General features: G+C 47.4%; 1 protein-coding gene and 2 long non-coding RNA genes across 18 annotated transcripts; 1 reads left to right on the top strand and 2 right to left on the bottom strand.

Moving 5' to 3' along the window:
* Nucleotides 1-15,673: 15,673 nt before the first annotated feature.
* On the bottom strand, nt 15,674-24,314 carry LOC137480437 (uncharacterized). 10 transcript variants are annotated; one of them, XR_011002906.1, is made up of 4 exons: nt 24,208-24,314; nt 23,932-23,980; nt 22,128-22,184; nt 15,674-18,865 (listed from the first exon to the last, which is right to left on the bottom strand). It is a non-coding gene; the product is annotated as an uncharacterized lncRNA (long non-coding RNA). The 10 variants fall into 10 exon arrangements; XR_011002910.1 differs by having other exon boundaries at nt 15,674-18,266; XR_011002908.1 differs by lacking the exon at nt 22,128-22,184 and adding an exon at nt 20,575-20,657.
* Nucleotides 24,315-34,336: 10,022 nt separating this feature from the next.
* PTPDC1 (protein tyrosine phosphatase domain containing 1) lies at nt 34,337-55,497 on the bottom strand. 7 transcript variants are annotated; one of them, XM_068201444.1, is made up of 12 exons: nt 54,382-54,558; nt 53,262-53,332; nt 51,492-51,565; nt 44,076-44,168; nt 41,293-41,464; nt 40,507-40,587; nt 40,166-40,284; nt 39,302-39,439; nt 37,434-38,635; nt 36,540-36,725; nt 35,715-35,825; nt 34,337-34,907 (listed from the first exon to the last, which is right to left on the bottom strand). In XM_068201444.1, exons 4-12 carry the CDS (start codon nt 44,158-44,160, stop codon nt 34,791-34,793), a joined length of 2,211 nt encoding a protein of 736 aa, XP_068057545.1. In that variant the 5' UTR covers nt 44,161-44,168; nt 51,492-51,565; nt 53,262-53,332; nt 54,382-54,558; the 3' UTR covers nt 34,337-34,790. The 7 variants fall into 7 exon arrangements, with proteins under 7 accessions (XP_068057545.1, XP_068057543.1, XP_068057542.1 ...); XM_068201442.1 differs by lacking the exons at nt 51,492-51,565; nt 54,382-54,558 and adding an exon at nt 55,474-55,495; XM_068201441.1 differs by lacking the exons at nt 51,492-51,565; nt 54,382-54,558 and adding an exon at nt 55,469-55,490.
* Nucleotides 55,498-57,819: 2,322 nt separating this feature from the next.
* LOC137480434 (uncharacterized) lies at nt 57,820-60,062 on the top strand. Its single transcript, XR_011002901.1, has 2 exons — nt 57,820-57,865; nt 58,474-60,062. It is a non-coding gene; the product is annotated as an uncharacterized lncRNA (long non-coding RNA).
* The last annotated feature ends 3,680 nt before the right edge of the window (nt 60,063-63,742 follow it).

Genomic DNA, 63,742 nt, shown 5'->3' with positions numbered 1-63,742 from the left:
GCATTCACATTCTCTGGACAGAGAGACATAATTCTGTCTCTCAGGAGAAGCACAGAGAGAAGAAGAGAATGCAATCTTTTTCTCTGCCCCTCTGTTTTCCCCGTGTGGAATGTGGTGTGGAGATTGTTCACCTGCAGTGATTGCTGGGTTGGATTCTGGTGAAGGTTGTTTGGGGCCAGTGACCAGTGGGATCCAGCTGTGGCTTGGGCTCTCAGCAGAGTCACGAGTTTTGTTAGATAGGTAAGTAAGAAGTGAGTATGTAGAATAGGATAGTATCTCTTCAAATAGTGTAATAATATGATATAGTATAGTTTTAATAAAGCTATCCTTCAGCCTTCTGATCTGGAGCCAGACATCATCATTTCTTCCCTGGATCCGGGGTTCACTGCATTTTTTACTGTACCCCCACAGTTACTGCATCCAGGAAGCAGAAGGAGTTTGGGCAAGCACAGGTGCCTGGCACCTAATTACCTGCAGCTTCATCTAATTAGGAACTGACAGGCTCAGAGGGTTATGGGGGCGTGATGGAGAGGGGGATGGGTGATCAGAAGCCAGTGGAAGATTTGGGATGAGGAAAGAGGTGCTCTGATTGCAGCATTTGGGGCTTTACTGGCTGTTCAGTGGCATGGGAGATGCAGCTGGTTTGTGGTGCAGGGCTGTCCAGCACCAGGCAGGCTCTCCTCTGCCACGGCCTCCAACATATCTTGTGGCTTTGGGAGCTGGACATGGCCTCAGAAGCTCCTGAAAACATGGTCCAGGATTTCCCTAGGTTTGAGTTTGCTCAGACTTTTTAATCCAAGTACAAATAAAGGAATACCTTACATCCAAACCAAAGTAATGGCTTGTTAAACTGCTCCAAGCCTGAGTTGCTGAGCTCCATCCAGCCAGGTTTCTCAGGTAGGATCACATGGTTCTGTCTGACAGCTGAGGATGTCTGTATGAAGCCATGACCATCAATTCTGAAAACGAGTGTTAAAAGCCACAGGAGAACCTAGAGGTTGTTCCTGTGCTGTTGTGCCAATCCCTCTGTCTGCCCCTGTGCTGCCTCTGGAGCAGCTGTGGCTGCACCCAGTGGTTTCCCCGGCTCCTGTGGCACATCCAGATTCACCCTGGGCTGGTGCTGGGGCTGGATCCCAAATTGGGATTGGGATCAGCCCTGCTGCCCTGCAGGCTGTGCCCCCCTTTCTTGGTACCAGCTGGTGTGCCTGGAGTTTGGACCCTGCCTTGCTGCACACACCAGGGAAGGAACTAATCATTAATACATGTGAAGAAAATTCTCTCTCCAACAGTAATACTCAACATCAGTAGAAGAACTGGAAAAATAAACTTCTTTGCTCCGCACTGTCTGTTCCCTCAAGGAACGTGCAAGTGTCACCAGATGCCCACTGCACACCACTCAGTGACTTCCAGATCTACAGGGGCTCATTTCTTTCTTTTTGTTTACCCTTTATTCCCTGACAGGCATAAACACAGCTATTTGCTCTCAGGGATGCTGCTCATCCAGACTTTTTTTAACTATTCATTTCCTGCACAGCTGCTTTGGGAGACTTTCCTGATTCCACCCCATAATGTGTTACTTGTTGCAAACACACTGGGGAATATGTGGTATTTGCAAAAAAATAATACTCCTTCATTATCACAACATGCACTTAGACAAACACTACTTTTGGTTTTCTTTTTTTTTTTTTTAAGACATTACATTTCCTTTACACATTTATTAATGGACACAAAAGTGAAAAGACGAACTGTCAAAGCAGACTATTCATTGCCAAAGAAAGGTCTTAAACACCGTGGATCTGATCCAGAAAACATGACACAGTCTTCCAGGCGGTGTAAGAACCAGAGAGCTGTGGATGCTGTTAAAAGAAGGTTCCAAAGCCATCAGGGTCTTCCCAAGGCTACAGGGAGGTGGAGCAGCAAGAGCACGTGTGGAGGGAAGGGAGCTGGGCTGCAAGACTGGATGTGCATGGGCATCCTTGCTGCCTGTGGCCAGCTGGGCTCGGCCCTGAAGTCCTGCAGGAGCCTTTTGGTGACAAAACCTGCTGGGAACCAGGGGCTGGCCATGAGAAAAGCTGAGCTCTGGCAGCTGCTCCAGCATGGGGGCCATGGGAGGGGAGGAGGAGGAGGAGGAGGGGGAGGCAGAGCTGTGCTGGACACTGGGCACTGCAGAGCTGGGCACTGCAGGAATACTGGGCACTGCAGGAGCACTGGGCACTGCAGAGCTGGGCACTGGGCACTGCAGGAATACTGGGCACTGCAGGAATACTGGGCACTGCAGAGCTGGGCACTGCAGAGCTGGGCACTGGGCACTGCAGGAGCACTGGGCACTGCAGAGCTGGGCACTGGGCACTGCAGGAATACTGGGCACTGCAGTGCTGGGCACTGCAGAACTGGGCACTGCAGGAATACTGGGCACTGCAGGAGCACTGGGCACTGCAGTGCTGGGCACTGCAGAGCTGGAGGAGCACTGGGCACTGCAGAGCTGGGCTCTGGGCACTGCAGGAGCACTGGGCACTGCAGAGCTGGGCACTGGGCACTGCAGGAGCACTGGGCACTGCAGTGCTGGGCACTGCAGAGCTGGGCACTGGGCATTGGAGGAGCACTGGGCACTGCAGTGCTGGGCACTGCAGAGCTGGGCACTGGGCATTGGAGGAGCACTGGGCACTGCAGAGCTGGGCACTGCAGAGCTGGGCACTGGACACTGGAGGAATACTGGGCACTGCAGGAGCACTGGACACTGCAGGAGCACTGGGCACTGCAGAGCTGGGCACTGCAGAGCTGGGCTCTGGGCACTGCAGGAGCACTGGGCACTGCAGAGCTGGGCACTGCAGTGCTGGGCACTGGGCACTGCAGGAATACTGGGCACTGCAGAGCTGGGCACTGCAGAGCTGGGCTCTGGGCACTGCAGGAGCACTGGGCACTGCAGAGCTGGGCACTGCAGAGCTGGGCTCTGGGCACTCTGAGAGCAGCACCCTGCGCGGTTCCTGGCTGGCCAGGCTGGCTGGGTGATGTGCCCAGCACGTGTGGCTGGGTGGGGACCAGCCTGGACAACAAGGGTGGTGTCCATTCCCCGGCTATGGCAGGGAGGAGTCCTACAGCCCTGTGTGGAAGGAGTAACAAATAGCATGAGGAAATCATGTGGAGAGGAGGGGAAGCAAACTCATGTCCATGGCAGGAAGGAGAGAAAGGGTGGAGAAAGTGGAATGATGGGGAGGAGGGCACAGAAAGACACGGGTCCACTTTGTGTGGTGATGAAGTCTGACCTTGGGCTAAAGCATATTTACAAATCTGACAATCAGAAGAAGACATTTTGAGACTGTGACTAGATTAATATCTCTATATAACTGTTATTAAAATGAGAGAACTCAAACCCTGTCTGTTTCCAAAACAAAACTTCCCTTTTACATCTATTCAAAGATTTGAGATTCACTTTTACAAGGCTGATGTCAAATGTCAATAGAAATGCACGAGGCCATGGTGATTTCATGGCGTGAGAGAGAGTCACGAGCAAAGCACGTAAACTTTATGAAATATTGTCATTTTTTTCCCTTCCGTTTTGGCCAATGCCTAAACTGGAACCATAAAATTCATCTTAAAATAGCACTGCTGGTTAAAAAAAAAAAAAAAGGAAAAGTACTGAACTGGATTTTGTTTTCCAGCCAAGTTTGTCCAAACAGTTTGCTAACAGGAGAGCTTTGGGGCATTTCTGTGAAGCTATGAAAGTGGATTGTATTGTAGATATCAGGGATCTTATCAATAATCTCCTGTCTCCTTGCAAAGCCAGGGACATTTTCCTATCTACCTGTGCAGAGATAATGTTCAGATGAAGGGCAAAATAATCTAGCATTCAACATTTAGTTTTACAAGATGTAAATAGCATTAACAGATTTGTCAAAAATGCCTTCATGGGAAACACTTGACTGGGCTGACTCCTGGTTTTGGGGAGGTTGCCTGTGCAGACATTTCCAGCACAGTGCCACGGGCCTGGTGTCTTCAGCCATGCAGCCACACATTTCCAGTGGCTGTGGGGTGAACACTTCAGAGGTTTGGAACAGCAGTGAGCTCTGGGATGGAGCAGGGTGTGGTAGGACAGGAGGGAAATCAAGGGCCTTTCAATACATCTGTTACATCTTAAAAAAAGTAGATGCTGAAGTATGTTAGTGAAGGGGAAACTGCAGAATTCAAGGTTAAATGAGCACAGCTAAACATAATTAGAATTAAACGGGATGAAGGAAGGATGAAAGACAGTGAGATGTCAGGGAGATGCTGTTGGAAAGGAGAACAGAGCAGTGTCCTCCTGGAGACCTGAGGAAAACCAGTCAGCTCATATTTCCTGTGAGAACAGGGGAGCCAGGAGAGAGCCACAAGTGAGAAATTGCATCCGATGGAGTTGCAGATACATTTCTTCAGATTCAGCTGGATCTTACAGCTGCATAGTTGGAAAGGTAATGGTACGGAGGTAGAGAGAATGAATTTTCTGCTGTGTTAAAAGCTCCAGGGGGATAAAAAGCAGTGAAATTCAGTTAGTGGGCCAGAGTCTGGGAGAACAGGATAGACTGGACTGAAATGAAGCTTGAAAGCAAATGAGCAATTTTCAAATTGAGAAAAGGACAGGGAGGAGAGGTCTGCAAACAGAGGAGGAGAGGAAAACTAATTGAATTATCTGGATGAGCAGTGAGCAGAACACACTGCACATCACAATTTGCACAGCAGAGGTGAGGAAGAGCAGTGCTAAGAGCAGAATATTGCAGATTAACCTTTTCAGGGTGCCTGAGTCAAACAGGAGCTGAGCTCAGCTGAAGGAGTGAGGAGATGCCAGTGTGAGGAACTGGCTGGGCCGTCACTCCAGAACCTGAGCACCAAGAGTGTGTGTGGGAATCTGGGGGGAGCAGGAAGAGCCTTGGGTCAAGCACGGAGGGGGATGGGGAGAAGCTGGGCAGGAGCAGGGGCTCAGAACCAGCAGGAACAGGAGGGATCCCCAACCATTTGGCCCACGTCTGCTCCTGACCCAGACAGCTCAGAGAAAGGAAGGTGCTGGAAGAGGAGGAGAGCACAGGTGAGAGACCTGGAGGATCCGCGGGTGCCTGGATGAACAGGCGGAGTCCACGGACGGCCTGGAGGAGCGAGAAAAGGAGGAGTGGTGCCACTGGAGGCTGCGGAGGAGAGGGGCAGAGGGGTGGGACCCCGGCAGGACAGGGACACGACCCAGAGCCGGCAGAGGAAGGGATGAGGAGCACGGTGGGGAGAGGATAGGCTTGGCACGGAAAATGGGAGGGCCCGAAGAAGATAAGAGTGCCGGAGCTGGAGGGACAGAGGGTGAGGTCAGAGCCGCGGCAGACGGGCGCGGGTACCAAACCACAAAACACGAGCAGCTCCTGCCTATGGCTTCCAGGTACAGCCCTCGGCTGCCTGCGAGCAGCAGTGATTGAGTACAGAATTAGGCTGCTGCTATTTTGGCCCTGTGACTTCAGATGCTGTAATCTGAGGCTGCCGTGACTTAACCTTGCAGCAAGGATAACTCTTGAGGCATAGGGATGCTTTTGGGGGAGACACGTCAGAAAGCTTTTCCCCAAACTGCGTTTGGAATCCTGCCACTCCTCTCATCAATCACCAGGCGAGCACAAAACCGGCGGTGTGCTTCCTGCTGGAGTGTTGTGAATTTTCAAAGGCAAAGTGCACTATTGTTTGATAGCCAATTATTCACTGGCATTGATAAACAGGCTCTGCCCGCGATTACTGCTGCAATTACTCACTCTCCTAATTTAGACACAAGGAAAAATTAATTCAAGCTTCCAGTTGATCATTTATATCTTTGGCTTTTGTAATACACATCACAGCATGCTGAAAACAACTCCACCATAAAGGAAACTGATCTGTCCAAATTGATAAGGTGTTTAACTCCCGTTCTGTCACTGAGGGAGGCATGACTGAGTCCAAGCTGAAGGGCTGTGGCTGAAGGCGGGTTTTTTATGTTTTGGAGACATAAAAAAATGAAAATAATTTTGTTAAACCTTAAATTAAAAACAGAAGGGAGGCATGTTACTACAATCAGACGAGAACTCCATGTACAGCTAAGCAAGCAAATAGAGCAGTAGGATTTTTAAGTGGTTTGACCCCATCCTGCCCCCAGGCCACCTTTCAAGGGCTGACGGACCCAACTCCAGGCAGCAGACATCCAAGACGTTCAGGGGAGCTGGTGGGGAGAAACCAGAGTGTTGGCAGCACAGCTCAGGGTGAAGTGGAACTGGCAGAGGCACATAAAGCTGTTAACAGGCTCAGTAATGGTGAATTGCAACCATCTACTTACTCCTTCTAGTAACTCAGGAGCTTCAAAATGGAAAGGTATCCACGTCCCACTGGAGCAGGGAAATGATTTTATTGATTTTCTTGTTGTTATTGAAGTTCCTGTACAGGTCACAAAGGGCACAAGGAGGCTGTGGTCACTGTGAGCACCCGGGAAGGAGCAGCACCTGGGAAGTGCCTTCTCCAGCTCCTTCCTGGCCGTGCTGTGGTTTCACTTTCCTGGCTGCTGGCAGGGGTTCAGCCGTCTGGGAGAGGAGCAGGAGGAGCCTTTCTTTGGAAGGCTGCTGGCAGCACATCCCTGCCCAGCTGCGTGCGAGGTGGAGCCTCTGCCCGAGTGAGAACGTGTGGGGCAGGCGATGCCTGCTGCTCCCAGGGCAGCAGCCTCTGCCTCTGCAGCGAGCACGCCTCGCTGCCCTTCCCTGTGCCAGCTCCTGCCTTGCTTTCCCCAGGTGCTGTCAGTGCAGAGAATTTTCCTGCCCGGGTGCAGGGCACAGCCTGAGTGGCCCCAGGTGGGTTTTTTCACTCGGCTCTCCTCCAGGAACGCCCGTGCCAGGCAGCATTCCCAGAGGAATGCCAGCACTTTCTCCAGCCTTGTGGGCAGATGGGGAGAAGCACAGACAAGGCTGTGGCACCTCTGCTGCTCAAAGCGTGCTTGAGGCAGATAACTGGGTGTAAAAGTGAAAGGCAGCAAAATATTGTCACCTCCCAACACCTGTCCTGACTGACAGCGTGGGAGCTTGGAGCGTTCAGCCCAGGCAGCCCCGGCTGGGCACAAGATTGTCTCGGTCACAAGAATCAGAAGATTGTTTCACTTGGGGACCAGAGCTGGGCCTTCACTCACTGTGCTCCAGGGCAGAGATGTGTGATGGGCAGCACTCGTTCTGCTCCGTGGGCAGCCTGGCAGGTGCACTGCCCACCGTGGGCTCTGCAGGGGCTGGAGGTGCTGCTGCCCCTGCCCAGCTCTGCTGGGGGCCCAGGCCCCGTCCCCTCGCTGCCAGCGTGGCTCTGCCCATCTTTGGGACACCTGAAGCTCCTGGGAGCAGTGTAAGAGCCAGGCAAGCAGAGCTCTCCTGCCTCTTCAGGAGGCACTCCTGCTCCTGTGCCTGAGCCATGCAGGGTGGGCTGGGCAGGAGAGGACACTGCTCTGGGAATGTGCTGTGGCACATTTTCCCCCTGCAGGGGCTGGAGCGGGCACAGTGCTGCCCACAGGAGATGCTGGCTGTGAGCTCTGTGCCTGCACATGGCACAGCGTGGGAAATACACACCAGAGGTGCAGGCAAAGACTGCAGCACCTTGAGATTCCCGGCCCTGGTGTTGGCTCCAGTCACAAAGCACTGACCATGATGCTGTAACTGGGCTGATGAGAAAGAAAAAAGAAAACTATCAGAGCTCATCTTATCTGAGACAATCGTGCATGCTCAGGAACTGTGTAATTCAGTTGCCCTGCTTAGCCAAAAGTTAAAGAGTTTCTAAAGTTTATTTCCTGTCTTTATAGCCACTGTCTGGCCCTTTATTTATTTTCACTGAAAACTGCTAGTGTGCTAAAAATAATTTTTGGAGCAATTCTTGTGGCAGATTGTATAACAATCACAGGCTGAAGTCAGAGCAGTTGGGAAGTGAAGGATGCCTCCTTGGGCAATCTCTTCTCATGAACTTTCATCATTTTTATTTTTAAGCTTTGTGCTATAGCGTTCCCTCACCACCGAGAAGAGCTGACGGCTCGCATTGTTGTTACCTTGAAAGGGCAGTTATCATGGCTAATCCACCCTCCAAGGTTTTTCCTCAGGATAATTATTGTTTTGGTGATTCATCTTGCAGACCCTGCCCTTCCTTATTCGCACAAAGTATCCTACTCCCTGCAATATTTCTGGGTCAGGCTCGTGCCACACATGTGATTTCCTCTTGGGCATGCCAACAAGACAAGATGGATTTAAAGGTCAGCCAGCGGCGGGCCGGCCACCCCCGGCACTGCCCCAGTGTCACCTGTGGGGACATCACCACACGGGGAGGGTTTGGGGTTGGATGGGCACAGGGTGGTCAGGTAAAGGTCACTCGTGTGGGGTGGGGGGACAGTGCCTCTGTTGTTGTGCTGGAAAATTTCACTGCTCCTGTCTTCAGTGGAAAACATTATCACCAGCACATCCTGGCATTTATTATCATCGAGTGTTGGCTTAATGCTTATGGTGCATTTCTAAGGTACTTAGAGAGGGTTGTGGTTTTTCAAGGAAGCATAACTCATGGAGGACAGGGGAGGGAGAATCTTGAACGGTTTTGGCACCCAAATTTTACTGAACGTGAAAAACATAACCTGGGCAGGCTTTAGCATGATCTCTTCATGGCCCAGAGGCCGCGGGGAAGGGAATATGCCCGGCGGGCAGGATTAACTCCTGGGAGAGCTGGGCCCTGCTCTTCCTGCCAGCCTGCTTGTCCGGGTCTGTCCGCACATCCTGCACTCCCCACCTCTGCTTGGAGCAGGCACTTGGCTTGGCTTCCACCTCAGCATACAGAAACAGGATGAAACCCAGAGATGACACCAAAAGGTGGGTCAGAAGCTTGGTTTGGGTTTGTTTGGGAGATTTTTCCCCTGCTTTTGCTTGGTGTTTGCACTAGAGGAGTGAGCTCACAGCTCACAGCTTGTTTGGTGGTGTGACACAGCCGGAAAGAGGGAGCACTGACACAAGGAGCCAGGAAAACCCCATGTTCGATGGGATCAGATTGACCACCTTCACCTGGTGAACTGGCAGTGTTTGAAGGTCCCCGGGGTGGTACAGGCACAGCTCCTGCTGTGACCCTGTCACACACAGGTGGAGCATGACGCCCATCCCAAACACTGGAGGTCACTTTCGGTATTGAGCACACCCAGAGCTGACACACACCGAGGGAAACCTGCACAAGTACCAGCCAGAGCAGGCTGGGATCAGAGTCTGAGCAGCTCTCCTGCAGCCACTGCCTGCCAGCAAACAGTGGGAGGCAAGGACAGCCCCAGCCTGCCCTGCTGCCCAGAGGGCTCTCCATGGGCCAGGAGCAGCTCCTGGGGATGTTCCTGACTGATGTAACTGTTCTTAGCACCAAACTGATTTTATATATGATGGTAATCTCACAATCTCTTCCTGCATGGGACATAGTTATGACCTGTTTCACAAGAAAAACCACAAAATGGAATATTCTAGTGGCTTTTACTTCGAAGAAGTTACCATAAACCGTGACCACACTGATTTGTTTTGAAAACTCTCCCAGCAGCCTACACTTACATTTACAGTTTCTTTGGATGTGTAACATCAACAGCTCAGAGAACTGGGGCTGTAGTGGCACAACAGATTCAATCCGCTGCTGCTCCCTTGAGTGTTAAATGCTTTGAATTGGCTTCACCATGTTTAAAATACAATTTTTTAAAATTTTCTTTTCCTGGCACAAGAGTTCTGAAGCAACACTTCTGAGAGCAGCTACCTGGGCAGGGAAAGCTCCTTCCACTTACTGCCTAAAGTATAAAAATCACTTTTATTTGAGTAAACAGTGCTAAAACACCAATGTTGTACAGGTACACCTTATAAAGATTTGCTTGGGATTTTATTATTGTGCAAGAAAAATACCCAAACTACCCAAGCAATAACACATCCACTAAACGTGGCCAGTAAATAATCTAAAAATATGAGGGAGGGTTATAGTCACCATGGTTTAGGCAGCAGAAAATACAGAGTTTGGTTTGGTTACTTGCCTCGTTTGTAGGTAACCATTTTCAAAATCCTAGGCTGGAATTGATTGAGTTTTGATGAAGCTCCCTAAGATGTGTGTTAGAATAAGCCACCTGTGTATTTTCTGTTAGGTATCAAGCCAACACTTCCAAAGCTTTGTATGGAGCTGTCACATGAATTTAATGTGCAAATCCATGTTAAAAGCTTTGCTCACCATAAGCAGAAATGTGGAAACTCAACAAATCACCTCTGGAAAAATGGCATTTGTGAGTTATATTCTCAGAAGACTAAAAATAGACCTCCATCTGTTTGTTTTCCTTTATGAAGTGGCCAACTGTAACACTCCCTTACCAGCCCTAAAAAAGAATTTACATAAAAGATGGTGACGCAAACCCTTATCTCATGACTGTGTCTCATTAGGTCATCAATGGTGGGCAAGAAATTACTTCACTTTTAAAGTGTCTTTGTCATCTTCCCTGACCGTGAACCAACTCGAGAAAATATTTTGGGGCATTATCTGCACAGCAACCTGTTACCTTAATAGTGCAAATGTGTCAGTGGAAGCTGCAGTAAAATTGGAGCTGTTGATCACCTGTAAGGCAGCAGTGACACAGAAACCCTCCCACGGGCAGTCATTAACAGAGCTCAGAGCTGCCGTGGCCAAAGGGCAGCCGGGCTGTTCTCCCAGGAGAGCGCCACAGCTTCAAACCCTGCTAAGCAGAGCTTGTGGGCACCCAGACTTTTCAGCTCTATTTCATGTTGTATTGTTCTATTTTATTGTAGGAAAAACACTTGTCATGGCTTATCTGTCTGACAATGAACGTGTTTGGTGCTGGAAAATGAGCATCCAAACCCATGCCAGGGCCTCCCCACCCTCACAGGGAACAATTCCCTCCCAATATCCCATCTGTCCCTGCCCTCTGGCAGTGGGAAGCCATTCCCTGTGTCCTGTCCCTCCATCCATTGTCCCCAGTCCCTCTCCAGCTTTCCTGGAGGTGCTTTAGGCCCTGGAAGGGCTCTGTGTTCTCCCTGGAGCCTTCTCTTCTTCAGGTGAGCACCCCCAGCTCTCCCAGCCTGGCTCCAGGGCAGAGGTGCACAGGAGATGTTTTGTTGTCATCCAGTCACAGAATTTGTTCTAAATCTAAAAGCAACATTGGACTATTTTCTGTTGCCAATTTTGAGGGAGAGAGCTGTGTTTGGATTGGAGAGGGATGGCACAGTGATCAGCTCAGGGCTGCTCTCCACTGAGTGAAACACCCTCTTCAGCATTGAATTCACTGATCAGCACTTCTGACCTTGATTTCTGGAGATGAATTCCTGAGCACTTGCACTCCCCACCAGTCACCCTAAAAGCAATAAACAGAGCTCCAGAGCAGCTCAGATTTGGCTGCTGTCAGAGCCGCAGCTCAGTGCAGTCTGCAAATCCCTGGGATATCCCTCTGTGAGCCAACAGTGGCATGAATGGGCAGAGAAGGCAGAAGGCTTTGTGTACAGCTGTGCTGCATCTGCATCCAGACACGGGCTCCGAGTTTCACAGGAGCACAGTGCTGCTCCTAAAACCAAAGGAAAGGGGACAGAGGGGAGCTGGGCAGGCTGGGATTGTTGGGGTGTCCTGTGCAGGGCCAGAAGCTGAACTCAATGATCCTTGTGGGTCCCTTCCAACTCAGGATATTCTGTGATTTTTAGCTCCCACATTTTAAGAGCAGTTCAAAGGAAAGCTCCTGTGTTGGCCCTGCTTGAAATACAACACTGTGGTCACTGAATGGGATTTGAAGGACAAGCAGTTTAGTGGGTATTTTTTCTTTAAGAAGGTAATTTTGGAATTTCTTGGCCCCATTTCAGAATTTCTGCAACACAATGGCGTTCACTGAGTCATGGCAATCCAGTGGGAACACAGGTTTTGCCAGGGTTTAAATGTGAAACAGAAAACAGGTATTTTATTAGGAGTAGAAACTTCTATCGCACACCTCAGAAATATACTTTAAATGCTTTGGAGAATTTCATATGGTCTAATTCACTTCACAAAGAATAAACAAACAGCCTGGTTTATGGCAGGGGTGGAACAAGATGAGCTTTAAGGTCCTTTCCAACCCAAACATTTCTGGGGTTCTGTGATATGGTAATAATTAACTCCTGTATCCCTCAGTGTGCTAATAGCATCTTTCTCTTCATGGCTGGGCTAAGCAGACATGGCCAAGCTCCTCCAAGCTAACATTCTGAAATCCACCAGTGCCCCAGCAAGGGGCAGCAGCCTCTGCCCTGAGTGGTCCAGGCTGGCACACGGCCCCTTGGGAAAGTGCCCAATGCATTTCCCACATCCACACCTTCCTGCTGCCCACTCAGTCAACAATGATTTTTTCCTAGAGTAGATTAAAAAAAAAAAAAAGTAATAATCTATTAAAAGCTAATAATTATTCTAATAATTTTATTTTAAAGTATTTTAATTTATAGTATGTTAATATAATTAAGAATACTTAATAATTAGTGTCTTAGCTAAGTCTTCTCTTAATATGTTAATTAATGTAGTGAGTTAATTGTACACTTTATTTCAATCAAGTGTTTGGACAGCACCCTCAGGCATAGGGTGGGATTCTTGGGGTCTCCTGTGCAAACCCAGGAGTAGGACTCAATAAATTAACACAGGGGTCCTTTCCAGCTTGGGATATTCAAAATTCCATGAATTATTCTGAGTTCAAAATGAAATCCTGCCCTGAGATTAAGGGAAGGATTTCCCTTGACTCAGCTGAAGCCAGGTTTAAACACGCCTGTTCCTGTCAAAGGACAGCTCACCAGGGCTGCTCCTTGGCACTGCACCCACTTCAGCTCTCTGCCCAGGAGTTTCACATATTTCATTGCACCTCTGTGAGACAGTCAGCTGGAACTTTTACCAGCCTTTAACAAGAATCCTATTTCCTGCCTTTGCACCCCTCAGATACTCATGTACTCTGCTTATTTCACACTCCGTAGTTACTCTCAGGCCTATTGTTCCACCTATTTCACTTACCCGTAGGTTTTCCCACTGGTCTGATGAGGTCTGCTCTAAACTGAGGAAGAGCTGCAGTGCTGTCTGTGCATCCCTTTCCTTGCAGCACGGAGGCAACTGGGGCAGTGCTGGGCAGCTGATGAAGAACCCATCAGGAATTACATCAGGCTCTGAGAACAGCTTCAGCCTTGCTCTCTGTAAAACAGACATCGAGGCAAGGCTCTTGCTGCTCTTTCAGCATAAGCCCTTCAGTGTTTTGTACCAGGACAATAGCTTCAGCAGGCACAGTGTGAGTTGGGACACATTTACTGTTGTAGGAGCTGGGAAATTCAAATTATACCTCTCCTTTTCTTCCTTATCCCTCCTCATTTCAGGGAGCTACTGCAGAAGCCACTTGCAGCTGAGATGCAGGGTTAATGCGTGGCAGCATTTTGGGACACTGGGATTCACTGACCACTCGTTGCTCCTTTCCCTTCATTTACACAGAGTTGTTGGGAGTGTACTAAAGGCTGTGTAATACATAAGGTAAGGTACACAGGGAGCAGCAAACTCCCTCACAGAACTGGGACTTCCATGACTTGATCCCTTCCCTGCTTTTATGTTGTGCTGGGTTTCACTAACCAGCTCAACATCATCTGTATATAGAGTTTTAATGTCAAAGGAGTATTTTTTCAGAAACATTCTCCTATTTCAGAAAGCACCTTTTCAGTCGCCAAAAATACAGTCCTTAGTAGCATTATGTGACTTGTAATAGTTTTATTTTGAAGATTGCTTTCATACAACAGGCTGGAAGAGAACAGTGTCTGATTTTCCAAAGCCTCTTCACTGGAGTGGTTTCAAGTGTCTGAAACAAACCAGCCTGAAAATCCAATTCCATTACAACCAATAGAACAAATAAGAACAAACCTGATTTCTCGTGTTGCAACAACACGCACACTGACATGTGATGCCTCCAGTAGCTCCTGCCAGGACTCATCTTTACAGAACTATGACATTAAATTCACAGCTTCAGCTTGGGGGCTGAAGACTACCCCATTCTCTGATGGCTCCAGAATTGAGGGATATCTGTTCTTTTGGGAGGCTCAGGTGGAAGCAATAATCTTAGCTGAACTTGTCTCTTGATCAGTGTATCTGAGACTTGTGTTCCTCTCTTTCAATGCTTTTTGTTTTCCCCTTGCATATATTTCAGGTATTTTATAATTCGTCTTGTAAAGCAAAAACCTGTCGGCACGTATGAGAATCCAGCTTGCTGCTTACCAGGGGACAGAGCAAGAAGGGCTTTTTGGCATAAAGACGTCACAGAATCTTTCAGGTTGGAAAAGGCCTTTTGATAGAATCCAACCATTAACCCAGCACTGCCAGTATCCACTGTCCCATCCATCCCTGCCCTCTGGCAGTGGGAGCCGTTCCCTGTGTCCTGTCCCTCCAGCCCTTGTCCCCAGTCTCTCTCCAGCTCTCCTGGAGCCACTTTAGGCCCTGGAAGGGGCTCTGAGCTCTCCCTGGATCCTTCTCTCCTCCAGGTGAGCATTCCCATGTCTTCCAGCCTGGCTCCAGCCCTGGGAACTGGTCCAGGGACTCCTCTGGACTCTCTCCAGCAGTTCTACATCCCTCCTGTATTGGAGATCCCCGAGCTGGACACAGCAGAGGGAAACTCTTGCCTGCCACACCCCAAGTTCTCAACAAAAGGAGAGAATTTTTAATGCGCCAAGTTCCCCTACCATGACCCCGGCACGAGGACCCAGAGCCCCTCTGCAAGCAAGCACAGGGATTTCATTAGCAGTGATTTCTCTCCCAGAAAAAGCCTAACAGGTCTCAGGTTTCACACTGCAGGGGGAATTCAGAGCACACCTTTCTGCGTGGAAACGCACAGCACACAAATTGCTCTCCTGGGATGTGGATCTGGTCTGGGGCTGCGTATTCTATTTTTGGAGCAATACTGGAATGTTTCCAAGACCACCATGACACAATCACTGCACTATGGGTGGTAAACAAGTCCCCACTGCTGCTGCAACCCTTCCTGCACTGCTTGCTGTGCATTCTTTCACCACTGCCTGTATTACAAGGGTTCTTGGCATGCTGTCACCTCAGCCTTGCACCCCTCAGAATACTCCCATGGAAAAGGCAAACCAACGCTGAGCCCCAGTGCGCAGCTCCCATCCACTGGGTGGAATCCACAGACAGATCAAGGTGAGAAATTATCTGGTGAGACAAGACTGCTGAACCAGCAGCTGCAGTAGATAGCAGATGATTTAAACCTTTTGTAAGCATACCACTCGTATCCATAAAATGTTAGGTGTATTAAAGCTTTTAAGGCATTTGGTACTGCCAAAATCAAACTCACTGGCGTTTCTCTGCCTGAGCCTTACCTGTAGATAACTTACCAGCTGCAATTATGTTAAGACTAGTCAAGATTTTTATGCAGCAATTTAAACTCGTGGTCAGAAACCAGGTCTGGAATAAGCAGAGCTCCTGCACATTCAGGAGTAAATAGATGTTCCCCCACCCAAGCAGTGAAGTCTTGTGCCAAAGATCTTAAAACAAAAGTTAATACTAGAATAATTAACATTATAATCAGAGTGTTGGAATTTATAGGAAAGACCAAACACGGCCCTGAGTTTATTTCAATGTGGGCACTGTTTTTTCCTTTAAAATTCATATCTTCATTTAGGAGAGAGTAAAGGCAATTCACTATCAGTTGCACAAAATGCTGTATTTTATTAACTAAATCAAAAAAGTACAATTAAATTCACAAAAAATGTTCGATAGAAGCAATACTTAACATGTTTATAAGCTAGTTCTGTGTCTGATTTGCAATTTAAATAGTGGCTGGTGTGAGCACAACACATTAATACTGCAAGGTGCTCAGAATTGACATCACAGTATCCCACAGAACAGTGCCCAGCCAGAGCCCTACCAGAACTACTGCTGTGGTGCACTGCAATTACATCAAAAAACATGGACTGATTTTTAACAATTCCATGAGAAACCACACCACCATTTTTAACTGGAAACTTCCCTCCTGCAGCACTGTAAATAATGCACCGAGAGCTTGTTTCACTCAGAGTGCCCACGCCTGGTGAGAAAGCACCAGCTTTCAGGAGGGCTGGAATCTGATACTTTTGGGGAAGGAAAACTGGAGTTTTTCCACTTGATATGCACCCAGCCAAAGGAAGGTGTATTTCAACTCCCTGTGAGCACACAGTACCAGTACCCTGATGTTCACAAGCTTACACCACCTCCACCCTAACCTCCGGGGCCTCCAGCTTCCTCTGGAAGGAGTGCCTTCCCAGGACAGCCTCTTACCACAGCCCAGTGTCCCCAAAGTGGCACGTGCAGCCCCAATGTCACCATGCTGCCTTCCAGCCAGCATTCCTACACTTCCACTGGGGACCAAATCTGCCAAGACAGTTTTCGTTAAGCCTCAGCACACTTAGAAATACCTTGTCCTTTCTCTCCATGTCCCAAAGCTGCAGAGGTTTGCAGGCTGGAGCCCAAAAGGTCCTGGTGTTATAATAAAGCCCTAAGAAAGGCAGCAGGTTGTATAGTTACCTCCTTGTGAGCAAAATCCCTGCCCTAAAACTATGCAACCTACTACCTCTTCCTAGGAGCCCCACGCTTCCTCTGTGCAGTTCTTCACTCTCTGCAGGACTTTAGCTCCCCAGCTGCTCTCTCTTCAGCCCTGGCTGGGCACACACTCCGAGGCGACACTGTCAGCACCGACAAACAGTGGCTCACTGCCTGTAACACTCACCAATGGCTCCATTTTCACTCTGCCTAAGCTGAACTTCCCGTCCCAAAAAGCATTTATTTCCGTGGGGTTTTTTGTTACTGCAGCAAGCTGCTTGCTGGGCATGCTAGCACAGAACCAGTTACAGACTGGGTACACCAAGCACAGCAGGACAAAAGAGAATGCAATAAACTTTAGAAGTATTTTGACAGAAACAATACCACCTCAGAGAAAAGTTCTGGCTCTTGGATGCTCAGACTCCATAGCTTCACACCCCCCAGAAAGTTGAGAGGTCAGTTTTGGCCAAAATTGGCCAACACTTAAATTTTGCATTGGATCTGGAGAAGCTGCAGAAAAACATGTAGTCTTATTAATAAAGGATAATTTAAGGTTTTCCCTCCAACTTCTACCAAGCAGTTGGGAGGCACGGAATTTTAATGCATTATGGAAACTGGGGTGCCAGAAGAGTTGAAATCACAATGCACAAGCTTGAGCTCCCTGTATTTTACCTTCTCCTAACTGGCCTGGAATAACTTCCCTCTGTGGAGTGTTCTACCCTCGACCTAATGCATGGGCATTTTCCATTCCCAGCCAGCACTGTGCCACTCACCTTGGGAGAAAAGTTATGTTAAGTCAAGGATATCCTGTGGGGGTTGCACCATTCACACTGTCAGTCCTGTACATTCTGGCACTTCTGCTTTCCAAGCCTCAATTCATCTTGGTTTCACTCAATGAGTGTTTTTAGCCCAGGACTGGCTGCAAGGGAGCGCAGTTTGTTTTACTCCTCAGGGAAGGCAATAGATTGTATAGTTATCTCCTGAACAGGGTAAAATAACTACCCTACAACTATACAATCTACTACCTCACTCTGACAGAGAAGCAAGAGCTCAGCAGCCAACCTCAGTTTCATTCTGAAGGATGTTTGAGCCAACATCCCAACAACTGGAACACCAGGAATTTGTATTTGATTACCCCACCATACACATACAGGAATAATCTATTCTTAATTTTTTACTCATTCGGTCAGAAAAATTAATGCAGAATGAAACCTAGCTTTTCCAAGAACTAGAAAAATCTAAACACAATTCCCACAGCTATTACACAATTATTTTTTCCTGTCATAAGCACTACAAGTACAGAAGTTCAGCAAAATCTGACATTGAGCTTAAAAGCGAGAAGCTTTCATTGTTGATTATCTGCTGCTTTAGGAAAGACAGTAGATTGTATAGTTATCTCCCAGTGGTGGGTATGACCCTAAAACTATACAACCTACTACCTCATCCCACAGTGCAGGCATCTTCAGAGCTGGGGCAGGATTGCTGCTTCAGTCAAGACAAGTCAGGCTAGCTGCAGACAGCATTTTTAACACTCACCATAGAAAAAGCCTTCCCCTTGCTCCCCCTAGTCACAGAAGGAAGTTATTTTAAAAATAAGGTTTCCTAATTTCAAACTTTTACCAGTTTCCTGGGTCTTAAGTAAGCAAGCTGTAGCAGTCATAGCAACTACAGTCGTTAAACTTCTGCTGAATTACCAGTTGTGTTCCACGGGTGTCACTTCTCACCTGAAATCAGAAGAAAAGTCTATCAGCAACACTGTAGGCAGACATACATTTCTTCCTGTTTAGAACTTAAAATAATGCAATCTAGGACCACAGCTATGTGACTGACTTACATGGGTCAGGATGAGGCCCTAACATTTGTAAACCTGATTAAAAAATTTGCCCTAATATTTGTAAACCTGATTAAAAAGATATTATTACTTAGAGTGACCTTTTCACCTATTCTGTATTGCACCAATAGCTAAAAAAAAAATAAAAAATCATGCACTGTCCAAAGTACTGCTTGGAGCTTTTTCTGCTAGTCTCAAATTATATTACGCCTTGTGCACAGGAATTCTTTTCTTAGAAACAAAACTCAGTAAGATTATGGGCTCTATCCTGACATTTAGTTGTTAAACTGCCTTACCAAAAGGCCACTGAAAACACATGTTTTCCCATCAGAAAGAAGTCTGAGTTTCTCTAACTGCCCCTGATGTAACTTTAAAGCCAATTGCCACATTAACACAGCTCAACATCATCTTTGAATACTGAAATAAAAACACTTGCCAGACAGATGCGTGACTCAGAATTCCCTTTGTAGCAAGGACAGCTCGAGAACAGGGCTGGAAAGGAAAATGATTGTTTGTCCAGGTAGTTTATACAATAGCTGAAAATGTTTAGAGAAAAGCAGTTTTTAAAACATTAAATACATTTTACTAGTACTTGATCCCAGTTGCAGCCTGCTGTTTTCAGCCCACTCTCCAAACAAAGCCTGCACAGAACAAGAGCACCCTCATGCCCGCTGGTGTCCTTGCCAAGCACATAGCGCGTGATCCTGTGCACTCACACAAAGGGATGACGTTATTCCTTGGACAGACACAAAATCAAATTACTTTCCAGCCCCCTCAGTGCCTTACTACAGAATCCTTTATACAAATAGTGATGACAAATTTGGGTGAATCAACCTTAAAATCTCACTTGTAACTGGTATAAATCCCATTATGTGCTTCTGCTAACTTACATTTACCTGAAAATAAACTTCAGCTTGGACACAAGTACTTGGTCCTGATGCCCAAAGCAGGAATAAAGCAGAACAGCAGCTCTGGGCCAGAGTCAAACCTTTACAGAGCACTAGCTCCCATCACATCCTTTTATATCAGTTCTGGCAGAGCTGACATTCAGCAGAGAAGATGACATTGCTTTCCGCTCTGTGCTCCTGCATCCCAGCCTTCAGCAGCTGAGCAGAATCCCTGTAAATTCCCATTCTTCGGCAGGAGAGGCAGCCTGGCCTGAAGCTGAGCTGCATAGCAGCTTCAGGTGGACAGTGACCCCAGGAAGCTAATAAAGTCCCACGTTCAGTGTCTGAGGCTGACAGCTCCGTGATGTACTGAAAATGTTTGAAGCACACTGAAAACCTGGACGGGTGTTACACACCTGTTTAAATTTTACAAATTGTAAGGCAATGCTTCTCCATTTCTTTCTAAAATTAAGCCTGAAAGACATAAGGATTACAATAAACCTAGAAACAGATCTGTTTCATTTCTCCACCTTTAGACAAAGCTTAGCTGCAAACCTAACCAACCTGACATGTATCAACCAACTTTTATTTTTAGTGTTCTGCTTTACATTAATCCTGCATTTTGGGGCATTTTTAACTTGTGGATTATTTCTAACAGTCTTTCCAAGCTGCATCACCTAGGTTGCTATGTTTCTGGACAGGTGAGATCTGCCAGGTCCCCTTGGAGACCTGCTGTGGGCTGCTTCTCTCACAGCATGCATCAGGGGGTTCTGGCACTCACAGCAGCAGGGAAGCCTGACAAATTATCCTGCTGGCACAGCCTCTACTGAGCTGGTGTGTTCTCATCCCCAGTGAATCCAGAACTGCAGAAGCTCCCTGCTGCTGATGTCACCACGCTGCTGATGTCACAGCCAGTGCAGCACAGGAGTTCAGGGTCATGCACCTGCACGTTCACTCTTTCAGCACAACACTTTGTGAGAGACAAGCTTTAACACAATCCCCGAGTCATCTGCTTTCCCTGTTAAAAAAGCCAGGTTCCCATGGTCTGCTTTTCCTTCCAGCACGTGTTTAAAATCCCCAGAGCAGTGCAAGGGGACAAGCTGACTCCAATTGTGGAGCTGGACAATCTCAGCAGCCCCAGGAGCCAAGGCTGCAGCTCTGGCTGCACAGGTCCCACCACACGATGGAGCTCCCGGGTTTACACAACAACTCCAACACCAATTCCTCAGCTCTACCCCTGCATTCCAGCAGCACTCCCTGCACTGAAGCCACACTTCCTGAATCCCAGGAGCTTGCTGAGTGACCGTGTACCACCTTCTCCAGCTGTGCCGAGCATCCCAAGTGACTGATGCAGGCTCCTGCCTCAGATGTGATCGTTCCATGGGGTTTCTGTGTGACTGGAGTGCACAACAGGAAGAAAGGGAACAGCAAAATTAATATAATACAATACATAATAATTAATAAATATAATTGATGTAATTAATATAAACTGAATGATTCCTGATACCACTTCCCCTCACTTCACTCACCCACCCCTGCACTGCCTGTCGTCACATGCAACAGGCACATCTCAGCCCCTCTTCCCAAAACAAACTCAGGAAAATCAGATGGTGATTGACACAAAAGTTGCACCATGACAAATGTTTCCTCTTGCATATTCAGTTTTGGATTGTACCTTCCTTTGTCTTAATAATGTGCTAATCTGAAGGTAACATCTCCTAGCTCAAGCCCAGGCAGCTCTTCTTCACCTACTCAGACCCAAAACTGAAACATTTAATACTTCCTTTTGCACCTGCCAGCCCACTGAGCAGCAATACACTGGAGCAAGAGTAAATCATACCAGAAAGCTGCTCTGAACTGGGAAATTGTACTGAGGAGAAAAGGAGAAGTAGTTCCAGCACATACAAATGCAGAGATGTGCTCTTGGGCAGCACCACAGTCCACACACCCAGACAGGAATACGTGTCCACAATGGTATTTTTTAGAATTTTTTACACAACATTAAGATTAATAGCAATGACTGCTACCAATAATGCCTTTATCTACTGCCTCAATTGGAAATACAGGGGTTTTTTTCAAAAATCTCTACCCCACTTGCATTTAATTAACACAGAACACTCTGGCTTTAAGTAATTATCACAAGACATTACTGTTGTGCTACATTTTCAATTAGTGTGCTTGGTTTCAATTTATTTTTCTAACCATGTAGTTATAGATGGAATATAAATATCCAGAAACCATGGTCTGAGAGAAACAGGAAGTCACCACTGCCCACTCAAGCACAGAGTGAAGCCCATCTCCTGTGGAAAAGTAAAGTCTGTGAGCACAATTAATGATTTCTGCTATGAACACAGAACACAAATCCTGGCATCTCTCCCTACACACACGTGATTTTACAGCAATAATACTAAAGTCTCTGCATCCAAGTGCTGCATGTGCCACAGCACTGCTGGAAACTCAGGAAGGCCTGAGAATGACGACACCAAAATGGTCACATTTTTGACTCCTCTTTGAGTACTCCTCTCTCAGAACACAGGGAGATCTTTATAAATAAATAAATGTACACTTCAGCCTCAAACATTACAAGGGCCTCAGTGCCCTTCTCAAAGGAAGGCATCAGTTTGGTTATCTGGCCCTGCTTCAAACATAATGTGTGTGTGTGTGTATATATATATATACATATATATATGAAATACACAACTGTGTATTTATTCACTAGAACATGCTAGGAGCAAGTAGGTTTTTTTCTGCAAAAAGTTCACATATGATAACAATGACACAAATTCAGCAGGAAAGTTAGTGCACAAAAATATTTCAAGATTGCTATGTTATGTTATTAACTGGCAATATAAACAGACATCTATTACCCTGTCTAAGTCCTGGGAGCCTTTCACTATTTACAAATGAACCGATGCTTTCCACCACTAAAAACAGAGGAAAATACAGAAGACATTTATCAAAAGGAGACTGAAGTAAGGATACAGCTCATTGCAGTAGGAAAACAAAGCAAGTGAACTCATGTTTTATCTAAACTTTCTTTTGACTAAGGAAGTACTAAATCTCCAGTATTAGTATGCAAGATCATTTCCTAGCATGACCTATGTGATTTGAGGTTGCACATAAGATACACAGAGTACAACCTGGGAACAAATCAGTGAAAAAAATCACAGCCAGCAATTTTCTATTAAAAATATCACAATACAGTTATTTACTAGGACCCTCTTCATGAAGTTAACTATCATAGGGGAAAAAAAACATTCAAAACCATCATTGCATGTTGACTGCAGCAAGTTTCAACTACCACTGCAAAAAACTTCTTGGGAGTTCAGACTATTTAACGAGTGCTGTCGTGAACCGAACTGGTCAAATTTGACAACAGAAGCCACAGCAGCAAATAACTGTTTGGTGAGGCTCCTGGCAGCTGGGGATGCTTGAAGATGCCTTTTTTCTTAAATATTATTTAAGTTACTGCTTTTGAAGGGACAGATTGATTTTCTCAAAAATTCTGTGATGGATTCAATTTGCCCCACTGCTGCTATTGAGCATTGTTTCTGTGTACAATTTGAATGGGAGCAATTTTTCCCTGCCAATTAAGCACTTCAGTCACAAAACTGCCTGTGCAGAGTAGTACAGACAGCGAGCAGCACCAACAAGGTGGGACAGGCACATCACTAAACAAGGATTATCCCAACCTTGACCATCAGGTTGAGTTTTCACTCCTGAAATAAATCACAGAATTGTTATGGTCGGAAGGGACCTCTGGAAATCATGCAGTCCAACCCCCTGCCAAGGCAGGGTCACTCAGAGCAGGTGACACAGGAATACATCCAAGTAGGTTTGGAATGTCTCCAGAGAGGAGTCTGGAGAGGTCTCCACGCCCTCCCTGGGCAGCCTCTTTCAGTGTTCTGCCACTGTCATGGAAAGTTGTAACGTAAAATCATAAAAACACTACTTGATGGGGTAACACTTTCATCTAAAACTGACCGAGCCATGCCAGAATAAAGTCACCAGCAGCGGCTGTGGCGTGCCAGGGCCGGACCCCGCTCTGTGCCACCGCCAGCCCTGCAAGGGAACCACATGTGCTGATTCCTGAGCTGGCCCAGGGGCCGAGCTACCCATGCCAAAGGCAAAAGCCACTCCTGCAACGCTCAGCGGCCAGCCAGAGCTCTGGACAGAAACCGCAGGTCCGTGTTACACCAGGGCACCTCTGCTGCACCGGGCTGCTGCTGCTCAGGTGAGCAGCCAGCCCCGCGCCCGCCGTGAGCGGCCCCGGCTGCGATGTGCCCGTGTCACCCCACACGCTGCCGGGCAGGCCCGCAGCGGCCCCAGAGCCAGCGCTCCCGACCCACTTCCAGGACACGCCGCTCGTGAGGAACCGGCGGGAGCTGCCGGGGGCGACGGGCCTGGGAAGGTGCAGCCCCACGCCAGGTAATGGTGCTCGCTATACACGACAGCCCCGAGCAGCCTCCGTGCCCCTGACAGGGCTGGGCCGCCCAGGCACTTCCACCTACTTCCTAGGGGGTTTTCTCCACCTTTCGCCCCACGGTCCGAGCTCTGTCCCCGCTGCCGCCCTCCCGGTGCCCGGGCAGGGCTGAGGACGCCCCCCCCCCAAGCCCCGGTACCAGGGCGGCTCCCCCGGCTAAGGTCCCCCCGGCCCCGGCAGTGACGTACCTGGCGCCGGCGGCTCCCGGGGGCGGCACTTCCGGACCTTCCAGTGAGCCTGGAGGAGAGCGGGGGAGAACGAGGGGAAAAGGCATCGATAAGGGGAATAAGGACAATGAACCGGGCCCGCAGCAAAGGCGGCGGAGAGGCCGGGCCGAGGCCCCGCACCCGCCCGTACGGGCCCTTCGGCTCAGTCCCGCCGCCTCCACCCTCCCCCCGGCGCTCTCCGACCCCGCGGCCGCTCCCGCGCCCCCCGGCCGCCGCCCGGCCCCGCCGTCCCGGTACTTGCGGGACCCGGATGGAGTCGCGGCCGCTGCGGCCGCCGCTCCCGCGGCACCACGGGAAGGGCGCCGCGCCCCGCCCGCCGCAGCCGCCGCCCGCCCGTCCATCACCCAGCGCCTCCCGCACCCATTGGCTGTGGTGCCGCGAGGTCCCGCCCCCGAGCGGGAATGTAGTTCTTCATTGGCCAGCTCTTAACAGGACTCCGCCCCCCGCCGCCATTTATTTCGGGCGCGTTCCATAGCGGTCCCGTAATGGCGCCCCCGGCGGCCGCAGGCCGCGCCCGCCTTTCCCCGCCTCCACTTCGGCCCGGCCCTGCCGGGCATAGGACCCCGCGGTCCGGCCCGGCCCAGCCCTGCCCTGCCCGGCATAGGACCCCGCGGCCCGGCCCGGCCCTGCCCTGCCGGGCATAGGACCCCGCGGCCCGGCCCGGCCCTGCCCTGCCGGGCATAGGACCCCGCGGCCCGGCCCGGCCCAGCCCTGCCCTGCCGGGCATAGGACCCCGCGGCCCGGCCCAGCCCTGCCCTGCCCTGCCCGGCATAGGACCCCGCGGCCCGGCCCGGCCCGGCCCGGCCCAGCCCTGCCCGGCATAGGACCCCGCGGTCCGGCCCAGCCCTGCCCTGCCCTGCCCGGCATAGGACCCCGCGGCCCGGCCCGGCCCTGCCCGTGTCTGCCCGCGGCCCGGCCCGCGCCCCTCGGGCGTTGGGTGCGGCATTAGCACCATTACAGGGCTCAGGGGTTTCGGCCTCCCCGTGGGCCGTCGCACAGACTCGTGGAATCATCAAGGGTGAAAGAGCCCTTTAATGTCACCCAGCACTGAGTCTTTGACCCCTAAAGCACCCAGCGCCACACCCAGACACCTTTGTCACGCCTCCAGGGATGGTGACTCCACCACTGCACTGAGCAGCCCCTCCAAAGCCCGGCCACCTGAACCATGAACACATTTTCTACTATCTAATCTGAACCTCCTGTCTCAGGTGAAGGCCATCTCCTGTGATCTTCTCACTGCAGACACAACACCACCTCACTAGGGTCCAAATATCCTTTTCTAGTTGTACTCCTGATTGATTTTTGTAACGTTTGGGGATGCACAGGGTCTGCAGGGAGCATCAGAGCTTTTCAGAGGAGAAGTGGTCCTTCAGCTCCTTAGTCTGTCTGCAGTATCACACTCATCAGGACTCATACAAGCTCAGGAAGAGAAATGCTATGTTTAATATTGAACTTCAAACACAGCATTCATTTTCCATGTCTCTTAATTTTCACAAGATTTTTGGGATAGGTCTTGATTCTAATAAATAAAAGTATTGGCTATAATACTCAATATAATGTTTGTAATTATATAACTATATATAATGATATTCATTTAAGAATTTTTTTTAAATAATGAAACTTGTCAGTTCTTAACAACATTTTTAAAGTTTATAGAGTTGGAATTATGAAGTTTTTGTGTGTCTGGTGTCCTCCTTCACTTCAAAAGTAGTAATTTTTATCCCAGATTCAGAAAGAGAATGCGTGCCTTGGTGGTGGTCATAAGAGAATTATCAGATTAATCAATGACCCAGCTACTAACTGGGTAAGGCAGATGCTTTGCATGTTGAACAAACTAAATCATGATGCCTTAACAGCTAAAATGCAGTTTTTAATGCTGTGGAGATAAAACTTTTTGCAGTAAATCCGCCTGGCTGCTGTACTGCGTGTTATCTGTAACTCCGGTGGTGTTTGCCCGTGTTTTGAGCGCAGGGTGAGGAGCTGCCCAGCGCTGCTGCACTTCCCCTGGGGCTCACGAGATGGGGCGGGAGCACCCGAACGAGCCCGGCCGGCAGCGCTGCGAGCTCTGCAGTACCGCCCGCGGGCGGGCGCGCTCCGAGCCCGCTCGGAGCCTCCCTGCCTCACCGGCACGACTGACTAGACTAATTACCGCAGGGCATTTGCCAGGAGTGAAAAATGCAGAATGGATGGCTCTACGCAGATATTTACGATATGTATTATGCTAGGTTGGAAAGTTATGCTGTAGTAACATTTTAATAATATAGTAAATGTAGTTTTGTAATTGAAATTAAGCTTCAGTAGTTAAAATAGAAAATATGTGTGTGTGGTATTCTTTTTGCTCAAGAGAAGAAGAAGATAATCAAGAAATTCTTCACACAGAGATAACAATTACAAAAACCCCTAAATCTTCCAGAGGAGAGGAATTTATGGCTTTCCTTATCAACAAAAAACCGAACTTCTCCAAACTCGATTTAGACTTCAAGGCGCCTGGGATTAACAGGAATTCCTCAACAAGTACCAGACGAACTTCTTGTTTTAAATAAATATATGCATATTCATGAAGTGATTTGTGTATGCAACAGGTTACCCCTCTTAAGGAGGGAATTCTTTTTTATCGGGGTCCTTCTCCTGGCTCACTTTCGTCCAGAGAGAGGTACCCAGCCCGGGCTGTAACTTTTTGCTGTTATTGTCTCTTTAATTGTCCTAACTCTAATTGTTTAATCTTTATTACTATACTTGTATTATTTTTTTTCCATTTTATTTTTAGTAAACTTTTATAAATTTTTAAAACAAGTGATTGGCGTTTATAACACCAGGAGTGCTGCTCCTTTTGGTCATAATTTTGGAATAAACTTCTGTATCTTAATTTTTTTTTATTATAGTAACTTTGATATGTTCGTACTTTGTGAGGTATTGGTCAGCAGCTATGATTTCTAATAAATACATTTTTGACTTAGTAGGGAGCTAGCACTTATAGGATAGAAAGTGTGCAGATTTCTAAAATGAAAAGAGAGAAAAATTCATAGCAAGTTTATGTTTTCTGCATGTTCTTTAAAGATTTGGGATGACTGTCTGTTTTTCTGGGTACAGATTTCTTCAAGCTCAAATTTACATCTGTCCAGTGAGCCTTCAATTAGACTATTTGATAACAAGCTAACAGGTTCCTCCATCCCTCAACTAAATGATCTGCAAAGTAAATAATAAGTAGAATAGTTTGAGTAATGCAGGAACACCTTATTTCTCTGATAATTCAGTGTAATGTAGAAAAACACTTCACTGTAAGGCTGGAGTCGTTATCAAGACAGTATTATTTGGGTGCTGCTTTTAGCCAGGGGTATAGGAACCACGTAAGTAATTCCTCATCTATTTTTAAATGCATCATGTGATGTACAGCAGCTAGGAAATTAGAGTGAATGGATTAATGACTGAAAGAAAACCAGTAACTGGACAGGTTTAATCAATGAACAGCTGGACGAGGCTGCCTGTGTCCACGCACACTGATCAGACATTGCTTTTGGGGATGGCAAGGCCTGGTTGTCGACTCAGTCATGCCCCAAAACCCAGCACTGAGCACACAGCCTTGTGTGGCAGGCCTGGTGCTGCCTGCAATAGTGGGAATCGCCAGTGTGAGTTGAATTTTGGACTTGACAATGCTATTGCATGTAGAACCATGAAATGTCTCATTAGTCCAATGTTGTATAATGCAGTTCTTATAAAAAAAATAAAATAAAAAAAAAAAACCAAAGATTGAAAGATTGGATGCATCTGCCTGGCAGAACATGCTTTCCTCACTGGCAGGGCACCTCTTGAGATCCATCCCACACAATCCTGCCCCAGCCTGAAGGCCACAGTAAGCTATGCAGGCTCTGGGGTCACAGCAGGCTGAGGTCACAGCGGGCTCTGAGGTCACAGAGGTGCCAGAGCCCCGTGGTTGCACAGCACCACAACGACCGAGCAGTCAGTCCTTGAGCACAACTGTTGCGGCAGCGGCGGCGCTGGCAGCAGTGGTGCTGACACTGGGACAGCGGTGTCAGGACAGCGGTGGCAGCAAGAGCTGCGGGACTGGCAGAGGGCAAGGCACCATGGCCCTTGCTCTGCACCTCTTCCTCCTGCTCCTCCTGGCCGTGGCCCTGCCTGCCAGGGCTGCCCAGGCTGCTCCGCGGGAAGCGCGGGGAGCAGGTGAGCCGGCAGCCTGGTTCCCCTTTCCCGGGACAGCGCTCCCTGCTCCCCGGGAAGCACTGGGGGATGCTTTTCCCCGGGGCTTTTAGGGAGGGTTTCCTCAGTGGGAGGGAGAGAGTCCCAATGGGACAGGGGCTGCTCCACCCTCCCCTCCAGGGGTGTGGCACAGGGCCAGCAAAGAGTCTGGAGAGTTGCCAGGAGCCAGTCCAGAGCTCCCCAGGCCCCTGTGCATCTTTGGCCATGGCCATTCACATCTGGCTCCCACGGCCTTACCCGACCCCCTTGCAGTGCTCAGTTCCCAGAGGCAGAAGGAGATCCCAGCACACCATGGAAATGGTTCTGATCTGTGCTCCTTTCTAGATGGGGATCGCGACTGGGATTATTTCGAAGTCCTGATGAATGATGGTTTGAAGTTCTTGGAGGATGTTGGAGGCAAGTTTTCACTGTGCCTTTCCTGAGAGAATAATCAGAGTCAATGTCACAAGATCTCACTCATGAGCCATTTCCCTTAACATAATCTTAAGTTTGAGGGAAACTGGAAGCCTTGCCCTGCTCCCTTCTCAAGCCCTGAGTGATCCCACAGGATTGCTGTCAGTGGCAGGAAGGAGCATTTAGCTGTTCATCTTCCTCCCGTGTTCAATGACAGTGTGTGCTTCCGTGAGCTCTGTGCAGCCACGGAGAAGAGCAGAGAGGGAAGGGGCCGGGCCCAGGGCTGTGCCCCGGGGCTGAGCCTTGGTGCAGCCTGAGGATCTCCTACAGCGCCACGGGAGCTGTTCTGTCCTGCCTTTCTTTGCAGATAACCCTGTTGGTGAAAGTGATCTGGCTTCCCAACCCACGTTCAGGACTGAGCCTCTGGGAGATGGAGAGGGTAGGTCAAGGCCTTTCCCCCTGGGAGAGCTGCCAGCTCAGAGCCCAAAGCTCGGCTGCAGGTGCCAGGACAGAACCATGCACGTGTGTGCCCTCGCCCTGCGCCATCCCCTCACGAGTTCTGCTCAGGCACAGCAGCTGTTTGGAGGTGGGAGGGTACTGGCCCAGTCCCAAAAACCCCGATGTTTTTCTGATCCTTAACCATGACTTTGAAAAGCATTGCCTCCTGAAGATGCCCCCTCCCTGAATGGTGGATGGTTCCATCTGATCCTGCTGTCCTTTTTCCTTTCTCAAGTGATGGACACAACATCTCTGCAGAAGGAGGTGCATCCCGGAGGAAGCAGTGGCTCAGTGCCCACCTCTGCTGGAGGAAGGAAGGCGATGCCAGGCACGGACACAGGCACGGGCACAGGCACAGGAGGTAATTGCTGTGCCGGGCTCAGCCGGGCTCAGCCCTCAGCGGGGCTGTGTGGCAGCAGCTCTTCCCCCAGGCCCTGCCCTTGCACGGCCCGGCAGCAGCCAAAGCTGGAGGCGCCTCAGCTTCGAGGCCTCTGGAGCTCGTTCCCAGCCGCGGGGAATCGGGACTCGGGCACCAACGCCCCTCCCGCGGCAGCTGCTCCCGCAGCTGGCCCTGAGCGCCCAGAGGCCCAAGGCACAGGAGCAGCCCCGAGCGGGAGCCCTGCTGCGAGCCCAGGGCCAGAGCCAGCCCTGGCTCCTGACTGGGCAGGGGCTGCACTGGCTCCTGACAGGGCCTGGCTCTGTCCCCTGGGGCTGGGGGAGCTGTCACGGGGCAGGGAGGGCCAGGGCTGGCAGGGGCTGCTCAGGGATGGGTTTGGCCCGGGTCCCTCCAAGCAGCGACTGCCCAAGCAGCTGCGCTGGCCCCGGGCTCTCCTCCCGGCCGGCCGGGCTTTGCTGGGTGGCACAGCCTGTGCCGAGGGGCGGCAAGGTGCCTGCGGGCCCCAGCTCTGGGGGAAGCAGAGAACGTCCTGGCCGTATCCACCGTGCTGCCAGCTCAGCAGTGCAGCACAGCGCGGGCTCACGCTCCCCATTGCTCCCACAGAAGTGCTTGACAAGTCACGTGCAAATGCTCAGAATCCACCGAGCACCCCAAGAGTTTTCTGCCCCCAGGATGTGCGCAGGTCCTGCATGATAGGCACAGTAGTGACACTGTTCACTGTGCCACTCTCTGTGGTCCTGTGCTATGTTGGTTTCCAGTGGTGGAAGGAAAAGAAACAGTAAGTTGTTGCTGATCTCTACCCTCCAGCATCTTGAAATGCTGCTGATAGTCAGGGAATGTTCCCAGTGAGGCTGCAGTGGAGTTGTGGCCGGTCCATGGTTGTCCAAAGAGCTCTGCTGAGGGTGCTGCTGCTGCCCAGTACTTTCATTGGCCTCTTCATTGCTGGGCCTTGTCCTGGGGGGCCCGCTGGGGCTGCAGCCACTGCTGGCTCCCACTGAGGCTGCCTGGCCAAGAGCAGCCCCAGGGGCACAGGGCAGAGGCAAGGCAAGGTGGGGAGGAGAAAGAGCGGGGACGAGATTGTCCTTGAAAGGCAGACGCGCTCTGGGGCCCGCTCCTGGCCAGGGAGCCTGCCCAGAGCTGTCCCCTGCTCGCCGGGGCCTTGAGGGGCAGCTGTCCAGCTGGGCCAAGCTGTGCCAGCAGCTCCAGCCGTGCTGGGGAGCCTTGCCAGCTCTGGGCCCTGCTCTGCAGGAGGGTCCCAGTGTGCCACTGGCAGCCGGGGGCCTCAGCCACTCCTCTCTCCACAGGCACCAACTTGAAGAAAAGCTGAAAGCTTCCGGCTGGTCCCCAAACATCTACAGCAGGATGAGCAATATCAGCAGCTCTGAGTCTGGCTAGTTTGCACCTCCAAGCCCTGTGGTGCCTTGAGGCATCAGGCCCAGCCCCCCATGCAGGCCATAAGTTGAAAGCCCCAGGAAAGGACTTAGAAGTGCTCAAATGAACCTCATCTGAGTGCTTTCCAAATCAACTCTTGTGTTACAATAAAGAGATGGGGCTGTCACCCCAGTGCCCCGGTGGTACCACCAGCAAAGCCCAGCCGGCACCAGCTCTGGCTGAGCTCCATGCCCAGGAGCAGCCGTGGATGCCCACGGTGAGGGCAGGCAGGAGCCAGGCAGGGGCTGCTGTGAGCAGCAGCGGGGCCCCGAGGGGCTGGGCGAGCCCATGCTGAGCGTCCCTGGGCTGAGGGCCCATTTCCTTCAGTGGGATCATCTGGGCCTGGAGCTCCTCCAGTGGCATGCCCAGGAAAAGAGGGAAGCCATGAAGAACATCTCCAGGGACACAGCCTGACCTGCAATGCCAGCAGGCAAAACAAAGCTCCCCCCTGATTAAGACAAACTTGATAGGACCTAATTGATGGGCCATCAGCAATCCAGGGTGCTGCACGGGGTCTGCTCCTCTGGGCGAGGGCGGGAAGGGAAGGGAAGGGAAGGGAAGGGAAGGGAAGGGAAGGGAAGGGAAGGGAAGGGAAGGGAAGGGAAGGGAAGGGAAGGGAAGGGAAGGGAAGGGCTGTGTGGCCTTGGGGCCTGATGGGGCTGATGAACAGCCCCAGAGGCACAACAACCCAGCTGCAACCACACTTGATTTCCAGGTCAAAACACCTGGCCTAGCTGGCCTGGGCTTCCCCATAAGGCACGTGGGGGCTTTGGAGTCCCCCATAAGGTGCACGAGGGACTAGGGTCCCTTGTGAGACACACAGGGATATTTTAGGTTCCCTCTGAGGCGTGGAGGGCACTGGGGTCCACTGTAAGTCATTCAAGGGAGTTGGAATCCTATGTGAGGCATGCAGGGGGGTTGGGATGAGTCCCACGGTGTGCAGGGTGCTGGGGGTCTCTGCTGAGGCCCATGACGGGCTTTTGGGGTCTCATTTCAGATGTGGAGAGGGCTGTGGACTCTCATAAGCGTGCCGGGGCTTGGCGTCCCTCCTGCCGCACGCAGTGGGGCTGCTGGAGTCTCTTCTGAGGCACGCAGGGGACAGAGCCCTCCCGGGTTCCCTCCTTGGCCCTCCCGGGCCCGTCCGGCTCGGGGCCGCCGTGGCCCAGGGGCAGCCGCCCCGCCGGGCCGCGCTGCACGGGCACGGCACGGGCGGCGCCCCGAGCCCAGGGGCCGCAGCCCCAGCCCTGCCTCCAGCGGGGCCGGGCACAGGCAGCCCCGCAGGCAGAGTGGCGGGACCGGGCACCGCTCAGCGCCCGAGGGGACGGAACCGATGCCAGAGGAGTCCGAGGAGCCCCGAGCAAGGCCCTGGCGCTGCCCGTGCGGCTCTCCCGGGCCTGCGGCCATCCCGGGCACCAAGGGCTGGCTCTGTGCCGCGCTCTCCCCGCCCAGCGGGGCTCCGGGTGAGCGCCCGGCTCCTGCCACTGCCTTGAGAACGCTGAGGGGCATTCGGGGGCAGAACTGAACTTGCCACGGAGAGAATTCATAGGAAGTTTGTTTAGGCCTCTTACAGACTTGTTTAGGCCCTCTTTAAGTTGAGAAACAACTCAAAATCCCAGGCTAAATCGTGTACTTTATCGTGTGGGGATGCCTTGAAGACGCTTTGTAACTCCCCGCGGTTCCGGGCCGTGTCCCAGCGAGCACCAGCATCCAGGAGCTCTGATGCATGCAGCACGGCTGGCACCAGGGAAACGAGTCAACATCCCCACAGCTGCCCGCTCTGCCTGCAGGGCTGTCACACAACAGCAATGTTCCAGCAAGAACAGGCATTTTTACACCCTCAGGACCATGTGCTCTTGTGCTCCTGGTGGTGGCTCAGAGAGAAAAGCCAAATGTGACAGACTAAACTTGACTGTAGGAGAGGGATGGCTCAGCAGAGGACCTGGGGACTTGTGGTGCCAGCCAGTGACCGGGCACGTGGACACAGCAGAAAGACCCCAGATTATCCCACTTCAGCTGGGAGGCTATAAAAGCCCAGAGGTTCTTTGTTCATGGTCCCCCAGAGGCACCAGCTCAAGCTGCCACTGTTCCACCATGATAAAATTGTTTTAAGGATCCAGAGGTCTGAAGCTCTGCTATGGAGGACATTCCACATTTCCAGTCTTTTGGGCATTTAGGAGCTTTTGATTTTGCTTTGCACCCAAGAAAAGTAAACCCCCAAATGTGTACAAATAACTGCTTTAGCATTTCCTCCTTTGATTTTCAGGCGATTTTTACACTGCTCTCTGCTATCTTGTCCTCATCTTTCCAAAATTCCTGTGCCTATTTAAGCCCAGCATGGGATGGTACACACATTTTGTTTAGTTCTGTAGCGATTTATCCCCAGCAATCCTGCTGACCACACCCATTTCAATGTTGCAAAAACCTAACTCTGGGCTGCAGTATGTGAATCACACACTGGTGTGTGAGGTGGCAGAGCACCAGAGCAGGCATTCTTCAGAAGCGGCACTGGGTAGACTAGAAGATGGGTTTTGTTTGAGCCTGCCTGCTAATGCTAACACAGAACTGTCTGTTGTCTTGCCTTGCCTCTTTGCAAAGCTGGATTTTGTTTGTGATTCACATGTGGTATTTTTCTTTCAAGTGTGCCTATTTTAAGATGATTCTGCCAAAGCTGTTTTAATTAGAATTTGATATATAAAATCACCCAACAGTTGAGGCATATATATGTATATATATATATATATATATATATATAACCTGTATTTCAAACTGGTCTATTTTTATCTCTAAATGTTAGTCATTTACAGAATTGAATAAAAATATTTTGGAAAAGGATAGATTCTTGTTTAACTACTTAAATCGATCAAACTAGATGAACCGCTCATTCTGCAAACTGGCATTCCAGTCCAGATCCTAAGGCTGGAATCTGAAATTGTGTTAGGATGATGGCCCAGTTGTTCCTGTTTTATTAGATAAAAATGCATCAGCAAAGTGTATTGCAGCTAGTAAGGTTTTGATTAATGTTTTTTTAGTATGATTATATCATACTTCTTTATGTAAGTATTTGCTGGATGTAAGTACGGGCAGAATCATATCCTTAGGAAGATTTCATGATGAAGTGTTTTTTTCACTTAAAGCAATAAAAGCTTTGCCAATAAAGTAAAATTTTATTCAAAGCACTTTAAATGCCTCAATGAATTTTCTGTTAAAAACAGTTTGAAGCTTTCTCAGACAAAAATCTAAATTAGGGCTTGATGATTACTGCTCAACACACTGCATTTCTCTCCTGCAATACCTTATAGAAATACTTGGGTTACAAGTATTTAAGAGATCTGAAGGAAAACACTCTCTGCTGTCAATAACAGATCTTAAGATGTGTCAATCTCTCCATTATTACTGTTGGTCTTACTTCAAAATTTCTGAACGGAAAAGCAGTTTCACAGGTTCAGTCAATATTTATTTTCTGCAAAGTGAAATCAAATATCATTAATGTAAACATATGTAATACATAAATATTAATCCATTAAACCTTTGGGGATCATGGCACTGAACTTATGGCAGTCATGTAACTTGACAATAATGTTTCTTGCCAATAACAGAGGATTCCAAATCAACAAACACATCTGAGAACAGGAGAACCCTTGACAACATAAAAGAACAGTACCTGAAACAAAATGCGACAGAGAATGGTCACAGGGAGCCATTCTTTAAAACTATGTAGACTGAACAACTGCCACTTAAACTCCCTCTAAAAAAATAAAATTATTTGTTAATAACTTCTGTTACCTAAAGTTAGGTAGATCATGCCAGGTAGCACAAAATACAGTAGCTGGAAACTGCAAAATAATTTGGTAAACTCATCTAATGCTTCGGCAGAGATGTGTAGAAATCAAGAAGGATTCTCTGTTCCTTCTTTAATCCTTTTCCTTTTTTCTTCCATTGCTTGTTTAAATACAGTTTTCAAGGTATTGTAAACATATGGCCCATTCTCAGAATTGAAGCTTGTCTAATAAAAGAAAGAAGTTTCAGTTCAGTTGTTAAAGAGATGCCATACAATGCAAAATGCAAAGCAGATGCACAACATTAAAAAAGCTTTGAGATTTATCAAAGAAAATATGTGTTTTTGATGGAGTGCTTAATGCTAAGTGGTTTCCATTTTATGCTAACTAGACATTAAAATAAAACAGAAGAAGGAGAAACGTGGTGATTGTTTTAACAGGCAGATTTACAAGAGATGAGGAAGCAGCACAGTGAACATTCTGTTCAAGCTCAGATTTCATTGACTGAATCTGAGAAGAAATCTGAGCTGAGCAATAGCTTCACCTTGTCACTGTTACTGAATGAGCCCAAAGCAGAAATCAGTTACTCACATCCTGTGGTGAGGCCTGGAACAGAACTGACTTGCAGTGTAATTTCAGAAAATGACTTAATCTGATGGAAAGACTTCACATGGTACAGAATCTACCAAAGCCTTTGCTAAGCTACTCTAGGTGATTAGTCAGTGTCACCCTGTAAAATTATCTTTTCCATAATTTGAAGATGTCCATGAACTGGCAGTGGTCCAGAAAGAGAAAAATGAGACTTCAGGATTAAGGTTGTAGTGACAGAATTGTATTTTGTTGAGAATATTTCCAACCCTTTATGTATGTGATTATTATAAAATGTAAACTCTGAAATAAATAAGCTTCACACTGAAGCATGAATGAATTACTGTAGCCTTTCTCACAGAGGCCTCCCTTTGTTGATTGATTCACCCTTCATGATTTAAACCAAGTAAATACAATAGCTTGGATAGTTATTTGGGATTACTTGCCTTGGTGAAAGCTTTAATAGCACGAGCAAGTAAGGCCTCCTCCACATCAGCTGGCAGCACTTGCAGGTTCACCACACAGTGTAAAATACAAAGGATGGTCTGACACTGCTCCTGGTGGGGAAAAGGAACAGCAGCTCATCAGAAGAAATATTTCCATAAAAAGCAGTTTAGCACTCAGATTTTGTTAACTGCTGTTTAAACACCAGGTTGTGCCTTCCTCTGCTGAAACCTTCATGTGCAGGAGTTGGTGGGGAATTCCCACCAGCCCAAAGAGCCTCTGCGTTATAATTTCAATCACAATGGGAAAATTCTTCTCCTGAGTGCCACAAACTACTCTGGGAATTCCTCATTATTTCTGGGAATTTCAAGATCCCCTTCACGAACAGCAGCCTTCCTGTGAATTGGCATAGGAAAGGTGAGATTTGATCTTTTCAGCCCAAAATGCTGTGCATGTTCAGGGCTTTTTCCCCCATCTTGTACCTCTCTCTGTCCTTCCAACTCTCCATCGCCACTGGAAGCTGGCAGAGAGACAACTGAGCAATGCTAGCAAGGAGGAAGAAAGGGAGGAACAATCTTTATGGCTGTTCCTTCCCAACCCTTTTCCAGCTTAATTAAGGGACTGCATTTGTCCCACAAGCAGCCTGCTCTAGGTAACTGTTTTGAGCAAGACACTTGGACTAGAAGATATCTAGAGATATCCTGACAAGTCACACAATTTGATGCAGAATGAATTCTCATTCTGATTTTGAAAGAGTATAAAGTGGCTTTTTTAAAGTGCAATCTTTGCCTAAAGTGAAAGAATGAATTGTCAGATCCAGTATGTACCTTTCTCAGCAAGTAGAGCACATCCTGGGATTCTGTGCAATTTTTTGCCAGCATGTCAATATCATCTTTGGATATAATAGGTTCTTTCAGCTGCTCTATCCATGACCACATCAAGCTGCAGAGGATAAAAGGATCTCTCTCGGTGCAGATTTTATCCCAAGCTCCATCTTGAGAATTCAGTTCTTTCTTAAAAAAAAAAAACAAAAAAAAACAAACAACCAAACAAACAAAACAAAACTGAAAATGCATCATTTATTTACCCTTGTCAACATTCGCTTTGATTGTAGTAGTATTTGGCTCTTATGTTCCAACAAGAAAAGAGTTATCCAAAAAATTTGTATTTTTTTCCAGAGTATCAACATTAATCAGCAGTAATACAAGTGATTCTTTAAAACAGAAGGATGACAGCAGCAGTGCAGCTGAGAACCTCCCAGTGCTCCACTGGAATACATAAACCAGCTTTGCATTACAACTTCAAAGCAAATATTGCTAAGAGGATTTGGGTTTGACAGTAAGCCATTAAGTTCCTACAAAATTATTTTTCTTTTACTCACAAATCCTCTGATTAGTTCTGAAAAAACACTGATGAAAACCAACTCAAACCTTTAAAACGTGTACTATTTCTGTGCCACCGGCAGCCATGTTACAACCAGAAATAATGGCATCAGTTTCCCCCAGTTAGGAAAGTGAACATAACCAGAACCTCCACCCTCCTGCTACAGACCAGAATATGTAGGTGCATTTTACTAGCCTGTGAAAGACCTGACCTCGGACCTCATATAAACTGCTATCCCAATGTACCATTTCAAAGCTCCACGTGGCATTTTTGCCATTCCAGGAATTCACTGAGGTGAAATATGCAAAGCCCTAGCATGGATTTGAGTTAAAAATTACCTGCCACATTTCTACCTTCTGCTTCACTTCATCCTCTCCCAGAAATTCATTTATATCTGCAAGTGCTTTGGCTGCCAAAATTCTTCGAGCTTCCAAACTTAATTCTGACTGCAGAACAATGTGTGGAATTGTCTCTGACAGCTCTCTGCTACTCTCGTTTTCATATCCAATGGAAAAGTTCACTTTGGAAGAGGAAGAAGAGTCAGAGTCCTCGGAGAGATAGACTCTCCTGCCATATATATTGGTCTTGTGGTCCTTCCTGTGAGCAGTCTCGTTGGCAAAGCTGTGGCTTGGCATTGCGGGTTCCTTGGGAATGTGCATGGACGCAAGGCCTGAGGAAAAGGTCCTGCTGCGTTGTACTTCTTTGATAGAGCCCCTTCTGTGATAGGAGCCATCCCTTTGTCCATCCAAATGAAATCTCCCTTGACTCCAGAACACACACGTGTTATGCACTAATGCGTCTTTGTTTAATTCCAGCTGTGGCTTTGCCTCACCTGTGGCAGAACATTCCTCCCCACTGTTCTGCTTGGGTTTGTTGTTCACTAAGATCTGAGCAGGCACTGTCCAGGCAGTGTCATCCTGTTCCAAAAGAAACTCAGTTCTCCTTAGGTCTGACTCACTGTAGCTCAGACGCCTTCTCAGATGGCTAAGAGGCTGAAGGCATTCGACACTCCTTTTTTTACAGAAAGCATCACATTGGTGTCCCAGGGAGAAGTGCGAGTCCTGGCTGTCAAGAGCAGAGGAGTGGGTGTGGGATGAGTCCGACATGTCGCTGTCGTGCCTGGCCAGCTCCCGCTCGAGCTCCGTGGATGCCAGCTGGGACATGGTCTTCTCAATCTCAGCTGAGAGGTCGGGGATGTCCAGCAGCTCTGCCTCTACCACCTGTCTGTTCTCAGCCAGGTCCAGCAGCAGCTTACACACCAGGTGGATGAGTTTTGGCACGTGCTTGAGGTGCCTGCTCTCGTAGCCATGGAGCAGGTGCCTCTGGCGGGTCAGGTACTGGGACAGGGTGACTGCATGTGCCTTGGGCTCGCAGCACGCAAAGACATTGCGGAGAGGGACCAGGAACTGGGAGAACTCCCTGACACACAGCAGCTGCCCCCGGGTCTGGATGGAATTGGGCCTTTTGGCTCTGACAAACAGAATTGCTTGGTCAGCACTCATTCTGGTGGCAAAAACTAAGTAGCAAGCTATTAGAACACCTGGAAAATACAAAGACAAGATTAGTGAAGGAACTGTCAGACTCAAACAAATACTCAGTGGAAATACGGGATAGAAATTAATATAGGTGAAGACAGTGTCCTCTGTTATGTGATGCTGTTACTTAAATGTAATTGCCTGTGAAGAAGCACAAGACGGTGAAGCCCTGCTCACTGCGCTGCACTGGGAGCTCCCCACAGTCTCTCCAGGAGTTCCACCATGGACAGATATGGGAGCAATGGGGGCTTCTACGTGAAGGGCACAACCAAAAAGGACTTGAAAGAAGCAAATGAAATTTTAGGTGCTCTACCAAATCTATCTGATCCAACAGTGAGTGGCAGGTTTGTGAACATGTTATAAATACTGGACAATGAAAGTGCACCAGGGGAATTTTTCCCCTCCAAAAGCAGCTGTCACATTTGAATGTAATGGAACAATTATACAGATTAAAAACTTCTCTATCTTACAGGTTTTTTGTTTTAATATACTAAAACTGATTTTCTCTAGCCATTGAGGATATTTGGACACAGTAGTTTAGCACTTTTAACCATTTTATAGAGGTCCATCTTGCAATGACAGAATCTAGCCCAGTTATTACTGGTTTATAACCAGTGATGGTTGGAGTTTCTAGAGGAACCCTGGTGCTGCTCCTGCACAAGGACACGTACCTGTCCTCCCAAGTCCTGCATGGCAGTGAACAGCCACCCTCCCCTCCTGCAGGGCGAAAGACATCACCTTTACCATGTCAAGGATAGTTGTGAGAGATGCCACTCCATAATCCTTCCATCCAAAATTATAAAAATAAACTGAAATAAAAAGAGAGACAGTGATTTTCTGCCACACCAAATGTGAAAGGTGTAGTACTATTTGCAGAGGAGAGATTACTAATAAGAAATTATAGTACTAAAATTGCATAATGGAGCTTAAAATCTGACTACATCTTGTTTGCAAGAGATTATTTTCCCATTTCAGTGTATGGTTGCTATTGAAACTTGATAGATACACGAAGCTAGCAAAGATTTGTCAAACTCAAGTTCAGCTAGAATGTAAAAGATGTAGCAAAACAGTGATTCATGCAAAATTACTCAACTATACACAGAAAGGGCAATTTTTCCTTTTCAGAAATAAAAGCAATTCTTCAGTCAGCAGCTGCTTTTTACCAAGAGGCACTTTCTCTCTTCTCACCATAATATGAAAATACAAAAAAACTGTCAGGAGCAGTGTCCTCATAATGAAATAACCTTTTATAGTCTAGGTAAGAAGACATGAGTGTACCAGAATTTGCGAATACAGAAGAAAAAGGGAACTGTTGTCCTTCCTTTAGAAACACCTGAACACAAACCCTCCATCTCTCTCTGTATAATACACAATCTTCAATAATGTGTTATTTGCTCTTCACTGTATTTGCCAGGTTTCACGTTTTGTGCAATGTTTCCTACATAGCTGTGTTTAACTCACAGGAATTCAAGTAAAAATATCTTTAAATGCCAAAGTCAATAATTAATGAGGAACAACAGCAGGAGGGAACTTACTGCCAGCTTCCATAAAGGCTTCAGGAAGGTAGGTGAAGCCGCTCTCCTGCTCCAGGGGGTTCCCACAGCTCGCATGCTCCCCAGGACGCTGAAGGTTAATTATGGTTTTTATGCCACATCTTAAGGAAGGAATAGATGAGTCAAAGTATTACAGGCAGCCAAAATCTCATTGTCCCTTATTTTCTGAAACACATATTTATTCTTAGTGGAGAATAAATCTTTACCTGTAGAGCGTTAAAATGAAAGGATCTTTAACAACAATCCAAATCTATGTTGAAAGAGAAAATGGATCAGGCATTACACCAGTACTACTTACAATAAATAAAGACTGAATTTGTTACCTTTCAAACTGCTCAATAATGTTGTACTTTTCAATTAATTCTGTAGAGGGTCGAGCCATAGCCAGGATGTTATCTGTTATCCTGAGATATTAGAAAAGCAAATAATAATGTTATCATTAATAATTTCCTGGTTATGAGTCTTCCAAAGTAAGAATACCGTTATATTCAAGAAACAGAGAAACACCTTGGTGATTAGTTATAAATTACTTTTAAAAATTCTACTATGCCACAGTGTTAGTGATAAATCCTATTAAATTGATGCAGATGGAATATCAAAAGACAATTACTGGAACTGCTGAAATGCCAGGACATAAGTAAAAATTCCTTTGAACAGAAATCTGGACCCAGATCCCTGTTTGTCCCTTTAAGGTTTGTAAATGCTGCTTAAACATTTGCTGTTAGAAAAAAAAACAGTAAGATTGTCAAGATACATTTCATGTGACTTTTGCTGCACATGAACATCCTTCTGAACACATGCCCACATTATTTCATCTGCAGGAAATGCTTTTACTTTTCAGTTTTATTATTAATATATTTAATTCATTTGCATCCTAAACCTTAGTAGCCCAGAACAGCTTTTTAATAATTCAAGACAGACAGGTATTTATTCTTTTGGATCTGAACTAAACCCACTGTAATTCAACAGGAGCCTTTCACTGTCTTTCTTGGGCTGTGTATGACAGCCACTACGTCAGGTTCTGATTCCAGATCAAATTCTCATTGTGTTTTACACTCAGCAGCTGATTTTTAAAAAGCCCAGCTACTTTGCCGCGTTGAGCTGCTCACCAGGAGGAGTAGAGCCCCTTGATGGCCTGCTCGTGCTCGGCCCAGCGCGCGGGGTTCTCGTACTTGCAGGCGCGGCCGCCACAGGCCATGGAGCACTGCATGTGCCCGGGGATGACGTGGCGCAGCCGCTCCCCCACCTTCGTGTACTTGGCCGTGGGGCGCCTCGAGCTCCCTGCGACACAGGCAGAGCCACGTTAGCCAGGAGCTCACTGAAAAATACAACTACTCCCAAACACCATAAATACATGCAATATGTATTTCAGGCTCGTTGTTCAAGGAAGGATTCTGAGGGGAAAAAACTGCTTGCATTACTGACAGGTATTTTTCCTGATGAAGTTAGAGGTTAGTGACATCCTTTGCAGCTGAAAAAAGTCACAGTCCTCTTCAACCTGAAATCGAATATAGTTAACCATGTCCTTGGAGTATGCATGAATGCGTGCTTCTGTTTTACCTGTTGTTTATAACTGAGCTGTTAGAGTAAAAAGCATCTATTAACACCTGAATAAGGAATCAGTGAACAAAACAGAATATACAAAATACAAGAAGAAAATTAAACCCCACAATTTTATCCACACAAAAAAAGTACTGTTAACAGAACAAAAGTATAGTAATACCGAGAAAATACCCAGAACTGCCATAGTCTCAATGAAAAGTACTTTACTTTCTTTTTCAGGAAAAGTTGCATCTAGCTCCTCGGGGCTGAGCGACGACAGAGCCACCATGACCCGGTGCGTGGACGAGGAGAGCAGCTCCACCACGGAGCTGCGGCGCCGCTGGCTGAGGCGGAGAAGGGGGTCGGAGGAGGAATGCCTCCGCCCCTGGAAGAAATGGCTAAAGATGCTGACGGCCGAGCGCCTGCGGGGGTCAGGCTGCATGGCTGCGCGGCCCCAGCTCCGCCCGGCGCCGCTGCCTGGGGCGCTCTGAGCGCAGGGGAAGTTGCTCAGCGCTGAAGTTGCGGGAGCGGAGCGGAGCATCCCCGAACGAGCTCAGCAGCTGGTCCCCAGGCTGAGCTGTCGCCATGGTAACGGAGGATGCAGGCGCTGCTGCCAGCCAGCCCCGGGCTGCTCCTTTCCACAGGGACTGCGTCTGCTCGGGACAAACTGTTCCACCGCTTGATGAAAATAGTTGCATGTCAAGTAGGTAATTTTCAAAACGCGCTGGGAACAACCAACATGTTTGTCATAAACAATAGGAGTATTTAGTTCCTGCTCAATAACAGGCATTCAGAACTCGCTAAGACACAAAATACTCAATTCAACAGAACAATCAAAATGTAGCTGGAGGCTCTGCCTCCTGAGAGATCTGTAAGGAAGCACATTATACTCCCCCACCTCTTGGTTCTTCATTCCACAGCCACCTCTCCTCCTCCACTTTGCTGCTCCAAAATGCATCATTAGCTGTCTAATGACTGGGATCAGTGTGTTCCTGCTGAAATGCTTCAGTATGTGATGAATTGTAGACTGTCTGCCTGAACCAGTCACATCTTCTAACAAAACACAATTTGTTATCCTAAACAAAAGGCTGGGTTTTTTTTTCCCAGGGCACAGCTTTTTTATGAAGCAAAGCTGTTAACCCTGCAGCCTGATAGAAAGCAGATCTCGAGGAGGAGAAGGTGTGTCAGCTTCTGAAGGTAGGTATGAGGTGGCAAATTGCCTCCCACTTTGCTTCCAGTGTGCTGAGCAGGAGAATGAGGTGGCTGGAAAGATTGCAGCACTTGAAAAAGCAACTGTGTACAGAATGGATTATAGTGATGTAAAAAGCCTCTGTCATCCCAATGTCTGTGCATCAGACTGCACTGAAAGGGGAAGGCTGGGGAAATCAAGAAAATCCACTTTAACTTTGTCAATGAACAAAGTAATCCCACTGCATCTTCCTAAAATACATTTGTGTTTCTTGTACCACAAAACAAGTAACTTGTACAGAGGAATTTGCATAAGAGGAAGTTCCCTTGTGGGACAAATTCACCAGGCAAAAATCTGCTTCTTCCAGGCACTGACCAGGAACTGGGGGCCTGAACTTTGATTGCTGCTCCCCAGCTCTTACAGTGATGTGGCAACGTTTGCAGTGGGTACCAGGCCTGAAATATCAGCAGTGATATTGTGTGAGGAAAGGAAAATGTTCAAAACCTTGACTCTTCATTCATCAGTGGAGCTGATATCAACAGGTGAGGAAACATGTAAATATGCTGTTATTTTGGGGGTTGGGTGGAAGAGAAAGGAGATGAAAAAGGCTATTTCAAGTGCTACCTGTATCCAAGAAATGTGAAAAATGTTTTCTAATTAACTACATTCCTTTCTTGCATTTAATTATTTTTCTCTTTCTCTTCCCAGAAACTTTTCAGTATGTATCAAATGATAGTGGAGAAAGAAGTGAGGAAAATAAAAGGCTACACATCGTTATTCTCCTACTGAATCTAGCAGATTTGCAAACAAACACTCACCCAAAATGGTAAGAAAGAATTGCATCCTGTACAGGTTTAAATAATTAGAAAGGGGAGTTCTGTTGAAGGCAGGTTTGCATTTTCAGAGAGCTAGGCAGTTTCTCAACACAAAAAGGCATAGTTTTTTCCATTAAGAGATCTGACAAAGTGAAAATTACAGAAAAGATCAACATATTAGCACCATGATATGTTGATGAAATAATGCAGTTTGGTTTTGTTAGAGACATTTTAAATTTATAAACATGGATAATATTTCTGGATTTTTAAAAATGTTGTGGTTTTTTTTTTTCTAGAATCATTCTAAGCATTTATTATGAACGGCACATCAGAGCCAAATTCTTACCTGAACTCATATTTGCCAGATACACGCTGCTCTCTATCAGCGAGGAGTATGGTTGCTCATTTTGCAGCAAAACTCCTGCAGCCATTGCAGTACCTGTTGAAACAATAAAATAATCACTGAAAACCTACAAGGGAAGCTCAAAAAAGGCAGAATAAAGCCATGTGCTCCTGGTTATGGAGTCATTGAAGATTTGGGCAGTCAGGCATGGGCTGGCACTTGACAGACAGTCTACAATCCACGGCCCCTCGCTGCTCTCTTCCCTGTACTCTTGGGGGTTGGAATCACATCTGTCACGATTCTCCTCTAACAAGAACAGTGAACCTATGACTCTCTCCAGGCAGAAACCAATTTTTTTCTCTGCTGTTATTTCTAACAGAAAGTAGGTCCTGCTCTGAAGACCTTCTATCTGACAGAAAGATAAAGCAAGCTGTAAATATGAACACAGTAATCAGTCTGTGATGTTTAAATAAACACTTTGCATGGCTCTTGAGTGGAAATTCTTACTCAGTTAAGATCACCCTTCTCACCCTTCTTTTTCTCTTATCTCTATAGGAAAATAGCTGCAAGCATAACAAAAAAGAGCAATTTTTATACCAAACCAAGCACATCTCTGCAGCATCATTAACTACAGAAATTTTTCTAAATAGACAAACCTTGGTTCCCAAGTCCACAAAAGCAGCATTCGGATTCAGCAGCATAAACAGGGTTTTAAAGACAGATTTGCTAAAAAATATATATATAAAAATAGAAGAGTTCTGTGAGGATTAGGTGATACAACAGGCCTGTGTGGTGGTTAACTGCTTGCTGTTCATTGTCCAGCTTTTATCTCTAATTTTGCATGTTTATTTTTGTAGTAAATATTTAAATAAAATTTATTCATCCAGATATTACATTATCTACCACCATACTTGAATAAATTATTCTTCCAACAATGCTAATGGATTTTATTCTACAAAGTCACCCAGTGCAGCTCTGCTCTTTTCAAGAGCCTTAACGGTGGGAACAGATCACAGATCCACATTAAGAACCCTTTCACAGAGCTGCACCAGTCCTCTCGAAGGGATGAGAATTACATTTGTTAGTGAAAGACAAAAAGCCTTCTGAAACTTCAGAGATGCTCAGAAATGCACCTCTAATGTAAGTATGTTAAGAAGAATATGAATCAAGAATACTCTTTAATAAAGATTAAAAGAGTATCTGGAGCATTTTCTAATCAGCTACTTGACCATCTGACTCTATATTCTGAAAAGTCAATCCTTTAATAAAGTACCTTCATATAATTGTATTCTATTTGGAGAAGCTCCAGAACCTCTATTTTTTTTTCAATGGATTTTGAAATCAGTAAGTGATGGCTTCCATTATCAGAGGAAACTTTGAACCTAAAGAAAGAACTTCATTTTATCTCCAGAATTTCTTTTTTAGAGTTAAAAATGCTCAATTAACAAAAATTATTGGTTTCTATTTTCAGAAAGTTCTCTTCAAAATTCTTAATAGTTCATCCAGATAACATTTGAAAAATATATCATACTGACAGCAGTATCACCACCACTATGACTATTTAATTCTCCTATTTCCTTGCACTCAATTGATTAAGAAAGAAGATATTAAATATCAGGGATATTTCTATCTAAAATTATTTCCTTTTTTTTTTTTTTTACCCAGGAATCAGATGAGAACTCTTAACTGGAAAGGGATGAGGTGGAGGTTAATGCAGAAGAGAATATACCTAGAGTATGACAAAATACTAGCAAGATTCTTCTAAGTGGCAGAGGTGAGCTCTGTGTTTCCTTGTTGTCTAACCCATTTTATTTCATTTATACAGCAAATCCATAATTCCTGTGCTGCCCAACTGACCTGAATATTTTGTCTGTTCCTTTCAGTTTGCAAAACTTGACTGACAGCTTAGTGTGATCAATGGGAGCAACTCCCTTATATTTACTTCTGAAAAAATAGTTGGGAATATTGTGACAAATGACTTTGCTGAGTTACACTGCACTTCCTCAGACAGGTGTAAGGTGGTAATTTGGGACAGGTCAGTGCTGATGTACCCACAGAGGGGTATTACGTTTCTGCACCAATAAAAAGGGTGCTAGAAGTAAAAATAGTGCTTAGGTTAAAGCAGCAGCTCTCTCCTGCTTTGCCTCTGTACCAGATATTCTTGGGTTTTAAAGACATTCTTCAGCATTTTGCTCATCTTGTGAACACTCGCTAGCTGCGGAAGGCACAGCCTGGAGCGCTATTCCAGGTCGTGGTGCCATGAGCTGCCCGAGGATCCGAGTCACGTACCTTGGGGCAATCACGGTATCACCTTAATCAGCTCTGCTGCTTGATTTCTGCCATGCATCCCTATTGCCACGACAGCAAAGAGGCCGCCCCTTAATCCCAGCTCCCTGAGCGAGTGAGAGGAACGGCATCTCCTGTGGTGGAGTCACGTCTCTGTCCGGTCCCTGAGCGAGAGGAATGGTGTCTCCATGCGGTGCAGTTCCACCTCTGTTCCAGCACAGGCAGCGGTGCCATCCAGCGAGCGGGAACACCCTGGCTCCTGACATCAAACACTGGGAAATGTGCCTGTGCTGTCGGCTGGCAGAAGGCAAGAGCAGGACCACATTGCCCGAGGAATTTCTTGGAATTCTCATGCCAAGCACTCTGGGTATTTCAAGAGCTCCCCTCTAGGTGTGGATTTGATACGTGCTTTGATGTTTGTATGCAGTTTTGAGTTCCCTTTTCTTTCCCCAAACTTTTGAGCTGAACAATTTCTACCAGAAGGGATTTTTGTCTCCTCTTGTACTGGATTCACATGTTGCATTTGGAAACAAAGACAGCTGCCGCGGCCCACTTGCTGCTGCACACATGCAGGGGTGCATTTCTTGCAGGGGATGCAGTGTGGGCACCTCGTGCCACCGCGGATGAGGTTGCTCTGGGCATCCACATTCTCCTTGGCAGTGAAGCCTGGTGCCCACAGCCATTTCCTCTGGAATAAAGGCCCTGCTCTTTGTAAGGTCACAGGAGAGCAGCAGGATGCCACGCAGGCAGCAGGACAGCTGGGACATGCGGGGTCCCATGGAGCAATTCCATGCTCCTTCCAAAGGCCACCTTCCACAGCATCCCTCTCTGGCTCTCAGAAGCCGGCTGCAGGATGGACCCAGCAAACCAGCAGTGGGATTTGCAAATGAACAACTCTGCCTTGTCAAAAAAAACATTACTTTCTGGTATTTCAAGATCTGGAAACCAGTGGCTTCCAATGGCTGGGCTGAATTTTTGCTCCAGACTGAAACGAGAGGAGCAATGTCCATTACTGCAGCAGCCAGAAAACAATTATACGTCAAAAAGTGAGGAGACAAGAAGATGCTGGTCTCACTCTATCTTGGCAATGAGGATGTTTATTTAATAAATGCAATTGCTACCTTTTACTTCAGAACATGTTTTCAAACACAGAGAAGAGCTTGCATTCCCAGCTGGCAGGATTCCAGTTAGGGCAGTGTAGCTGCCAGCATGGACATTGTAATTGTAATGGACCCATTGTAAGGCTCCCACTGCGCCCCTGTGCACCTATCCACAAATAGTGAGGGCCCAAATCTTTAATTCCTGTGGCTTTGGTAAACAAGGATGCCAAAGCAGACCACACACTTAAAAAGATTACCTGTATGTGTTAACATGAAAAAAAATTTGTATGTTTTCCATTTAAAATATCAATATGTGGGAAAAAATTAATTTAAACCTCAAATAGATTCATACAATAGTGGCAATGCTGATGCTTAGGCCTGTCACATGAAATTCTGAGGTTATTTTTACTGTTTTATTGTCTTCTAGAGTGAATTTGTTCTCTCCCTGTTGCAGTCATGTGTAACTAACTACCTAGCAGCCAAATTTTTAAAGGAACATAGTAAGCTTGCTGCAGGTAGGGGCGAGCGTAGCTCAGTACCTAAGCACTTGGCTGACACCTTTAAAATTTCCTGTGGCCTAATTCTGCAAGTACTTGAGAAGCTTTGCTTTTGTGAGCAGTCCCACAGAAGCCAACAGAATGTCTAAATATAAGATCACATGGGATAAAGTTTCACTGCCAAAATGCAAAATCCTGTAAACAGCACTAATGGAGATGTTTCAGGCAGATGACTAAAGATAACTTAGATGATTAAGACTAAGTAAAAATAGGATAGTGTAGTGAGGACTGGGTCTATTTAATGAAATGGTTAAGAGCTACTAAATTATAACCTTGTCTCTCAATTCAGGCTTTGCATCTGATGCTTTAAGATTGGCAGATCATTAGTTTCTAGCAAAAAATCTTCTAAATTGGCTGAGACATGGTTAGTCACTGGTACAGGAAGCACAGGTAAATGAAATTGCATTTTAAATTACCACAGACTATCTAACTTTAACATTGCCAGGAATAACAAAGCATTTCTAAAGGTTTGTAAAAAATTATGATCACTGAGGGTTTTGTTAAACTTGATTATTATGATTAATGAAACACGATGCAAAGGTTGTTGTTCTAATGCCTGTACCAGTGAAAAAACTCACTGGGAACATACATTTCATGAATGCTTAATCTACAATTTAACCATGGTCTGGAAGGCAGTTTTAGCACTGAGCAGGCATCCTTCAGTAGGCACACACCTCAATTCCCAAGGTGCTTTAAAAAGCTCAATTATTTGAAATCTGAAATGTTTACTACCTGTAAGCAAACACCAAAATACTAGAAAAGCAAATAAACACACAGATAAAGGAGAGAGAGAAGACTAGGTAAAAATGTAAACAAATTTTCATATAGTTTAGTTATACAGTATTTATACAGCAGGATGATACTACAGCTGCTGTGAAACTCCAGGCGTTTCACACTGGAACCACAACCAGAACAGATTTGTTATTTCTACATGTCTTTTACCCTCTTTGGGAAAAAAAATATTCCCCGCTTGTCTTAGCACAAGATTAATGTCATTTAATCATCAAGTTTGATATTTACAAAGAACTCTAGCTTCTTTCACGTACAAAAGAGACAAAAGAATATAATTCATTATAAGATTATGTAGGTGCTGGTTTGGTGATTCAGTCTTTGCTGTTCATAGACTTTTTTACATAAACAGCAAGAAACTGCAAGTTAAACTGATGGATAAATCTCTCAATTGACTTGAGCCATGTTACTTAAATCACCCGCTTTCTGTGGCAGTGCTAACCTCAGAGTTAAGAGATGATATTTTAAACTACCTTGAACAGGCTGGCAGGCAGTAATTACAGAGAGACTCATCAAGGAAATGGGGTAAAGTGAATATATTAACTGTTCTACAAACAAAAATGCTGCCTCTGAGACCCTTGATCATGAACATCATGTTTACCAAGAGACTCTCAGACTCATCACACTGACTACACACAGAAGAATGAAATACTGTCAGTAATTGTCAGCATTCTGACAGAACTCAAGTGCAAGTTCAAAAATTATCTCTGCCAGTTAGAGGATTTTTACATCTAATACAGTGAAAACGATAGTAAGTTTACATGAGTTTTAATAGTTTTAGCAATTTCAGTGTAACACCTTACCTGTTACCCTGCAAAAAGAATGAGTGAGTGCTGATCCCTTCATTGCTGCAGTATCAACCACAAGAAACATGATGTAGGGCAGTCACGTTTTACCGAGAAGCTGAATGAATTCTCCTGGTGTTTCCTGGCTAATCGGATCGGGGATGGTAATCTGGGAGGAGCCAGTAACGATCTTTTCTTAACCTAAACTGTGCGGGGAGTGCCTCGGGGACTATGCAGATAATCATCCCTAAACTGCTTTCTTCGTCTGCCTGGCCTTTAAAGGGATTGAGGCAAACAGGCCGCAGCAGCCTGGTGTTCTAATCGACTCTCCCAGCTCTGCTCTTCCTGTTCACCTCATTTCCTATTAGAAACAAGTAAACAGGGATTTATCTGTGTGTGTCTACATGCACCACACAAACACAGAGCCACAGAGAGAATTTTGTGAAGTGAGATTAATTACATTGATAGATTGATTTGGAAATGCCATGAAAAGAGAATTCAGTAGAAATGTTCCATTGTTATCTGCACAAAACATTTCTTCTAAACCGGTAAAAGCACAGAATGTCACTGAAGTATTTTTAGCAAGTATAAATTAACTGCATTAATGTCTCAAAACCATTAAAAAAATCATATAAATAAAATCAAATGAAATCAACTAAAATGTAATCAACAAAAACGTAATCAAGTAAAACCTAAAGATTTTTTTGATTTAACTAAATACTAGATAAATTAAAAATGTAAATAAAATAGGATACAGTATCTTATTCTATCATTAAAACAGCTCTTATCTCAAAATCAATTTCAAGCACTAAGTAGTAGCTGATAAAAAAAAGAGCTTTCATCTATTCCCATCACTTCCCTGTATGTCTTGTTAAAAAATCCCTTTCATTAATGAAGCTAGGGATTAATTTAAAATACCTGCCAATTACTTAGAAACAAAGTATCCTTAAAATTAAAATCCAACCCAATCTGTTCTGTGATTCTAGGTTTGGAGGGGGGGAAGAAATAAAAATGGGACTTCAAAAGATTTATACACAATTTGGGAAAAGCCACTAAGGTACCTTGGCTGAACAGATTGTAGAGCCTAAAATCCTCTTTTGCACACCTTTCTTTAGTGTGTTGGTAGAACTTTCAACCACAAAGGGACCAAGCAGCTTCCCCAGCCTGCAGCTGCAACGGGGGGGTTCAGAACCTCCAAAAGTGAACCCATGTGGGTTCCCAGAGTGCCAAGAGCTGATGTCCAGTGCCACCGCTGCAGCAGCCCTGCCCAGGGCCAGGGGACACGCACACTGACACACTCACTCGTGTGCAGTGCCACCGCTGCAGCAGCCCTGCCCAGGGCCAGGGGACACGCACACTGACACACTCACTCGTGTGCAGTGCCACCGCTGCAGCAGCCCTGCCCAGGGCCAGGGGACACGCACACTGACACACTCACTCGTGTGCAGTGCCACCGCTGCAGCAGCCCTGCCCAGGGCCAGGGGACATGCACACTGACACACTCACTCGTGTGCAGTGCCACCGCTGCAGCAGCCCTGCCCAGGGCCAGGGGACAGGGGACACGCACACTGACACACTCACTCGTGTGCAGTGCCACCGCTGCAGCAGCCCTGCCCAGGGCCAGGCACACTGACACACTCACTCATGTGCAGTGCCACCGCTGCAGCAGCCCTGCCCAGGGCCAGGGGACACGCACACTAACACACTCACTCGTGTCCAGTGCCACCGCTGCAGCAGCCCTGCCCAGGGCCAGGGGCCAGGCACACTGACACACTCACTCGTGTGCAGTGCCACCACTGCAGCAGCCCTGCCCAGGGCCAGGGGACACGCACACTGACACACTCACTCGTGTGCAGTGCCACCGCTGCAGCAGCCCTGCCCAGGGCCAGGGGACATGCACACTCAGGTGTTGGTGAGAGCAGAGCCCCAGCAGAACAGTGAAGACTTCCTAGGAATGACAGACCTTCAGCAGGAATCTGTATTAGAAATGTGGGGTAGAAAGAATCAAGAGGTCAGCTAGAATGAAATATAAATTGTACAGTGAAATAAATCTGCTCTTTGCATTTTGGCTGTGGTTTGAGGGTAGCCCTTGGTTACCTCTCTGGGTTAAGTCACACAACAGGAACAGCCCCACAGCAGTACTCCTTGGTTTCACATTGTTCACTCACTACAGAAGTGGCTCTAGGAATCTGAATCTAAGAATTTTGAGTAAAGGGATACATGTATTTTCCAAGTGTCAGCACACTAAAATGTGCTAACAAATGGAGCATCTGGCAAAACATTTTGTAGGAGGAGCTGGAGGAAGCTGGTATCATTTTAGTTGACTAAAGAACAAAGAGCAGCTTCAGATAACTAATGAATATTAATTAATTCTTAATATAAGCATATTCTCTGGGGGAAGTTCTGAATGTTCACATCTGAGAAGCTGTCACTGACATACCTAAGTTTTATTTCCATGTGGGTAATATAACACTATTTACCTATTTGATTCCAGAGGGGGGTTAATCCTTGGAGGGTTTGGATTCCTGGTGCAACAGCCTCTGCTTTGCTTTGTCCACTAGTAGGTGTCAGAGTTTTGCTGGCTACTCATTTATCTGTTCCTACATTTGTACTCCTCACTATTAATAACACTTTGTTCAGCTGAGGAACTAATTTCTTCTAGTATTCTGCAGAGTTGGGCTAATTCCAGGCACCAGTGCCAAACGTGTTTGTTCAAACAGGACGTGCCACTGTATTTTAGTCAAGACAGGGCTTTGTGATAACTGAGGGTGACTTTTTGGGAGAATTAACCTACAGGCTGAAATAATTTGCCATTTCCAAGGAAGGAATACACAGAGTAGGTGGTATGCTAATGACTAAACTAGCAATCTTCATGTCTCTAGGCTTGGCATTTTCTTGTTTCAATAAAATGAAGAATCCCAAGTCATCTGGAAAATTCTGCCGAACTATGATTGCCATTTAAAGATACCAACAAGTGTTTTAAGTAAGTAGAACAGGATCACTGGGCTTCTGGCAGCTTCTCTTGCACTGCAGGAGCTGCCTCATGGCTACTTCACAGCAGACATAGCAAATCCACCTATCCCGTGACCTCAGGTACACGTTTATCAGATTAGGCAGGCAGGAAAGTGTCTAAACTGCCTCATTAGACTGTCTGACCCCTGCCTACACTGCACTGTTTTCAGTGGAACATAGACAGAATCAAAACATCACATTATCCTAAAACTTAAAGCTGACTAAAACCCAAGATTCATTTTCATTTAATAGAAACTGTGTGTTTTGATTCCTAGCTGGCTTTGGGCATTTCCAGCTTCTCCTTTTGCTTTTTGCTCTTCTCAGCATTTGGATCATAAAAATCAATTAATGTTGCTTTATTTTCAGCCTGTATTGAAACTCTGCAGGGGAGGCTTTAGCGTTGTGTAACTTTACAACCATATACATGTTATTGAAGACTTTCTGTAAGTTCTGCTTTTAGATATTTTACATATATATATTTATATACATACACATATAAATTTTTTTTCTGTCCATTAAGCATAATGCTATACCACCACAAATCAATCATAAAAACAAACTCAAAGCCTTTGGCAGACCTCAACTTTACCAGCAGTGTTACAGCTGTGGGAGAAATGTACACATTTAGCTGCTTAATGAGATCCCATAGCAGCAGCCCACCTGTGATCCCTGTCCTCTTTCATCATCTCTACTTCTGACAGTCTCTCTTTTCCTGTTGGTTCCAGTGTTACCTAAAATTGCCAGTAAAGGACAAAATGTAGTGAAATGCCAGGTAAAGGCAGCAGAGTAATATGAACATTCCAATTCAAAAGACAGTTCCAAAACTGCAAAGTTGTATCAGGTGTTATTTATAGGTCATTCAATGGACTTAAAATGCAAAAGGTGACAACACATCTAGGAAAATAGTGTAGAACCACTTAAGCTAGATCTAGCTAGAAAAAGGAAAGCTCTGATTTATGAGACAACTATCTTCTCCATGTCAGAATTCCCAGTTCCTAGACAACTCCTCTCACTTATAATTTTACTCTATTACACAAAATAAAATAGTCATAATGGTATAACTGGATTTACGAGGAAGTGAAATATATACTTAAACATGTGGAAGAAATGCTTTTCGGGTTGGTTTACGGGTGCAGCCAAGCAAGTACATCATGAGAGAAGACTACATTGCTAATTGTATCTGAGGTGATACTCTCACAGCAGCTGGCCCTGCAGACTGTCTCCCTCTCTCACTTCATCTTGCCTTAGACATGCAGGTACTCTCTCTGTCTCACATAAACTACTGATGGAAACAAGAGATGGAAAAAATCCCAGAATCCCAGGATGGTTTGGCTTGAAGGGACCTTAAAGCCCATCCAGTGCCACTCCTGCCATGGGCAGGGACACCTTCACTGTCCCAGGGTGCTCCAAGCCCTGTCCAACCTGGCCTTGGGCACTGCCAGGGATCCAGGGGCAGCCACCACCTGAATTACAACCTGAAAATGCTTTCAAGAATACAAAAGTGCAAACACATTTATTTTGTACACATTATTTTGGGATTAATTCCTCCACAGATGTGAAGCTCTGTATTGCTCAGTGGTGTGAAGGATTCCCAAAAACACGTCTCTGACAATAGCAAAAGCAAGGGATCTGTGCAAAGAGAAAACACTGAAGTCTAGATTATTAAAGTATCAGGTAACCGTTAATCTTTTTGTTATTCCACTGAAGAGTGTAGTGACAGTCTGTAGCCAAAAGCAGTAATAGCTGCATCTAAAAGTTGCTATTGAGTGTGCAGATTGACCTGTGCATTGAGGTCCCTCAAGCGGGACTGACAGAGCTGCGTTTTTCAGGGTGAATGAGTGATGATTAGAGGTGGGGTACAACCACTGCAAAACATGCCTACACTGTTAAGAAGGGGAAAATCAGTTTGCATTGCACTACCCGGCTGTCATGCATGAACCTCTCTCTCCCTGACAGCTGTGGGCCTTTGCGAAAGTAAAACTACACAAATCATTTATTACACGGAAAGCATTTTGAGGTTGTGAGTCAGGGGGTTGCAGCCCCATCCCTGGAAGTATTCAAAGCCAGGTTGAACGGGGCTTGGAGCACCCTGGGACAGCGGGAGGTGTCCCTGCCACGGCAGGGGGTGGCACGGGATGAACTTTAAGGTCCCTTTAAGCCCAGACCAGCCTGGGCTGCTGTGATTCGGTTCTGTGACTATTCAGCAGCGGGTTGCAGAGGGGCTGTGTCGCCTCGTATCCCCCGGGGGACCACAGGCCGTTCTCGGCCGCAGCCGGTGCCGGGCACGGCCCGGGGCCGGCAGGAGCAGCCCGGAGAGCCGTGCGGGGCCACGGCGGGGGTCCCAGTCTTTAACGGAGGGGCCAGGCCGAGCAGCGAGCGCGGGGCTGCCCCACAGCCCGGGGGGCCCGGCGGGGCTGGGCGCTGTGAGGGGCACGGGGCGCTGTGAGGGGCACGGGGCACTGTGAGGGGCACGGGGCACTGTGAGGAGGGCACCGGGTGCTGTGAGGGGCACGGGGCACCGGGCACTGTGAGTAGGACACCGGGCGCTGCGAGGAGCACCGGGCGCTGCGAGGAGGGCACCGGGCGCTGCGAGGAGGGCACCGGGCACTGTGAGGGGCACCGGGCACTGTGAGGAGCACCGGGCGCTGTGAGAGGCACCGGGCGCTGTGAGGGGCACCGGGCGCTGTGAGGGGCACCGGGCGCTGTGAGGAGGGCACCGGGCGCTGTGAGGAGGGCGCGGGGCGCTGTGAGAGGCACCGGGCGCTGTGAGGAGGGCACCGGGCGCTGCGAGGGGCACCGGGCGCTGTGAGGAGGGCACCGGGCGCTGCGAGGGGCGCGGGCGGGGCAGGGCGGGGGCGCGGACCCACCTCACCTTCAGGGCCGCTCGAGCCGCTCCGCCGGCGCCGCCCCGCGCCGGTGCGCATGCGCGGGGAGGGACAGGGGCCTGGACCGGGACCGGGACCGGGACCGGGACCGGGATCGGGATCGGGATCAGCAGTGTCGGGAATGGCGGGTTCGGGAACAGCGGGGTCGGGACTGGGAAACAGCGGGGTCGGGAATCAGCGGGATCGGGAAAGGCGGGATGCGGGGAACGCGCATGCGGGATCGGGAAAGTCAGGAGCACGGGAGCCAAGAGGGATGCAGGGGAGGAGTGGGAGCGAGGGAGATCGGGAAAAGAGCGGCAGGTGAGGGTCTGGGGCAGGTGTGTGCGTTTGGGTGTGTCTGTGGGAATATTTTCACGCCGTTTTACTGACACAGTTTAATGTTTAATCGTTGGCCATTGGTTTTTAGTGGAAGAAGGTCGGGAATTTAATTGAAAATGTCCAAATGACCGTGTTTTCCAGGTGCCTACAGGTGGAGGTGTGGTCGCACTGACACCTCGAAGGTTTCAGCTTCATCCCCCTGCACCATCCACATCTCAGCAAGGATTTTATCGAGGAGATGCCACACAGACGTAAGTCAGGGCTTTGAGAGGCTTAGCTGAAGATTTTTGATAGGCATGAAAGGCATTCAGGTCTTGGACACAGAGCAGAATAGGTTCGTAATGGTTTATTTTAATACTGGAGTTGAATATACAGTCGCTGATTAAAGGAGGAGCGAGAGCCATAAACCTCTGCACACATCAGTGAGCTGGGCTGGAACATCTGTCCGAGGGTCAGCGGAGTGTTCGTGGAGTGCCTGCTAACACACTTGGGAAGTCTAAGTTGTGGTTTTCAAGGTACTCACAGACTTTTGGCAGTGTTCTTTGTCTATCTCATTAGCCACATTAGTACATTAACACCTAGAATTAGTGTCCCTAGTATATAAATTACTTAAACAGTAGCAGGGTTTACATACTTTTAATTGACTTTTTTTAAAGGTAAAAACATGTTTGGGAACTTTGTGGAAATGCTGAAAAGAATTCTGTCACTCCTTTCTGCTAAGCTGAAGGAGTTGTCAGCATAGGAGACACGGGGCTTTCTTCTTAAAATGTGTCAGTCCCATCAGTACTGAAGTGTCTTAAATATGTCTTGATTTTTGGCAGCATAACATATTCCTACAATAATATTGATTTATAAACTAAATCAATAAAAAAGGTTGTGTGACTCTTCCTTTTTTCTTCCTCTAAAAGATTTGAATAGGGTTTCCCTGTGTCTGCCTATGAGAAAATGTTATTAAAATTAACAAGTTTCATTTTTTAAATGAACTGCAGGGCGCACATTAAGTGTTTGTCCCACAGAGAGAGATTTGAGCCTTTGCCATCAATTATCATTCTCATGTGTTTAGGGTTTGGCTGGCTTGGGCTTGGAAGGCTGAGCATGCCTGTGATCACACCATGTGATCTGTTCCCAAACTTTGTGTTTATCATTACATAATTACATGAATAAACAATCTTTTGCATGCTTCACAAAGAATTTGTAAAATTCATTGAAGAAAGCACAAAGCTCTTTTTTTTTTTTGTTATAAAGATGCAACCACAAAGGCATGAAAATAAATGCTGTCTTTGCTCTTTCTTGTCTGAAATAAGGAAAAAGTTGAGGTTTTCACCACAGCGTGTCCATGGTTGGGCTTGTGGTGCAGCTGCACAAACACTTGTGCCTGTGCAGTGCTGCAGAGGGGGCAAGGCTGCTTCTGTCACAAGCTGAGCAGGGACATCCCCTCAGGACCATGGCACAGAGAAATCCAGGCTCCTGGAATGCTCGGAAATGTTGTCTTTTGAATTATATGGGGGTTTTACTCCAGAGAATGAACCCGCAGAAAACTCAGGCTGACCATGAGGGGCAGGCTCTCAGGTACAGCCAGGAAAAGGAGCTTTCTTTGGAGAGAAAAACTCCAGGGGTGAAAAGGGGAAAGGGACAATTCTTGCTTTCCCAGAAGTGTGATTTGGGGTCGGGTGATGATCCTCGGAGTACGATGAGACTCTGATGCTGCAGGACTGAGTTGGAGCCTCACATTGAAGGAACAGCTCCAAGGAAACTGAGCCTGCCACCCCAGGTCTGCCCAGACCTTTCCTGGCTGGAGCTGATTTCACATCAGCCCATGCCACCGTGTGGCAAAGGACCACGGTGCACAGCTCCTCTCCCAGCTCCGAAACACTTCTTGTAATGTTCTGCTGTCTTTCTGTGTTCCTGGGATTGCTGGGGGACAAGGGGCAGGGTGGGTTTCATCTGCAAGGTTCCTGAGCTTCATCTCAGCAGCTCCTGCGTCGCTTGGAAATCCCATGGATTCAGAGTGGTGCCTTTGGAGCCAGCTTTTCTGAGCATTTCCCGATTCCAGCCAAGCAGGTAACTGAAGAATAACTGTGTGGGGATAATCCATCAAGTGGGGTATGAAACCTTTAACCTTTTGCCTTCATTTTTTCATCCAGATTGTTTGGGGTCCTTTCTTCCCTTGCACGAGCACCAGGTTTGGCAGCCTTCCAGTGCTTTAAGGGAGAGAGGGACTTTTTATCTGGGCAGATAGTGACAGGACAGGGGATAACAGGGATGACTTTAAACTGTCAGAGGCAGACTTAGGCCAGATATAAAGAAGAAATTCTTCCCTGTGAGGGTGGGGAGGCCCTGGCACAGTGTGCCCAGAGCAGCTGTGGCTGTCCCTGGATCCTTGGAAGTGTCCAAGGCCAGGCTGGACAGGGCTTGGACCCACCTGGGACAGTGGAAGGTGTCCTTGCCCATGGCAGGGGTGGAAGTGGATGGGCTTTAAATGTCCCTTCCAACTGAAATCATTCTGAGATTCCATAATTCTGTGATTTGAACACTTTATTCCACTTTTTGTTTCTTGCCACCCCACTCACTCCCAGGGGATAGCAGTGTTCTTTTCTAGCATAAACACAGCCTTTACAGAGATGATTCAGGTTTTCTCTGGGAGCATTTCATTTGCACTGTTTATGCAGGCACATCGTGCATTGTACAATGTCTCTCTTGTTTGCCATGAGCATCAGCGTGGTGGGAAAGCCACAAAAGACTCCGAGGGATAATGAGCAGATGTAAGGAAACAATGCCAGCAGCAGGAGAAAATAGCTAAAGAGGCTGTTCCTGGGGCTGGACACGTCCTCCATGGCATGTGACGATGCTGCTGTGAGTGTGGAGAGGATCCCAAGTGAAAGCACAGGTTTGTGTGCAGAGTCACTGGAAGCGGTGGATCTTCTAGATACTGAGTAATCTGCTGGAACTCTCACCTTTCCTGGGAACAATGAACTATCCCTACTGCCACAGATTTTCTGAGTGATTTAGCCTGGGCAGGATATTGGTGACAGCTCCTGTCCTTTGGCACACAGCAGTGTGAGGATGGAAACCCTCCCTGCCCACTGGCTGTGGTGTCAGAGCAAGACAGGTTCAGCAGGTGCAATCCTGCTTTCTGTAGTGACCATTTCATATCCTTTCATTTGGCTTTGTGTGGATTTGGTTCCCATTTCTCCTAAAAATATGCAAACGTGTCTCTGCCAAGTTACCAGTCTTCTCCTGATTCTGTAGAATTTTCTTGTTCTCACTACTTTTTTTTTTTCCTTGGCCTTTTTTATGGGCCTTTGTATTGAGTTTGCTTTTACTCACCTTTTTGGTCTTTATATGATTCACAGTTGTTAGCTTCAAGACCTTAAAACTGTGCTTTGGCCTTTACAGCTCTGAAAGTTTACTAAGTCGAGTGAGAAGTTGTTCAAAGAGAGATAGTTATCACAAAAGGGTAGATGTTTCCCTAGTTTACCTTCCCACACTTGTCATTAAAGCAATTTTTATAATTAGGAACTAATAATCACCCCATGTTTTACAACATCACAGGTAAAGTAATGGGGAAAGATCTGAGTGTTTTCAGCTTCAAGTGTCTGTACTTCAAAACAAAGATGAAGAAATTTGATGAAGAAATTTCGACGTCTGAAGCCTTGACTAGAGTGAATTCTTTCTCAAATGAGGGAATTGAGGAATTCTGAGACCCTCTTCTCCCTCTTGTGCATGGTGTGTCCTCCTTGCAGAAGGATGTTAACACACGAACATGGCAGGAGAGGAAGGTGTAACTGACTGCATTTATTTCAGAAACCTGCTTTTATCATTCACCTGGGTGTAACTGTTTGGCTTTCTAAAATGAATACTTAAATACTTTGCACTTACAAAGCCTACAATGGTTGAAGGTATATATTGCAAAAGTGGAGTGTTCCGATTTTAAAACTGAATTGTTTTGGCTGTGGGCTCGTCTACCATCCATGGAAATCTGTGCCAGTAAAAACAGATGTGGAAGCTGTCTGTCCAGAGGGTGAACTGAGGAGCCTGCGCAGTCATGCTGGAGCAATGTGGACACTTGTTTCCTTGGGGACACGAGCAGCACAATGTGAAGGACCCGCTTAGTTACAACCAACTGTTCTGGAAGTGACTTCCGAGAGTGATTTTGTTTTTAATAAAAAATTACAGTGCTTTAAAATTGTAATTGCACTTGAGGAAACTGCATTTGATTCAGAGATATTATGGAAGCAATAAAGAGATTTGAAAGAAATCAGCAGTTTTCTGGCAATTATTTACTCAGCTCAACTATTAATATTGGTTTGTTTGCCAGAACATGATCAAAAACATTTGGCAGGCAAGACTTGGTCAGGAAAGTGAGCCAGTAAAATTGAGCTGTCATCTAAGTACATACAGAAAAACTGTTCACTTGGCATGAAAAACAGACTGTTTATAGAAATAATAAACATGCCCTCAAAAATCATGTGCCTTCTCTCTAAAATCACGGAAGGTCACAAGACTTTGACCTTACAGAAGGAGCATAACACTTTATGAGACTCCTGTCAAAGCACATGATAAAAAATAAATACACTGCAATAAAGAAGTGTCAGGCTGATGGCTCAAATGTGCCTTCCTGCCGTATCCCGTCTCCTTCCCGCAGGATGTGGAGTGGCTGCTGCCAGGCCACGACAGCCCATTGGAGGGGAGGGCAAATCCACCCATTCTCCTGACATATCACTCAATGTAATTAACATGTGTTTCATCTCCCAAGTAAACCTTGCAAACAGCGAAACATGTCAGAGTGAAATAGAAGCTATTGAAAAGCGTAATTTGCAAAAGCCCTTCTGGTGATTCAGCTGCTGGATAGAGCCCCAGACGCTGGGTGTCCGTGAGGAATATGCCGATTTGGCCGCAGCTTGGTGGTTTCTCTGAGCCCTGAGGATGGAGGAGTGAGCTCTAGGGAAGGATGGTGGCTGGCTGCAGCTGGAGGAGATGTTCACCCGCTGGCCAGCTCTCCTGAGGGCAGTGGTCTCACCTGTTTGCTCCTCAGGACTTCCAGGTTCACTCTTTATGTGGATTCCTCCTTCTGCCCCCATAAAGCTGTTGGCTTTAATGTTCCAGTGTGAACTCTGGCGCTGGGAGGGAGACACACCACTCATTCTTGCACCCCGGTGAACTGGGGTTATTTAGTGGAAGAAAAGGAGGCTCAGGGGGCCCTCATCACTTTCTGTAACTGCCTGAAAGGAGGTTGTGCTCAGGTGGGTGCCAGCCTCTTCTCCCAGGTTACAAGCAACAGGACAAGGTAAAGCGCCCTCAGGTTGCACTAGGTGAGGTTTAGATTGGGTATTATAAAAAGTTTCTTCACTGGAAGGGAGGTCAGGCTTTAGAACAGGCTGCCCAGGGCCATGGTGGTGCAAGTGTAGAACAGAATGTGTACATGTGGCACTTGGGGATGTGGTTCAGTGGCAGCGCTGGGTGAACCGTTGGTCTCAATGATTTTTTCCAGCTTTAATGGTTCTGTGATTTTTCCCTCCCCTAATTCCTTGCACAGCCATTACCTTTCTACTCCTCCCACTGCCTCTGCTGGGGTTGGCTCCCACTCTGCAGCGCCACAGGGGCAGAGCCAAGGGGCTTTGCAGCTCAGGTGCAGCAGGGGCTGTGCTCACCTGTGGCAGGGGTGGAAGCAGCGTGGGCTGCAGAGCCAGGGAAGCACCAGCCCAGGACTGCCTGGAGCTCCACACTGCCCACAAAGACATTGGTATCTCACTGAGCAAGATAGAAAAAGAAAGTCAAGAAGCTTGAGCTCTGTTTTTTGAGAGCAGTTCAGACTCGTAGTCAGCACTGCTGTGTTTCCTGGAGATTTTACAGACTGACATGATGTCATACAGCCCTTCTCCCTTCTTCCAGCATCCCTGGAGTTCAGAGGGAACAGAAGAGTTTCCCCACTGCCTTCCTCAGTTGCCAGAGTCCTCCTCTCACACACAGCACAAATCTAGCCAGATAAGCTGTATTTTGGAAGTCCCCCAGTAGAGGTTATACATGTGCAGTACATAAAAGATACTTATTTTTATAAAGCCTGAGCTCTCTGCGTGCTGAGCTTGAGTGTGCAAATATTTGGCTTTGGGTCTGTCTGCCTCAGCCCCACAAAACAGCTTAACCCAAAAAAAACAATCTAAAAAAAACTTCATTTGCTTCGAGTTTAGATTCTGTTTAGCTATAACTCACAACCTCAAAACATAAGAATTAAGTTTAATTGTTCATAAATTATACAGCACACAGCACATACTGTTGTAATCTGTGCTGCACATATCTATATGAAGTATTAACACCAATGTTTAAACAATGTTTAAACAAAATACAAAGTCACCACAGGCAGCCTTAAACCTCAGCTGTACCATTTTGCTGAACTATTTTGGCTGTGGACATGATTTTTCACCCCTCTACCCTCATATGGTATTAATTCAATTGTTTTAGATGTTATACATGCATAAGAACTAGAAGGGATTTCCTCAAACAACAAACACTGAAGATAAAAAGGTTGATGTTTATAAGAATGTCAAGCTCCAAGGCTCTTCTATGAGTTGTTAGAGGATTGCTCTCAGTGAAGACTCCGAGCCAGTCACTCAGGAGTCCTCCAGTGAGGGAAGCTGGAGGACTCTACCTTCCACTCCTGCGTCCATGGCTGGGTCCCTCAACAGAGCACTGGCAGCAGGAGTGCTGAAGGGAGAACACAGAAATTTGGATGTGGTTTAAAAGATCCCAAAAGTTCTTGATCACTCTGGTGTTGGGTTTGTGCCTAGGAGCTCTCTGGAAGCAGCTCCAACACAGTGCTCTTGGCGTTCCTGCAGTGGTCTGTGGCTTCCAGGTGCTGGAAGGGACCTTCCTGTCACAGCTGAGCTGCTGTCTGCCACAGCAGGGGGGCGGACAAGAAATCTTTAAAAGACATTGTCTTAACCTTGTTAAAAGAGGGATTTGTACGTCTCTGCTCTTTACTTGCAGCTCTAAGCATGTTCTAGAAGGCCATGCTCTGTCACAGTATGAGGCGGGAGAGCTTTTGGGGTCACTGGGCCGTGCCCATTCCCTGGGAAGCCTGTTCAGTGCCCCAGCACCTTTTCCTGACACCCAAGCTAACCCTACCTGACACAGCTCCAGCCGTCCGCTCAGGTCCTGCCCCTGGTCACAGAGGGAAGCTGTTGGCTGTGCAGATGTCCTGGTGCTGCTGGTTACATACCAAACCTCCAGTCCCCTCCACAGCCTCCATGGAACTCACTCCAGGAGCTCCACACCCCTCCTGTCCCAAGGAGCTCAGCACTGGGCTCAACACTGCAGCTGCAGCAACTCCAGTGTTGGGAAGAGAGGCAAGGCCTGTTGGCAGTGCTCCCCCTCAGTATTCCCTCTTCCTCTTGCCCTCTGCACTCCTGTTCTTCCTATTCTGCAGATCCATTCTGTGGATGTCTTCGTGGCAAGCCGGGGACCTGCTCTCAGCTCGCATCTAACGTGGAAACACTGGATGGGTGCCCACCCATCTCCCTCTGCCCGCGGTCCCACCAACCCCTGGCCGCTGGGACAAGGCTGCTCTGGGAGCTGCGACCCCCGCCTAACACACCCTGAGCCCGGGGCACTGGGAGCAGGGATCCCCCAGGCACCCTGGCCCCACAGCACCGGCAGCGGGGACTCCTCAGCCGCCGGTGCGGCGACACCCGGGGACACCGGGGGACAGCCGGGGCCGCCTGCGCTCCGTCCCGCCGCCGCAAGGGGGCGCTGGCGCCGCGGGACACGGGAATGGGAATGGGAATGGGGGACAGGGAATGGGGACACGGGACAGGGAATGGGGACACGGGACGGGGAATGGGGCATGGGGGACACGGGAATGGGGACACGGGAATGGGGGAATGGGGACACGGGACGGGGAATGGGGACACGGGAATGGGGGAATGGGGCATGGGGGACACG

This window comes from Anomalospiza imberbis, chromosome 11 (assembly GCF_031753505.1).
Source record: "Anomalospiza imberbis isolate Cuckoo-Finch-1a 21T00152 chromosome 11, ASM3175350v1, whole genome shotgun sequence".
Lineage (NCBI taxonomy): Eukaryota > Metazoa > Chordata > Aves > Passeriformes > Viduidae > Anomalospiza > Anomalospiza imberbis.
This window is presented reverse-complemented; position numbering and strand designations above follow the sequence as displayed.

Excerpts from the sequence above, each read along its gene's own strand:
- PTPDC1 (XM_068201446.1), bottom strand. The coding sequence starts at position 42,167 with ATGCAGCCTGACCCCCGCAGGCGCTCGGCCGTCAGCATCTTTAGCCAT. Across the intron at positions 40,588-41,292 it reads AAGGGGCTCTACTCCTCCTG|GATAACAGATAACATCCTGG; the intron begins GTGAGCAGCTCA and ends CTAATATCTCAG. Across the intron at positions 38,636-39,301 it reads TGCAGGACTTGGGAGGACAG|GTGTTCTAATAGCTTGCTAC; the intron begins GTACGTGTCCTT and ends TGTATTTTCCAG.